This window comes from Anabas testudineus, chromosome 15 (assembly GCF_900324465.2).
Source record: "Anabas testudineus chromosome 15, fAnaTes1.2, whole genome shotgun sequence".
Classification (NCBI taxonomy): Eukaryota; Metazoa; Chordata; class Actinopteri; order Anabantiformes; family Anabantidae; genus Anabas; species Anabas testudineus.
In genome coordinates this window covers 18,824,020-18,884,967 of record NC_046624.1, presented here as the reverse complement: position 1 = coordinate 18,884,967, position 60,948 = coordinate 18,824,020, and the positions used below count along the sequence as shown (strand labels likewise).

Here is a 60,948-nt window from a genome sequence, read left to right as displayed (position 1 = left end):
GTGTGATCACACTGTATCTATGAGAATATCAAATTAATATTCAATTAGAAGTATGTTCGACACAAAAGAAGAATATAGTCAACAAAACCCTGGAAGATTGAGAACAGGTGATGAACTGTGAAGGTCAGAAAAAGAAGCTCAGATATTAACAGTGAACATTCAGGTTTAGTCAGTGATGAAGTGAAATGTTGGAGGGACGAGTGTCTAAAAGACCTCTAATGATAACTTTTAATTATATACACGTTTAGTTAGTTATATTTCCTGTAACACCTGGTGAACAGTTCTAGGTTTAATCAACAAATCCTATAACTAAACATTAAAATCTGCTGTTTCTGCTGAAGTGACCCACAGGACTGTGGGCAGGTGAGCAGGATGACAGCTGGTTTACAAACCTGTCCTCTGATGTGACATCACCATGGTTGTGGATCGGCTAGACCAGGTACAGGATGATAAGCTTCTCAGGTTTAAAGTAAAGTCTGTTTACAGGTCGTGCGGAGTACTACTGCATATGTGAAAAAGTAGTATAAAGCCTTTTGTGGCTCCTGAGGGAGCTGTGTGAAGTCTGATAAAATGTCGGCTGGGGCTGAAGACTACAAGTTTGAAAATGAAAAAAAATCTGGGGGTGTTGAGTTAAAAAGAAGTGAGCTTACCAGAGCTCTGTAGCTGCTCCTCATCTCTGCTTGAGACTAGAACCTCAAGGCAACATTAGCTGCTACCAGCATACACAGCCAGGTTTTAACAAGGAAGAAGAATGTGTGGTGTAAAGAAGGACGACATCTGTGGATCTGCTGCACTGATTCTGATGCTTTTTATTTCCAACTATTCATCGTGAGTGAAACATAGTAGGAGGAGTGCATTGCTAAATCACTGGAGTACACTTTAAAGGTTAGAGAAAGATCATGGTTGCGTTTAATAGAAAGGCAAACATTAATTGCAGATCTGAAATGGGTTGCAAACTCCTTTCTCCTGCATTAACAAGACAGACTCACTGCACACCCATCCACCACTCCAACCTCCACACCCTGAATTTCTGCCTCACAAAATAAATGTGACGTTACCTCGGGCGTTGGCACTGAACAGCAGCAGTGGTTGTAAATCGATCTGATATACGTTATGCTCTGCTACAGTAATGGGTAGAGTGTGAAAGAAGGTTTGGGTTTAAACTGTTCTTGGTTAAAGTTAAGAAGAAGAATGTGGTTAATACTTAAAAGTCAAACTCTCTATACCCGAAAATCCACCCTAATCTAATCACTTAAGAGTATTTGCAGTGCTACTGCAATATAACATCACATATAAGGATTTAAAAAACCTGGACAATTTACAAGTTGAACCAACTCTGAAGCAGAACTAGCATCTAGTTCATGGTGATTGAAAAGGGGTGCACAGGAGGAAGTTGAAAAAGGCTCAACTTCATGCAGACATCCTCTGACACAGTGAGAACGACAGCTGGGAGAAGCCGTTCGCAACCACTGAAGCTGAAGCATGGAGCGTGTGAAGGAATCTTAATTGATGAAAAGCTGATCATGGTGGTCTCAGTTCCCCATTTATCATCTGCATCATACGTTTGTATCCTTAAAAGTGGACGAGTTATTTTAGAATAAACCACAATAACCAATTTTAAGAGCTCTTCTATGGGTGGCATGAGTGCGAAGGGACAAACCACCTCTGAAACATTTGTTATCATTGACTCAGTCTGATCATTTCTTTTCTCTCCTCATACTTTGTTTGTTTAGCGCCGTTACATCGTCCATTCTGGCGCCATGTTGCACAGTAAGATGATATTTTTGGTAATCTGGGTGTAGTTGTCTAAGCATTTTGTTTAATGTTGGTCCTGTAATGTTAACAGTCCTGGTCTCAGAGAGTGAATAGTGATACATGTTCAAGTAAACTTAAAAAAATACAAACCAACCAAACCTGCTAGTCAGGGGTGGCTAACGTGGCCCGGAGCTTGTTGTCCAGTTAAGCTCCGCCTACAAAATGATGCATAATTAATGATGCATAATTATAAAGGTCTCTATTAACACAACTACTCTGTGCTACACTCATGCATAAATTTGTGCTTTAAATCATATTTTATTTATGGTTAAAGACTCATCAGCTAGAGAACCTGGGTTTAAACATGATATGTCTGAAGTGTCCTTGAGTAAAACCCAGAGTCAGCTCCGTGTCCTTTGTTTCTATCTAAAAATGTGTTTCCAGGTATAGTTTTGTGCTGCCATCATAGGTGGAATAAAGACTATTCTCACCTTTGTTCCTGTGTTGTCCATCTGTATGTTTCCTGCTTACCAGTAGGTGGAGCTTGTCTCCTTTGGCTTGAGCAAAAAAGAGAAGGAGGGAGAGAAGGAGATGATTAAAGAGCGAAGAAAGACAGCAAGAGCAGAGGCAGAGCGAAATGTGAGGGAGGGAGTGAGGGAGGGATGGAGAGGGAGAGGGAGAGGGAGGAGAGCGCAAGCGTCAGCACTCCATGCGTTAAAAGGGCAGATGGTAACCGCGGGTAACTGAGGAGCAAACCACTCTGCTGGCCACAGAGCAAGAGATCAGCAGAGAGAGGGAGACAGAGGGAGGGAGGAGAGCGAACGCATGCAGCGCAGTAGAGGAGAGGAGCATCTGAGAGGAAGCTGCACGCCTGCTCTGACACAGGGAGAAGACTGAGTACTTCTTCTCAGCACTAACAAGGAGGCAGAGAGCAAAAAGAGCCGAGGAGAGAGAAACACAGACAGGGACGGGAGATGGGGAGATAGTAAGAGGAGGGAAAAAGTATTCCTCCCTTGCACTTAGAGGGATACAGAGGCAGAGAAAGGGAAGAACAAAAGGGGGGTTGGAGAGACTGTGAAGTGAAAAGAGGGATGCAGAGGACGGGAGATAGTTAGAGCAACTGCAAGGCTGATCAATGAGCGTCTGAGATTTCGGGAAGAAATTCAGACTCAGCGAGAAAGAAAGAGAGAGAGAGAGTGAAAAGGAGGGCGGCAATGACAGGGAAAGATTGATGAATGAAAGATGGGAGCAAAACATCTGGAGAGAAAAAGACTTAAAGAGAAATATTTAAAGGGAGACTGAGACGTCTACTGGAGCAGGAGGCGATTTTAGAAAATAAATGAAAAGAGTAAAAACATTAAGAGAAAGACAAAAGGATAAGAGTGGAGAAGAGTGTGAAATATTTAAAAAGAGACAGAAGCTAAAGGGAGATGAGCAGAGAGAAGGCAGAGTCAAAGAGTCACCGGCAAAAACTTCCAGAAGAGAGAGAATAAATCAGAGCAGCAGGGGAAACTGCGCTCCTCCTTTTCTGTTTTTTCTTATTTTCTCCATCCCTCCTCTACTTTATGACACAGAGACGAGCAGCGACGTGAGGAGAGCGAAACAGAGTTGAGGACTGAAGAAGCAGAAGAAGGAGACGAAGCAGACTTTTTATCCCTCAAAGTCCAGAAAGATAAGAACACAAATAGACATTTAAGTGTAAGAAACACGAGTCGATCCAATGGCGTGCTACTACATTGTGATCAGTTCCACCCACCTGCGTGACGGACAGCTGAGGAGCATCAAAGGGGTGTTCAGAGGACCAATCGGAGCCAACAGCCAAAGAAACACGGTAAGGCCTCAAGTTTGATCACAGCTGGATTTATTTCAGTTTGTAGAGAACAGCAACAAGACATATGTTTGTGCTTTTATTTTGAAATGTTTCAATATGTTGGAGCTGCCTGTTTTCACAAAGCTCAATGTTTGAACCCAGGTTTTTACTGGGACTAATTTCATTTCACTTGATTTATAGTAAATCCAGTTTAATCCTGAGAGCATGCAACGTTTTTATTTTCTGCATCAAAGGAAATCATTACCTCTAAATCAGCATCACTTAAAACCACTCCCACTCACTTGATTGTCAAGTCCTTAATCATTGTGTTTGTCGAGTTAATTAATTGCCACCTCCATTAGGTTAATTGACTCAGTATTGGAAGCAGAAAGATGGGGGGTGGGGAGGCTGCAGAGGGTCCCCCCCCCTCTTACACTGAGAGCTGCTGGTTCCCCATCCATACTTCAACATGGTCTTCAGCTTGTTTTCTGTCTGTTAAGTGTTTGATGTTCGGGGTCATTAGAAAGTCAGCAGATTTGACACATTACATTCACGTTCATCTCCAGTTTGACGCCGTACTTACGCTCTTTACAGCAGCACTCAAACAAATGCAGCTGCCACACGTTCACACAGATTCCTGCACATGTCTGGTTGTACATTAACCTGTCACTCATTTAAATAAGATGTTAAAGTGTGTGTAACGCGTCTTGAAGCTAAAATACTACATAATATTTTGATGCTTTAAACACAGAACTTGGTGACAGATTAAAAACCTAACTGCGTTTTATTAAAATCTGAATGAAAACTAGTTCAGAGGAACAACTTGTCGTGCGGAGTCCTGAAGCTGTGTGGGAAGATTTCGAGCCCAACAGATGAGTCAGACGCTTCTTTACTTTTTTTTCTTCATAATCCAAACTCCAACTAAACCTTGCATTTCATTCTTCATTCTCACTGAACGTTACAGGCAAACATAATTACAGCGAGTCCTTGTAGAGACGCACCAAATATTCCTACAGGCTTCAAAGAGAGACATCAGATAAGACATCAAGAGGCTGTGTAAGGGCAGCGCTCCACTCTGCTCATTAGACATACGGCGAAGCACTTGCTACTCATTTCACAAGAAATAAAATGACATTAACTCATTTTTATGATCGTATCTATCATTACCAATTTAACACAAATGCAAACTTTAACCTGTTTTAAACATGCTTGTTCTTATGTACACTCATCATATATCACAAATTCTGATGACGTGTCATGGTGAAATGATAGGCCATGAGTCTTCAGGAGTGACTGGACTACAGGAAATCAACAACTTAGCCTGTAATTACCTGTGAAGCACACAATAGAGCCTGCAGCCGCACTGAACTGCTCACTAACGGTGTGTGCTCGGGTGAAAAAACCCACCTAATTCATAAATCTGGTAGTAATGTCTTCAAATGAACACTAAAGTGACAAATCCCAAATCTGGATTACCGCAAAACTGGGTAATGGTTATCAAATCTCGTTATATTATCCTTTCCTAATCCAGATTAAGCGTTGAGTGAGTGTTAATAAACGCTGCGCATGTTTCTATGGTCACCTGGTTTTCCTCAGCTTAGACTCCAAATTAAACTGCACTAGGATACACACCTTAACGCCCCCATCAGCACCGCCAGAGGCCAGAATCACCCCAGTGTGCTGATTTCTGCCAGAATCTGTGTGCAATCAATAGGCCGACAGGTTTTAATTAATGCACCAACAACATTTCTTAGTGTCTTTAAAAATTCTATAAATCACAAAAATCATAAAATAAAAATGTTGCAGCATTTTCTGAACTCTGTCATATGACACATGAGCGACGCGCGTCCCCACATATGGAGGCAGGCATCTGCTGAAACTGCACCACTTTTGGCTTCAGGCATTAAAATGGCAGCTGGGCAGCAACTGTGCAACAACAACAACAACAATAAATAAATAAATAAATACATTTGCCTTTGAATATAATCCAGTGGGTGAAATGTAGTAATTTAGAGTTTAACCATCAGGAGTTGAAGCATGTGGACCACATGAGGTTGGGTTTAGGCATGAAAAGGAGTTTGGTCAGTGTAAGTTTCTGTTTAAATTTATAATTTCCTCTATTAACTGAGCCATCGGTCTTTGTTGGAGCAGATTTTACTGCAAGATTTGATGTTGTTTAACAAAAGAAAATGTGATGTTGTATATTAGACATGGTGGTGGACAAAAACAAAATGAAAAAAGGACATTTAAATGAAACATTAGATATCATCATATTTGCAGTTTGTTGTTACACGTTTCCTTGTGATTGAAGTTGAGTTGTATAGAAAGATAATTTTTAAGAGGCAGGGTTCAGTCCATGAACTGAAGGATCAGTGGTTGGATTTCTGGTTCATCGAGCCCAAATGTTGAAGTGTCTTTGAGCAGGACATGGACAAATACATGTGTGTATTTGCTGCTTACATTGAAGAATCAGCTCGATTCATCCATAGTGGAGCTGAAGCTGTTTGCCTGCACTCACTCGGACTAACCATGAGCAAGCTGTTGCTGATTAATAACCATGCTCATAAATTTCCATGTAAATCACGATAGCTTGTTTTCCAACATTTTTTAAACATGACTGAGTCTCGTGTGACTTTGTGATTATTCTTTTCCACACTGTACATTCACTAACAAGTTTTCTTTGTCAGTTTAAAACACGTCTACTTGTTTGTTGTTGGCGTTTGTCCTTTTTCTTGGAACGATAATCTTTTCTTTTGTACCAGCTTCAATCTCTTTCAACTCACATTTCTCACTAAAGTCTGTCAAAAGAAAGTCAAAAATAAACGTCCACTAACTTCTAACACATTAATTACTGTGCTTCATTAAATTAGAAGGCAAACTAAAGAAGCACTTTAAAAAGTTAGAACTCGCAGTTAAGACTCCAGAAACATACGGTCGAGTTTCCACTGCTACCACAGCCCCATAAATAAATGTTCTTTAATTACCCACACAAGAAAACGGAGGCATTTCAAAGGCATGTATTCAAATCTGTTTGTCACCTAATCCAGGAATAGAAAGCTATATCAAGAGATTTAATTGGCAAACAACCACACATGACTATCGCCAGTCACCTTGGATCCTCATATACCCGAGCTAATTTTATCTCCAAGTTCTTTAGCGCAGGCAGGTCTGATGAAACTGCTTGAAATGATCGCATCTTAAAAATTCAAATAACATGCTGTGTGCACGGGAAATCAGAGAGATATGTTCGCGCCAGCACAAACGGATGCATGAGGAAGACATGATTAGAAATAGGCAGCAGAGTTTGAAGCCAAAAGAGTGTAAAGTGAGAGCGAGCAGATCAGTAGGATGGATGGATGTCTGCAGTTTATGTTCAGCACAAGCAAAGTTATACCTTAAAGAAACTTTTACGGTTACTGCATCGAAAGGACCTCATCAGGTTGTTTGTTTACAAGTTTGAGCTCCGTGACTGGAAATCATCGCGCTTACTGATGATTTTTGAAATGCAGGCGTTCACAATCTGTAGAGTTCTTAAAATGCATTTTCCTGTCGCTGCAGGCAGCTCTTAGTTTTCTCCAGCTCCAAAGGAGTAGCAGTCTCTGGAAACATGTTTTGAGTTGTGTGATGTGTCACAAACCATTTTAGTACCAGAACATACAAATAAATATAAATTATTAAAATTAAAATAGATGATAAAAACTCACATTAGCCATACGTAAAAGTGTGTTTGAGCATGACTCAAGTAGTTCCTGGATGAGTAAAACGGGTCTAATGGGAGAAAAGCTTTATGGACTGAACAACTAGAACATGTTTCAGTCTGTTCCAGTGTTTGTTTTTAGAACGTAGTAAACGGGAAAACAACAGATGACAGAAAACAGCAGATAAATACATAAAAAATACTAAAACAACTTCGTTCTTCTATGTAACTTTGAGGTTGTTGTCTTTGAGGAAGCTCACTCGGTTCATTGAGCATCTTTTTGTGGCTGTTTTGTGTAATTTGTAGTTGTCTTCCATCTATTTATGCTCATTCTGCATGTTTCTGTGCTCTTTAGTATCTCATTCTGGTCTTTTTGCTTCTCTTTGTGGTTGTTTTTTGTCTCTTTGTAGTCACATCTTGTCTTTTTCTGCTCATTGTGTGTCTCTGGTGTATTTTTTTTTATCTCCTATCAGTGGTTTTACATCTTTGTAGTTGTTCTGTATTTCATTTTACATCTCTTTGCGGTTGCTTGGTGTCTCTTTGTGGTCACCTTGTATCTATTTGCGTTCACTGTGGTCTTCTTGCATTTCTTCAGGTTTATAGCAGAGGTCAGGGGTCACCAGGGTCAGTCCATTCAGCTTTTCCCTGTCATTTATTAAAACTCAGAATGAACTGACTCTTTAAGCAAAAGTATTTTTATCTGCATTTTAAATGTGAGGTATTGAAAAACCTGAAACATCAAACGTTCACCTTTATGTAAACTGCATTTTCGCCTTGATTATCGTTTCCTAAAACTGTTGACGCACATTTCACACTGCATGCTGATATCACTCTCTTCCCTCCTCTTTGAAGCAAAACAAATCCCTCTAACACCCTGAATCAAATGTTTGATTCTGTACTTTAATTGCTGGAATGTGCCAAAGATAATTGTGTCTCTCCACATTACATTTCTCATCTCATCTCGAATCTCCACTGTGTGGTCCAAAGTCTTGATTTAATCAAAAATAAAAACCATTTAAAAACCATTCAACAAGTGTGCATGTGTCTCAGCACCCTGCTCTTCATCGAGTGCATCTCTGCTTGTGTTTGTATGGGCACTTTTGTAGATCAGGAGGTTCACGGCGACTGTGCAGCGACATTAATTCATGATAGCCCACCAGCTGTCAGGGAATTTTTCACACCTTTCCCAATATCAGTGAGGCCAGAGTTGTGTTGCTATAGAAACATTGATTCCAGTAAGTTAAATAACGCTGATTTTCTGCACCCTACTTGGCACAAAAAGTTGACATTAAATTCCTTCTGAGCATTTAATTTTCTCTCAGCAGTAATATAGTCGAGCTATTTAGGTATGTTGGAGACTTTCTGAGCTGCACTTGAGGAAGTGACGTGGTTCTGTGACTTAAGAAGGAACTACTTATCTGTGGTCCAGTTTATTTTCTTTATGAGAGAAGTGCATTTGGTTTTGAGTGTTTTCAGCTGAACCCACAGGTGCTGCCGACTGTCTGGTAAAAGCAATAATCTCTCTGACTCACCAGGTTATACTGCAATATTCTCACACGATGCTATCGGCCATTTCGCATCAGGCCTAACAACACCCATGACAACACTACACTATAACCTACTGCCTCTCAGCCTTTAAAGCTTTAAACCTGTGTGAGTGTTTGTGTATTATGAGGTTTGAAGAACATGGATCCTCACTCCATAAATTAGCACCAATGAGAACACGGCATGTGTGTGTATGTCTGTCTGGACTCGAGCGGTTATGCATGCGTGCATGCATGTTTCTCTGTGTGTGAGTGTGTTCAGTAGTTGTGACTTACATAGCATGACTGTGTGTGTGCTGTATGACAGGGTGAGTGTGTATTCAGTAGTTGTGAGTACATGGTGTGCTTCATTGATGTGTGAAACATCAGCTATGACTGTGGAGCCATCTGCTCCAAAGGGAGAGATAGAGTGCGAATGTGTATGTGTGTGTTTGCGCATTTTCTACAGCGTGCACGAGCATGTTTTTGTGGTGCTTGTGTGTGTGTGTGTGTGTGTGTGAGTGTGTGTGTTTGTGTGCACTTGTGCGTGACTACTTTACTGAACCAACAAGTTGTTTTTGTCTTTTGTGCACATGGGGCATCATGAAGTTTTGAGTCTTGTCACTGAACAAAAATATCCTGAATAGTTTTAAATCCTCCTCTGGATGAAGAACTGTGTCTGTCTGCATGTTAAAACACACACGTCAGCTTCTTTTGTCATGCGTCAGACATAAAGAAGAGTGTCCATGATCTGACACAGCTTCATTCAGCACAGATATTTCAGATACTGAATGAATCTGGATCCTCAGACGTCACTGTTCTTGGCTGTGAATCTGTCTCTGATTCAAAATGCAGAGCTTTACATCAGGAGACTTTTAACCCTTGATTAGCAGCTGATCAAAATGAGTTTCTATCACTTAAATCTGTTTGCAGTAGCAGTTTTTGCAGTATACAAGAGGGAAACATTTACATAGTACATAGTACACATATGTTTGTATGTTTTAATATTGTAAAATAACAAAATATAGAAATAGATATGTAATATAAACTGTAACAAGCGTTCTGTTAGTGTTTAGCTTTTGCAAAGAAATAATACATGTTCAGAAGTTTCTGCAGAATCTGTTATGCTGTAATAATAACAGGTCTGTATCTGACCTCGACATTCAACTTCCAGCTAAGTGTGGGTCTGTTTTATTAAATGCTTTTAAGAATCTCTTCACCTGCAAATCACCAAAATCTCTTTACTGGGCTGTGGTTTCAATGGCAGCTCCAACTGTAGTGACAAACCTAAAGGAAAAACACAAAGAGCTAACTCCAAAAGCTCCATGAAATCTTGGAGGATTCAGTTTTGATCTCAATTAAATTCCCCTGCTTTGTCTGGATAATTCAGCTCCTGTTTGGATTTAACAACAAACCGACTGCTTAGATTCGAAGCGTATACTGCTCAAGTTCTCACAAAATAAGCACCTTAATTCTTGAATTTTACTGCCCAGCGCAGCAGTCGGTTTCCATTTAGCTCACAAACAGACAGAAGAACATTCAGCTTTTCAGAAAAATCAATGGAAACATCTGTGTGAAAACCCACTGAGATAGAGGAGCTAGTAGAACAGACGGAGCCAGGACTCCATCTGTGTGTTGATGTCGGTCAGTCATGATTTCAGCCACTATCAACCACTATTACCTCTCTGTATCTGAGCGGTGAGCACTTTTACTGTGAGAAACAACATGAGATACTGTGGTTTACAACACAGCCAGCGGCAGCGACAGTGGAAGAAACATTTATGTTGTTTGTAGAAAATACAATACAAAAGAGAAAAGCTCAGTTACAGCGACACCACAGGGATTCATCATCATGTCTCCTACTTTATTGTATGATTTGAAATAAAGACTTGAGCTTTTCCTCCTAGAGTAGTAAACATGTTTGTCCAGCACCGCAGCAGCACATAATTGGGTTTGGTGGAAATCAAGTACAAGTACACTAAGTAATGTAATAATGAAAGATACTGATGTACATGGATTTAAATTAATGTTTAATAAGGAACTTATGAATTATTATTTAAACTATTTTAATTGCATTGTTGTTCTGTAAATTGCAATTTATGTCCAAATATTCTGCTAAAAATCAGTCATTTGGTACAAATTACAGGTAAAAATGGAGAGCGATCAGTCAGTATGGTTCTACTGATTTCAACACAATAAGCTTCTACAGCCTTAGTGGGAGAATATGCATGGAAAATGTGAAGCTCTACAAACAAACGTACAAATCCATGGTGGTGCTGAGAGCTCGACACACTGCAAATTATGAAAACACACCAATAACAAAGATGCAAATGAAGAAAACAACTTGAACAACACAGGTGCAGCATTTAAACTCCTTCTGGTGTCTTTATTTGGAGTTTTTTATTCTAAAGCAGTTTTCTTCATTAGCATTTTGTCTATTTGCATATCATCAGAACACTTTGTGTACGTGAGCTGCAATCCAAAGTATAACTGGTGGGTCAGTATCAAATGAACTTTGCAACTGCTTTAAATCACCACAGCAAGAGAAAAACCACTGACACCAGCTTAGAGTGAGCCTTTAATACGTAGGAAGTGGGTTTCCTTTTCATGGAGGCCGCCATGTTTCTACAGTAGCTCAGAACAGACAAACACTGGCTCGAGAGAGTGAATTTTGCATTTCCACGTCAAAGCAGCTTGAATTTGGTGAAGCTACAGCACAGCGCACACACACACTCTCACATACAGAAGAGCAGAGAGGTCACAGTGATGCACACAGGACGATGAAGCCTGTGCTTCAGCTGCATTCACACAAAATCCTTCCTGCATGTTTGTGCAGATCTGTGGCCATGTTTTTAGCATTTTAGAATATAGTCGCCATGAAACGATCCTAAAATAAATGTTTAGTTTGTGCTGCTGCCCCCACTCATTCATCCAGGGAGGAGAGGCCAAGTTTGAACTGTGCATTTGCAAACAGCAAATTGTTCATGAAGGTAACATCGAAGCCGAAAAATCTTCCATGCTGTAGTTGCAGCATTTGAGCTCTCAGGGCCAATGTATGATTATAAATAAGAGAAAGACATGAAAAAACGGTTTCCCACAGGTATGGTCATAAAATGAATGTACAGTCTGTGGCTATAAGTGTTATCAGGATTGTTGACACACTCTCAAAGGGTTAACGCTGCACGTGTTAGTGATGCTTCACAGAACGTCGAATTAGAGGCTGATTCAGTCAACACAACGTTTTATACCAGAATGAGCTTTGTTGTGACTCTCATCAACTAGTAAACGTTCTCTTGTACTCATAAAATCCCCTCGGGGTCATATTTACTATCGTGTCACGCTCCACGGAGCAGCTGTGGCTTATACATCCCGACGACCTCACAGCTTTGTGCGCTCTCAATGTTTGTCTGACTTAGTGCTCATAAATACTCGGAGGAATTAAAAACACTTTTAGCGTCATGGCCCTTTAAGAAGAACAACACCCAGAGAGATTAATTTTTCATCTGAGGATGTTCTTAATGAGTTGTGGAGTGCTGAATGTTAAAGTATATATTTATGTAGCACGGTCGCTACTCGATTGCCATGGAAACTGAGGTAGCATGTTGGAGGTGAGTGGGCGTCAATGCGACTTGGATGAACCCTGCGAATGTGGTGGGAGGGACGAGGAGAGAGAGAGAGATAAAGAGATATAAAGACAGAGAGAAAGTGACAGAGGAAATGGAAACAGATGGAGAAAAGTAAAACGCTAAGAGACAAACTTTTGTTGCTATGAGAAGTTTGCAGGTCTCACTCGTAACTCCACATCTCCTCCCTCCTCCTTCCCCCTTTCATCATTTTACTGCTCCCTCCCTTACTCGCACTTTTCAACCTTTGTCTTTTCTTGCATCACTCTGTCTCCTCCCATTTCATTATTTATACCTATTATTCTCCTCTCCCCTCAAAAGGCATTTACTTTTATCTTTTCTTCCTTCCCTCATTTATTTCATCTCCCCGTCATCTTTCCCCCTCATTTGTTACTCCTCTCGCCCTCTCCTGAGCTCCCTCTCCTCGTGACATTGGCAAACTTGCCTTTTACTCTTTTTTCCTCCTTCCTCCACGTTTCTATCCTCCTCTCTTCTGTCCATTCCTTGTTTGTCGCCCTAACTCATCTGATTTCTCTCTTTTTTCTTGTCTTTCTCTGTTTCTTCGCCTCACTTCTCATCTCTCCTCTGCGGAAACATCTTTTCTTCTCTGCAGATCTTTGAACTCGTCATCCTCCTTTAATTTTCATCCTCTTTTTATTTCTTTACCCCTTTTCTTCTCTTGTTTCTTCATTTCAACATGTCCTTCATGTCTACTACTTTTGTCTCTCCATTTGCTCCTAACATTACATTTGTCATTTAATTTCGCTGCTCTCCTCTTTTACTCCCTTTCTCCCTCTTTGTTCAGTACTCCTTCTTTTCCTTAGAACATTTTCACTCCTATCCATTTTTCCTAACTCTAAACCGAGTAAAACATGTTTGCGCATCTGTAATCCAGCATTTTTGACCATTTTGGAAGGAAACTTTTTAAACCAGCCGCCATCTTGGTGCAAATGAAAGAGACAGCAGCTGGCATTTTGCACTCTGACACTAAAAGGATGCAATCTCCACCGCTGCCTGGTGCCATGGGGGCGCTGTCAGTGGACAGGATGTGTTTCTTTCCCCGTTTTCAATTACATTTGTCCATTATTTTATTTTAAACCCTTCTCTGCTTCTTTGTTTCATTCCTGTCTTCTGATGATTCTTCTTTAGTACTTAACATTTATTCTGCTCTCCTCCCCCTTTCACTTGTCTTTTATTGAACCACTCACATCCCTCTGTTCCTCTTCTTCCTTTCACCTGTTCCCACCCTTCTCCTTTTCTTTTTCTACCTTTATCTCCTCTCCTTGTTTTAAAAGACCTTTGCAACCTTGCTTTGTTTCATTTGTTCCCTTCCCTGCTTTCTTTTTTACGTATCCTTTGCTCTTTTCTTCTTTGCCTTTTCATGCTTTCTTCCGTTTATTCCCTCCAAATCATTTCCTCCTTCCAACACCTCCCCTTGCTTGTCTATTGTTCCTATCACCATCTTTTCCTGTTCTTTCTCTCCAGTCTATTCTTCTATCATTTGCAGCCTTGTCTTTCCATCGCTCCTTCTCCCTTTCTCCTTATTTATCGCTGCTCTGTTCTTCATTTCTTTTTCTCTTCTTCTTCTCTCTCCTCATTCTCAGTTTAGTGAGCAGTAAAAACAACTATAAAAAAATAAATAAAAACAACAACTGTCCCGTGATTATAAACCCATCTCCATCTGGATCACTCTCACCCTTACACTTACAAACACACACACACACACATAAACACGCTGAGCCGAATAGGAAGTCAAACAGAAGGCCAATAAGACACGCTTGACTGGAGGCGACTTTGCAGTGTGTGTGTGAGGGAGCGCAGGGCGGTGTGTGTGAACAGGGAGTGTATTCACTGCTGTCATTGTGTGATCCTCATGTCCCCACAGCCACGGGAAGATGAGATAAATCCTAAAACATTTTTGCCAAGACTCAAGGGAACGTTTCAACTGAAAGACACCTGGAGGTCAGGGAGCGACGCTGCGTCCCATCATTATAAAGCAAAGTTCACAAAAACTGGTAATCAAGCTGAAACGACTGCTGTAATTTCTGATTACGATTTGGAGATTAAAGCAGCCTATAACCGCTTGGTTTATTTCATGTTGGAGTCTTGGCAGTCACCTTCCTAAACATCCTGGGACGGGTTTTACAGCCCGAGGTTTTAAACAAATTACTTTATGAATCTATTAATACAAACCTTGGTTTATATGTGTGTGTGTTCAGTGTGTGTGTGTCTGATTAAAAATCAGTGGTGCAAAAAATGATGTCAAAAGGGACACATCTGGTCACAACAGCCCACGGGAGATTGACACACATACAGATATATACACACACATTTGTACATCTATAAAAATGTAAATATAGATTTAATCTGAATATTGGATCTAAAGCCTTAAAATCTTTTTGTAAATCAGTAAAAACATACGTATTTCACTTAAACTGTCCTCAAACCAATGCCTGTACAGTGCACACACATATTTTCAATGTGGTTTTTCATCATCATCTCATTATATAATAACAAAATGTCATTCTAACTCGACCTTTAAGACAGGCACAATTATTTTAAGAAATCTAAATAAACCTGTAACTTTCAGCACTGTTTTCATGGGTTTATTGCAACAGGAGGATTTACGTTATTTATACCTGGCGCTAACCTGCAATTATCTGTTACTGTCATAGGTCTAGTTTTGACACCTGATATTAAAAACGTTTAATTGTTATCACTATTCTTCCTGCATTGTTGTTGAATCTCAATCACACAATCTCATTATGCAAATCAGACAAGATTCCTGTGCACATGAATATCTACACATTAACATTTACTTCAACCACATAAATACATCTACATATGATAGTTTACATGTTAATATGATGTGTAAATGATATCACAATCTCACTTTGTCTTAGTTAAGGTTAGTGAAATATATTGGTTTTAGTTAACTCGATCTTGTGACTGTAACCCGCTTTCTAAAATCCACATTTTACTGGTCTATGATCCTGATTCCTTTCCAGTCAATCTTATCTTGGACTGGTGTTTGCTTTTTTAACCAACAAAGACTAAAACAAGACCACAGCTGGAAAGACGGGACCTGGTAATGCCTTTCACACACCACCAACCACCTTAAGGTTCTTATGGGTCCACCCAAAGGAAGCAACTTATATATATCAAGTCTAGAACAGATGTGGGGAACACTACATGGGGGAGACGGCTCACGTCTGGAGAACAGACTGGGGGACAGACAGTTCGAGGCTGGGAACGAGTCAGGATTATAGACCAGGATAGTGTGGACATCAGATGACATCAGAGACTGTCCCTCAACAGAGATGGGGGTTGTGATCTGCCTCCTATCTACGACCACATGTTGTCATGTGACCGAGTGAGACACAACACGATAAAAATGTCTGAGCCTGACTGATGATTAAGCCAGACCACAGTCTCTCCTTCACCTTAACCAAGTACTGTTAGCACCTCAACCTAAACCTAACCACAAAACTTATTTAAAATGATTTAGTAATAATTTTCTACAGCTGCCTACAGGCTTTTAATAACTACCGCACTGTTATCTGCTGTTAGCTAACGTTCGGTACAAGTCCTCTGAGCTGAGTGGACACACAGATGCCCCACAGATGCCCTTGCTCCGGGGCCCGTCGGCAGTGTCGGGTACTGTTGATACTTGAAATCAAACAAGTAATTCCTTCTTCGGCTCAGTGGCCTTTTTTAAAGAGGAAAGAAAGATAGTCAGATATTTTGGCACTCAGGCTCTGCTCTAATGACACAGCACACGAGCAGATAGCATTGATCAGAGTGACCCCTCTTTCTAAATCAATAGAAATGATCCCATCTAGATAACGTTACACACAATCAATACCGCTCTGTGTGTGTCTGTCTGCGTGTGGGTGTCTGCACTTGTTCCTGACGACCCGACCTGTGTCTTGGTGATGCTACCTGTGTGTGTGTGTGTGTGTGCGACTTAATATAGTTTTAAGGTTGCATTAGTTTGGATGTGCATGTGTGTGTTTGCATATGTGTGTGTTTGTGTGTGTGTCTGTGTGTGTGTCTGTGTGTGTTGGGGGTGGGGTGGGGCAGTGTAAGGTCAGCCAAGGTGAGACGTAATGGGACTCTGACCAGATCCAATCTGGGACCACTTGTGGCAAAATGAATTGGCCTCACACACGGAAGCTGAGTCCATGCCTTTGTGTGTGTGTCTGTCCTTCTAAGTGTGTGTGAATTCGTACCCTGTTGTCTGTGTGCTTCTTGGAGTGTGGTTGTATACGTGTAAAGGCCATGCTCGCTGTGGAAAACTAATCTAATTTTGACAGGTTCGCACAGACAAAAGGGCACAAGTATTAAAAGACAAAAAAAAAGCAGCACATTGGCTTTGTACTTCCAAGTGTGTACACGCTCGCAAGCTGAACCCGTCGAGTGTTTCACACACCAGCCGCCGGTTTGTGACCGTCTGTGAGTGTAAGTGTAAAATGCCACATGACTGGTTGTGTAAACTCATCTTCATTTCCTGCCTTCTGGTTCGTTGCCTCGTGGTCGACTACTTTAAAACCTCCGAGTCTGTCAGCTGCCTTTTTTGCTCCTGTTTGTTTGACTGATGTTGTTTTGGGTGATTTGCAGGTGAAAAGAAGTTAAAGGTGTTAAAACATGGTTGAGGTTGAGGCATTAGACATCCGCTTTCAGCTGTGTTACAGAACGTGTTTTAATGTGTAGTGACAATTTAAATGCCTCCAAAACAGCATTTGACAACATAGTGCGGAGCAATTTTCACCTGCCACATTCACTGCTGTTCCCACCTCCACTGACTGCTGTTGATTCTGATCACCTCTGCATTTACATTGGTGGAGTTCTGCTGTACTTGTGAATAAGCTGCTGCAATAATTGTTTGTGCTGTAATCTTGAACTAGGCCACAGAACACAGTACAAACAGAGTTCAGATGTGTGTCAGTCTGATTCCTCGGTTGTGCAGAGAAAGAGTTTCCTCTACTTTGACTCTCGGGGTGCACTTCACTTTTTGGAGAGACACACACAGTAAAAGCTCCAGGTTCAAGACTAGCCAACACTTTCTAGCTGTGAGATGACACTGTTCAACAATTACTCCACTGAAATCCTTTCACCACACGTAGTCCTGAAAGTCTTGGCTCTGAAAAGCTGTAGCTTGCTCTTTCATGCTGGACAAGAGCTGCAGCCAGTTTGTATTCACAGCAGTTTCAATGGAAGCAGAGCCACTGCAAAAAAAGAAAAGCATTGCAATGTTCATATTCAGGCTAATATGTATTTAAATCAGTTACCCACTGTATTCCTTTACCTACAGATTCATTCTACTGTCTGCTCATCTTGTGGTCAACACCTCTAAACACTTCCTCAGCCGTCTTAGTCGCTCTTTCACCGCCGCTTCAGTATCACCTGTCTCAGACTTTCTGTCACCGCTATTTCCGGCTTCCCTCGGTTTACCTATTTTCTCACCACGCGCCCCCATGCAGCGTGGAATGTAAATAAACCCACCCTGAGAAGCCACAGCCATCACACACTCACACACACACTCTCACACACACACACATTTGTATGCAGCGATGAATTCAACTGTTTCTATTTTGGGCTCGTTCGACTTTGTAAGTCTGTCTCACCGGCTTTGGAGCGTTTCTTAGTTGTAAAATAAAGGCTGTGGATACATGTACTTCTCCACAAAGATTTGTTAGCTCTCTCTATTACAAGGTCTGTGTGTGTGTGTGTGTGTGTGTGTGTGTGTGTGTGTGTGTGTGTGTGTGTGGAGAGGGAGACAGAGATAACATTGTTCTCCCAGAAATCTATCAGCGCCAACAGGATTGCTTTTCCCGCCTCCGCCTCGCTTTTTCCTGTGTTTCATTCCTGTTTCCATCTCCCCCGCCTTGACTCTCTTTTTGTATCCACTTCTCCCTCCCCTCATCCCCTTTCTCCCCTCTCTTTCTCTACCTCCTTCTCCTCTTCTGTCTTTCCATTACTCCCTTTTCTCAAGCTCTCCCAAAACATAACACCAGTTGCACTTTATAACGTCTAGTTTAGCAGCTGCCCACCAAACACACAGACGCACTGGGAGACAATAGATAGCCACGCTAAGTCGTGTGTGTGTGTGTGTGTGTGTGTGCATCGGCATGTCTGCAAAAGCTATCTTCTCTAAATGATACTCTGCCTGCTCTACCCCTGACAGAGAGAGAGATAGATATGAAGACGGCAGAGAAATGGGAGTAGAGAGGGAAGTGGCGAGGCGGGAGACAGATGAGAAGACAGGAGAAAGAGAGAGCAAAGAGAGGGATGAGTGGGAAAGTGAGATGATGGAGGAAGATCTAGAGGATGGGAAATGAGCGATGGAGGGTGAGAGAGAATAAAAAAGAGATGTATAGGGATTAGGCGAGAAGGAAAAAAATAGTTATGGCTGGTGCAGATGGGAGACAAGAGGGATCGAGGTAGGGCACAGCAAGGTTGTTCTTTGCATTTGTCAGTTCAGCTGTGTTATAGTCAGAATATACACTGTAATTTCCTCATGTAGGGGATAAATGCATGCAAAGCACAACGTATGAAAAGACAAGTAAGCAACCTGGAACATTTGATGAATAAGCAAACAAGCATCATGTGTAAAACCGATCAACAGCGTGTTGACGGTGATAAAGCAGCTCTGCAGCAGAAAGCTGTTACACCTACAGAGTTCTTCTACATGTTAACGCTCTTTAAAACATGTGTGAGCTCAACAAGCGATCGTTTTTGACTTCATACCCCGTCTCTGTCCCTCGGCCTCACGCCCACTTAATACTTTAGAGCCACGTGATTTTGCTTATTGTAACCTCAGTTGGCTCTTTGGCCTTCACAGTCCAGATTTATGAGCGTGCTGAGCTTGACAATAGATAGAAGAGTCCCAGTGTAAGATGTGTATTGTCATCACGCCATCGCAACATCACAAGTAACCTAATGTTGGGTTAAACCTGGGAATAATATGAAACCTCTAAATGATGCACAGACTGTTTTAGTCATGAAGAAAGCACCGAATACACAAAACAACCCACTGAACCCGTCTGGTTCTTTATTATCCTGCTGGTTTTCATCATAAAAACATTAGAGCTGTTGCATAGACACGGCTGTAACAAGTGGAAAAAACAAATATTACAATTATAAGAAAACATCACACTGTCAGAAGACGACACCTTAGTCCTAAATGTTGATTTTATGTGTCAAAGAAAAAATTTGTTCTCAAAATGAGGTTGATGTTGAGCTGTTTTTAAGACAACACTGTACACCATCTTTCAAATGGTAAATGTCTCATTCTGAAATCAGAAATTCTCGTTCATCGTATAACATACTCTATCTTTAAACCCATTTTCTTTGTGACAATATTTATTTTTGCTGTATTTATACAATTCAAATATTGTTTGCTGAGACTGTATCCCCGTCATTGTACAGTATCATGTTTAACTGCTTTTTCAGACACTAAGCTAACTAAATAAACTCTTCTTACTTTTGTTAAATCTAAAATCTAATCTTAAGGAATTTATAGCTTTGTAGCTTTTTCACTAGGGCACTTACACATTACATTTACAGTTTACACATCCATAGTTAACAAATATGATCAATGTAAGTCTTATTTGAATTCTCCTTTTAGCTCTGATTTGGTCTCCACTAGATTCTGAGCTGCAGACTTAGTAAATAATTCGTAAATAATAATTAGACAAGTATTCAGCTCAATCTGCAAATGCAAAAATGCTCCATACTGTTATCATTGAATATGAACTTGGGGTGTAAGAACTAGTTGATATAGTCGGTGATGAAAATTAGTTGCCAGCAAATTTGTCGACTAGTTGGTGACATCACTGCATATTTTTTCAAGCGTCCTTCTCCAGCTGAGCTGAAGGGAGAATCTCTACTGGTGGGAAAACTGCTTTAGCTGTTTGACATTTTATTGCTACTACTTTGTTTATATTGATATCAGAATTTTTTATTTCTGTTTTGTATTTCTGTTTTGTATCAGCAGGAACGTTGATGAAAACATTTATTTTTTAATGTATTCATCTCCTTTGTATAGTCAATTAATCCTTTTCAAAATCAACAGATTGATCGACTATCAAAATAATTTGGACCCTTCAATTAAAAAATAAAAAAACCTGAGTGGATTCAGTCGACAGTGATTTATTGGATTAACTTCATCTCTCTTGTGATAAGGAAGACAGGTCTTGCCATTATGGGTTTAGGCTTTAAGTAATTATGTTGCAGGTTTCTCTTACTAGGAAGTTGGTAAACCTTTGTAATTGCAGTATTGGATTGCTCATGCGTTGCTGCAAACCATTAACTAAATGCCGAGGAGCCAGATATACGCTGTGAGGTGGTTAATTAGAATGGAGCAATGCCAGCGGTTAAGACATCCCATAATATAGCTATAATGCCTGAGAGATCTTGGATGAACAACCCCGGTGACTGGTGGAGAGCGGATCGAGCTTCCAGCCGCATTTCCTGACGTGTGTGAGGCTGGACGTCAGATATTGAAAGCACTCTAGCGAAGAGGCAGACACGCTTCGTTCATCAAACCCTTCCAGAGGATTTTCCTTCACGATTTGCAAAGAATTTTATTCTCATAGCTGAAATCTGCCCCGTCTCTTCACAATTTACCTACTTGTGTTTTCCTTTTTACCCCTCGCCCCTTTTCTCCATCACTTCTCATATCTGTTTTCCTCTTTAGTTCCTCCCTCGCTTCTCTATCTATTCATCTCGACTTGCTTCTCTTTATTTCTCTTCCACCCATTCCCTCTAGTTGCCTCTTAGAAATTCCATAACAACACTTTTCTCTTTTTTTTTTTGTGAGTGGAAAGACAGAGATTAATGGAGTGAACAGTAGTAAAGAGACAGGAGGAGAGAGACGGAGAGGGAGTAAGAGTGAAGGGGGGATAATAGAGGTAGAGAGGGAAAGAGCAGGGAGGGAGGGAAAAAAGAGAAGTGAAAAATCTCTGAGCCATAATCTTCACTCAGCCTGGAGAAGCTCTGCCAAGCTGACCACACACACACACACACACACACACACACACACACACGTTCTGTGTGGGCTAAGTTTAAGACAGAGTGGAAATCAATGCAACCACTACCACTATGCATGATAATGAGAAACACTGAGTGTGTGTGTGTGTGTGTGTGTGTGTGTGTGAGGCAGTACAACGGAGGATGTGTGTATGAAATGAGCATCTGCGTGTGTAGATGGAAGTGGATATCTGCAGAGTGTGTGTTTGTGTGCATGTGTGGTCTAATCCTAACTAAGCCTATGAATGTGTGTCTGACTCTGATACAGAGTCGTAGGCTGATTGGTGTATCTGCCGCGAGAAAAATGTGTGTGTGTACACATCTGTGTGTGCGTATTGGTGTTGCGGCCTTGCTGGAGGTAAACTCAGTTCACTGAATGCAATGAGGGAGAGTTCAGGTTCAACAAAAAGTCATTTTATTAAATGTGCGAGGAAAGGGCAGGGGTACTAAGTGAAACTAAGCCTCTTCCTGGTCACGCTATCTTTGCTCGGGCGATGCAGGCAGACGTCTGCTCTGCCCACTTGGGGAGGTGGAAGCAGACGCAGGAGAGGCTATGGTGAGGCGAGGTGGGATGATTGGAGGTTAAAGACAGGGCCGTGTAGCTACAAGCAGCTCTAACCTGTCCAGATCCTGCGCTTGAAGCCCCAATCCACAATCATTATTTCCGGTCACGCCGCAGGTTCCTATAAATCCATAACTCCACGGCCGAATCCTGACACGTTGGGCAGTTCATCAGCAGCTCAGATTACTCTAGTTGGCTCACAGAGATAAAAGATAGTAGAGTTCAGATGTCTGACCGCCATGAAGTGGCACATTAACGCACGTGTGGACGACTTGATTTTATCTTACATCACAGATACTGTACACAACAATTTAGCATTTCTAAAATATATTTTTGGTGAAATGTTGATTGGATTATGTTTCCCATTGTGCATGTGACACATTGAGGACTTGCATCGAAGCTGAAGCATGTGATGGGTACGCAGTGCAGACTTTAGTTCATAAGCTGACGTTTCAGCACAAGTGTGTCTTCTTCAGAGCTTAAAGACTAAACAAATCACATCCTACGTAAAAGTCTTTTTCACAGACTTGTCCTTTTTACAAAGACTGGCTTGCATATCCTGGTGCAAACCAGTCCTTTTAAGAAAAGAACAATTAGAGTTGTAATCATAATTAAGTGCTGAAGAAGCACAATTGTGTCAGATTGTGGAACAAAGTCTGCTCTGCATCAACATGAAATGCTCATGTTTGCACATTTTTTTTTTTTTGCTTGTTCCTACAAACATGAGCATTAAACAGGACGTATTAGACAAACATTCAGTTACCTGTGGGTTCTTTTTACACTTTAAGCATAAGGAAGGAGCAGAATGAAATAAACCATGGTTAAGGGTGTGGGTTAAGATTAGGCAACAAATCATAAAATGTAGATTGTGTTTGTGGTTAAATACAAATATATGAATCCAGTCTGTTGCTATTAGACGGGATGTGAACAATACAATACAACTTTATTGTCCAGCGTTGTGGAAATTTGTGTTTAAGTACCGCTCAGCGGCATAAAACATTGCTACATTAAGATGTGGAACATTAGAGATGGCAATTTGCAAAATGATGATAACATTATCTAAGGCATAGATTACACTAAATGCACACAGCCAAAAAGTATTACTGATGTTCAAACTACTGGCTGCATTTTAATACCTCCTAATCAAAGGCTTTTCCAGAAAAGCATTACAAGGCACTTTTCTGGAAAAACAAATCTTTACTATTTAATGTTGAAACTGAGAATGGAGGACAGGATGTGGAATGACAGAGCTGAATATTTACATGGAGCATTTATCCACCACCCTGACTCGCCTGTCTTTGTTTGTCACACTAATAATTCATCTAAAGCAGTGATTATTACACTCACTCTTATTTGTACACCCCTTTGTGGAGCACCTGGATTAGGGTTAGACAGATTTACCAAATCTAGGGGCTTTAACTTTCGTCTCATAGACTCAAATAAACTAAAGTGAAATGATGTAATGGACACAAACAAACAGTCCAACATACTGTATCTGCACAAAACAAAAACTGTCCGGTCAGGAACAAATTATGTTTATATCCACGAATGACAATATCATTATTAGTCGAACTTTAGCTCTGAATCAATTGAGCTGACTTGGACCACCTCCCGCCGTGGACAGTAACTGCTGTCCTGGCACTGAATATTGCTGCTGTATGTAAATCAAGAAAAGAGTTATGACATCAGCATAACTCGAAGCAGGCTGCAGTGGAGCTCAGTACAGCCAGAAATTAATTTCTAAACTGAAACTGTGACAAGTTCCTGGCTGAACCCGACCCCAGCCAGACATGCTGCTTGCTCATATAGTTGTTGGATATTTTTTATATCTATATCTAACCCAACCTTCAACAAAGAGATGCTTCTTAGTTTAATTTCCAGCCTGAATCTCCCTTCACACTGGCACAGTGCTCAAACACACACACACACACACACACACACACACACACACACACACACACACACACACACACACACACACACACACACACACACTGTGTATTTTCTGTACTTAAAGCTGAACACATTTCCAGACTTTGTGTCAAAGTGTTAAAACAGCTGCAGCCTTCACTCTGTATTCAAATGTAATGAATCAGTGTTGAGTCCAAACCAAAGTGAGCCCCCATCAGATTCAACTGTGCGTACATGAATCTCTATGTTCAGCACGTACTGCACTCCATTGTTGTGTAGTCGTGTGAGCATGTGTGTGTTTGCTTTGCACGAATATGTGGATGTGGGGTGTGCGATTTGTGAGTGTGTCTCTGTGTTAATTGGAGGGCTGTTGTCTTGAAAGATCGTCCATTTGTCTCCATCTGGCCCTCTGGCTACAGATACATCACAGTACATCACACGCTCTCACACAATCCTATTTACTCACAAGTGAACAGTGCAGCTACTCGGCACCAGTGCGTCTGCGATGTGCCAAGGTCCTCACCTGCTACACTTCAAGCGTTTTTTTTTAATATCAAAGCCGCCACTCAAACGCATTTTAATCTACATCTTCAATCAAATGTGGTTTCCTCCTGTATGATTTCCATGTTCTGTAGTGTGCAGGATAAAAGCCTTTAATATTGACTGCAAAGTGGAGGTGATTGGCATACAGCAGGCCCACCGGCTCATCTCAGAGCAGCCTCGCCTCTCATTTTTTTAAACACACAAGGGTGATGCTCACACTCTCCATTAAAAACACAACTCAATTGCCTCCTGCTTTCATCCAGCACAAGCAATAAAGTCTCAGTCCAACATGAAGTAACTGCTATAATTGTGAGAGATGAGTGAGGCCTTAGTGATGAGGGCTTTCCTGTAAACACTCGGGATGATGTGTGTGTGTGTGTGTGTGTGTGTCTGTGCCTAATTTGAACAATGTTTATTCATGGGATTAGACTGTTTGGCTAGAATGTGGGTCGTGTTCACGGAAAACAACATGGCAAACACTCACTGAAAGTGATTCAATATTAATGTCAATATGTTCATCTCATTTTCATCTTAGTGTCACAGATTTGATGGGACGTCTTAAAGGGCCAGGACAGTCAGTGTGACCCACCGAGTTATTACAGTAAAGTAGAGACGCACAGACAGGTGAATCACTATTCAGACTGTGAAAAGTGGTGAATACTGTCGTTTGTGGCTCAAATCTGAGAAGCTAAAGATGTCATTAATATAGTTTGATTGTTTCCTGATAATATCACATCATGGGATGACAGTGACTCAGCTGCAGTCATCTACAAACCACACGGTCAATGGTAGAAGCATCGTAATCTATTTTCATACTTTCTTTTCTCTGGACAGCCTGAAAAAAAGATACGATCAAGTTGTATTATGTGAGACGTCAAATCCAGCTTATCATCCATCAGCTTGACATCTCTTGTGCTGGTTTGGTTACGACTTTTATTTTTTTAAAATCCGTTCTTATGAGTCATTTAAAGACTCCTATAAAAGCTACGATCAATTATTATTTCATCAATTATAACACATCACCTAGAATTAACTATTAATTGTAATAACTGGACATCTATAAGAAAATGATTATGAAACCAGAAAAATGTAGAAATAAGTAGGGTTTTATAAAACAGTAAAGCAAACAGCAAATGTGCTGTTTAACATGCAAATATGTAAAAGTGCATAGGTGGATACATACAATATCATAATAATAACGTCGAGGTGAAGGAAGCTGACCAAGAATAACATGTTTTCATTATTTGTGCTTCATCTGGCTTCAACATGCTTTCCCATATAACAAGAGTTCACAGCGAGAACAGAAATCACCATTAAAAAGCAGGTGGTATAAAGCAACTTGGCAATCTGGTCGGTATCTGGCCTGTGTGGGAGCACGCTGAGATACAACAACAACAACACATGCACAATGGAGTTGAAGCCATATGGTTTCACAAGGCTGAAGCTAATATTTTCGGACCAAAGTCACCAGCAGCGAATAGAAAGTATATTTAACTTTTATCTGAGTTGAAAGTTATTTTTTAAACCAATAAAACTGTGTGGTTCAAGTTGACTTATGTAAGTAGCTTGTTTTGTCTAATCAACCATCAGAAAGGGTTGAGAGACCTTAGAACAACCAGGAGCATCTGGTCAGAGGACCAAAGTGCCCAGAGGGGCTGTGTGGAGGTGGAGGAGGCTCAATGAGGCAGCACCAACGCTTTAGGTGTTTGAAATCAAGCAATAAAACCTTAAAATCAATCCTGTAGTGAACTGGGAGACAGTGGAGAGATGCTAGTGTGGGGGAGATGTGGTCACATTTACAAGGTCCCGCCAGGAGCCGAGTAGAAGAGGTTTGGGAAGCTGCAGAGGAGAGACTGAAGACTGGTGATTCCTGGATAAACATGTGTACAGGGAATTATAATAATTAAGCTGGGATGGAAAAAATCACATCCATGAGAGAGCAAAAAGGTCAGGACTCCCTCCTGAAATAACAGATTTACTGTTTACTACAGTTTTAGTTTGCTGTCAAAGATTTCTTCCAGACTGTGAGTGAATGAATGTTCAACAGTGACAACTAGTTAATTGAAAACTGCAGTTTTCTTTTGATCAAATAATAAATTCAGCTTTAACTTAAAAAGGTGCAATATGTCAGTGTTTCTATATCTAAATGTAATTGATTGATTCGTTATATTTAAAGATAGTAAAGTAAGTAAAACAGGTACATCAGTACTGCAGTACTCAGCATATCATACGGTTTGACCTATTTATGCACTTATTGAAAAACAGTTTCACCCCTCCATCCATATGTCTTCTTTCTTTCATAAAAGAAAAAAGTGAAAGAGAAGTGGGAGGGAACGCCTGTGTAATTAACCCACAAAGTACACTGTCGACTTCAAAAACCCTCTATCTTCTCCTCTCTTGCTGCCTCTCTGAAGTCCGGTTGCCATATCAGACGGGCTAATTAAAGCAGCACATAATGAGAGAGCAGCGGAGGAGGAGGAGGAGGAGACGGAGGAAAGAGGAGGGTCAGAGGGAGTCAGGATTCAGGAATGTCACATTCCTATCAAAGGAATCTGCTTTTAGAGACAAGCAACTCATTGTCGATGTCTGAGTGTTAAAATAAAACAAATTTAACGTGCAACCTAAAGATCATTTTAAATTAGCTGTGTGAGGAAGGTGCCTGGCAGGGGGACACCTGGACGTGCATTTTACTCTGATATATTTGAGATTTATTATTATTATTATTATTAAATCTGCCGGGATATGAGCTCCATGTTAATGAGATGTGAAAAGAAACCCTGCTGTTAAGAGTCAGACCCTGGTTCCTAAAACACTGAGGTGTAAAATGATCTCCCACTTCTGTAACAGTGGAGTAAAACGAGTCTTACATCATTTTTAGTCTGTTTCTTGTAGTTTAGAAGTAATGTTGTGGCCGTTTCTGCAGATGCACGATCGACTTTTTCTATTTCAGCATTTTGATGTTGTGTTTTGTAAATCTGTGAAGACATTTAGCATCTTTAACTTTGTTGTCATCTCTTCGACTCTCACTGCAGCTGTCTCGCGTCTCTTTGGGGAACTCTTGCATCCTTTTGTGTCCAGTTTGCATTTATCTCATTTTATCTTTTAACTCTTCCATTTAAGTTGCTTTGTTGTCATTTTAATGTTACTTTTCATCTTTTTGTTGGTGTTTCATCTTTCAACTTTGTTGTTAGTTTATTATTATTATATACTATATTTTTTTTATTTCTTATTTTGTGTCTCTTAGCGTCATTTTACATTTCAGTGTTGTCATTTTGCGTCTCCCTGTGATCATTTGGTCATCTGTAGCAGTATAGAAGCAGTTTTGAGTCTCTTTGTGGCTGGTTTACATGCCCGTGTGCTCGCTTTGTGGCTTTGTGTGGTTGCTTTGCATCCATTTTGTATTCTTTTGCATCTCTTAGTCATTTTGCATATCTACAGCCGTTTCCATCTCTTTCTGGCTGTTTTACACCTATTTTTGGCCATTATACTTCCCTTTCTTGCCATTTTGCACCGCTTTGTCGCCGTCTGGCATCTTGTTACGGCTGTGTCTTCTTCAGTGACATCAGTAAGATGCCATAAAGACGTCATTTGCGGCTTCAGTTTAAGTGAAAATGTCGAAAGAGTGATTTTTGACTGGGCCTCGTGTCTCTGCTGCATAGTTGATGATGAAATGACTTGAAAGATGAGAGACAGACAGAGAGATGGCGATATGAAGGGGCACAGAGAAGGGACAGAAGGAGAACGAGACAAAGAATGGAGACACAGAGACAATAAGGAGGATGTTATTCCTGCATCATTACTTCAACACTCATTCCCCCTCTACTGTCTCATCTTCTCTTTATTATTCGCGCTCCCTCTCATCTTTTGTTTCTATTATTCATCCTCTCTTCCAGTCTCTATCATTAGTTTTTATCTCTCTGTCTCTCTCGCTTTCTGTTGTTCAGACACTCAGACAAATGAGCCATGAAATATTCGCCATCAAGACAGAGAAAGAGTTTCTGCATGTGTGTGAGAGAGAGTGTGTATAAGTGTGTGTGGGTGGCAGGCTGTGCACATACATGTGTGTGTGTGTGTTCATTCTGACTTTGAAGTCTGTCAGGTCTACTAGCCGCTCTGGAAGGTAGCCCACCTGTGTTCGATGAGACTTTTGTGATCCAAGAAATAATTTGGCAGCCACCAAACCAAATTGGCTGCTAAGAAATTGTGAATTCACTGGCTGCTGCACAGCTGACCAGCCAAAGAGAAAGGATGTTTGACGGAAATCGCAGCCAGAAATCTCTCAAGCTGTTTGTAACAATCTGATGGTTGAGATGTAATAAGATTTATAACACTCCATAGTTGGCATTTGAAGATAATTTAATATAACGAAAGTTATGAGTAAAAGAGTTGAGCAATGTTTTACTTTATCGTATTTATTTCCTAAAGAACATTTGGTTTTAATTATATGGGAAATAAAAGAGTTACTCGAAAGCAGAGCTCATTTAAAAACTCAGTTATTGCTTTAGTTGTTATTGTAAATGATAATTTATACACCATCTTGTAGAATAATTGATTGAGTTATGCAAATAATTGGAAATAATGGTGACACTTAATTTTAGAGGTCATGTATTTTCCAGCTCATTTCCTTGAAACAAATAAAGAAGTTGGTATTTACCTGTAAATTACCATTAAGAGAGTCCTACGCAATTTGGTACTAATTACATAAAGGAGGTGGAGACAGTGTTAAATATACGTATGTAAATAAAAAGAGTTCCCAAGCAGATGTCAGTATCAGAAACAGTTCATTCTCGAAAAAGTGCCTCACTTCTTTAAAATCATAAGTTTAAAAACGCAGCCTAATAAACAGCGGATTATAATGAAGAGCTGTTAAAAGTCAAGAGTCTCGTTAAAGAAATATTACCAGGAAATATTCTAGTCATTTACTTCTTATTAGCAGCTAATTTTTGGGGAAGGTTGTGTTGTTTCAAATATATTTAATTGACCATACTGAATCTGTTACTTAGGTCCTGATTCACTTTCACTTCTCGACCAGTTAAAAACCTTCAAATGATCAGTTTAAGTAACTGGGACACTGCTGTCCATTAGTGGCTGCTAAAGACCTGTTGATGTTGTTCTAATTACTTGGTTCCTGACAGAGGTCAATCAAAGTCCAAACTCATGCAATACCCCATCAAGATAATTGGGTTAACTTGTTCTAATTAAGCAGGAACTGAAGAGATGAGACTCTGGACTGAACCACAGGGAAAATGTGCTATTCTCAAGACCATTAGTTTAAGTGCAGCCCTGTTCCAAATGTTACTCCTCCTCGACCTCTTTATGCAACACAACTTCTGAAATATGCAGAAAATACTGCATTACGGATATTACACCAGCAGCACGGCCTTATGTTGGATCTCTTATATCTTTGGAGTCCAGCCCACATTCACATTCAACACATTCCCTTTTGTTTGAGGATCTGCATCCAAGTGTTGGTTTGAAGTTCTGGTCCAGTTCTATTCTCTGATTCTGAGACAAATGACACAGGATCAAAACATCTGTCCAGTTACCGTGACCACGTAGTCATGAGTGTAACTCACGTAGTAACTCATCGTTCATGTTTAAATGCAAAAACCAAGTTGTTCCAACTTCTTGTTAAATAAACAAACACAAACCAAACAAGATGCAAAAATTCTGAACCACAGAAAGATGAAAATGATCGAGACACCTGGTATTTATAGAAAGACCACAAATGGTTGAAAGATCGTCAAAAAACATGTAAGGTGATATCAAACCCTGGAAAACAAACAGAAATAGATAAAAAATAATCAGAAATGTTTGAAAAAATGACAAAAATAAGATGTAAAATGATCCCAAAGAAAGAAACTGTGCTAAAACACATGATGATCTCATGTGTAGTTGTTCTCAGTCTCCTTCTCCAGGTTCTATGTAGGACATGAGATTAGGTAAATATATGTAACCTTCACATGAAAAACACACTTTTCACCTGTGAATAATCCAGTTAAAGCTCATTGAGACTCGTTATTTGATGCTTTTATTCTACCTGCACTGGGTTCTTTCTCTTCTACTTTGCCTTTAAGGCCTCCTGTTGTCACACACTGCGTCAGTGTCTGTGTCAACAACAGAACCCAACAACAGAAAGTCCAGAGAAGCCTCACTGCAGCACGGAGGGCAGGCGGAGCTCAGAAACACCGAGTCACTTAAGGACTGCTCAGCCTTTCTAGTTTTAACAAGTGCTGCTGTTGTCGAGCCAGAGCAGCAGCAGCAGCAGCAGCAGCAGCAGCAGCAGCAGCAGCAGCAGCCTGAGCCCCTTCTTTGCCGTCCCTTAGTGCACAACACTGGTTCTACCAGCACACTTTGACTCTGACAACATGTTAAAAAATGTGAAGTAATCCAGGAGGTCCCCTGCGTGAGCAAACTGGGAAGTTGTTTTAGCTAACTGATGAAATGCAGCAACAGCTGAGTGAGCAGGAGTGCACTCCCCAGGGGCGAAGACTTGAGAAGGAGCCAAACTGGAGCTCTGCTACTGTAGCATCAGCTGACATGAGATCTCATCAGCAGAGAGTGGAAGTAAACTAAGCGACTTACAGCATCTATAGTAATAAACACAGCAGCTCTGTGATAGACTGATACATTAAGTACTTGATCATTTTTGTCTTGTGGTTGTTCTCATTCATTATTCACTGTGTTTGTCAGTGATTCAAATGTTTAATTATCACTAGAATCTGACGTATTCTCAGTGAGTATCATTCACCACATACCTGAATTAATGATTCACAAATTCTTTTTGCCTCATTAAGGTAACTGTGAATGCAGATACAAAAAGGCCGAGCTGCGTTGTCACAGGTTGTCTAATCTTGATCTAGTCTTGTTTTAATCTTCTAATCTACACTTCATGTCTGTTTTACACAGTGCCAACTAAGAACCACTCTTAAATTTAACATTTTAAATCCTGAATCTCTCTCAGATAAATAATTAAAAGCATATATTTGTCTATTTGCAAAGGTGAAAACTACAGCAGAGCTGGAAAATCTAATATTCGACTGCTGATTCACGTAATCACTGAACTTTATATCCGACACTCTCATATGAATATGGTGGTTTCACCTCATGAAGACCGGCTGAGTGAGCACAATAACACAGACAGGGTCTCTTCTTTTTCATGTGTCCACTTCTTTTAGTCAGAATTGCCAAAGAAAAACTGAATGAGAGTATTTGTGTGTGTCCTGTATAAAGGAAGTGCTATAGTATAAAGGGTCAAGACTAACACAGAACAGGGCACTTGGTGGGAGTTTTGCTCTATGCCATGCGTCTTGCTTTAGCAATTAAGGAAATACTTCTACAAAGGATTAAAAATGAACTATCAAACGTTCTGCAGCACCTCTAGAAAACTCTTATTTCCTACGACTGGACACTGAAGTCTCCACTTATATAGTCTGTTTCTCCGTCTGAGAGCAGGAAGGGTCATTCTGCTCCTGACCCGTATCACATTTCCAGTAAATGAACAAGAGACATTTGCTCAACTAACAGACCGTGCAAAGTACTCATCAATTCAGCCCACACAGAGAAAATTAAAGAAACTTTTTCCGTCTTGAAAAAGAAGATTTTTACATCCTGCGTTAGGTCAGAGGTTCTTAAATATGTTAGAAGACAACAGTTGGTTTGTTTCTGGGATTTCTGGTCTGCTGTAATGTGGAAGTCTGGATGTCTTCACAACAAACTAATAAACTTTTATTTCCTGCTACAAGACAGAACAGAACACTAATAATATAATATAATATAATATAATATAATATAATATAATATAATATAATATAATATAATATAATATAATATAATATAATATAATATAATATAATATAATATAATATAATAGTTCCTTTTGTCTGAGCTGAGTGGTGCAAGAAGGTGGTGGGAAGGTCAACGACTTGTTCTCTTTTCCTTTCAATTAGAAGAATGCACTTATTCTGATTGTATGGCCACACACACACACACACACACATACACACACACACACACACACACACACACACACACACACTCTTTCTCTATCTCCATTCGCCTTTTAATTTAAACTTTTATTGTTGCAGAAGGGATTCGTAGTTTGCTTAGGATTTATGATAAAAAGATACAACAATAAAACAATTAAATAGCACAATAAAACACACATAATTATAACTGCAGGAAACACACAGACAATCAACGAAAAGAAAAAAACCCAAACAAACAGGTCCATATAGTCCTATAAAAAGTTTATTACGAGTGGAAAATACGACGCTCTCCTACACATAAAAGCTGCATCTTGTTTGCAAATTAAGCGGCGACACTCATATTCTCCTACTCTTGTTTTTGGCACTGCGACGCTACCCAGAGGGCTCACGCTGCCCTCCAAGGGGCTGACTGGGGTAGTCAGGAGCGGCATCAGCTTTCCTCGCCATATGCTTCTCTAAGGTTGAGTCAGTTTTTCCTGCTGAACAGCAGTAACCTTCCTGGCTACTTCTCACACAGCTCTCTAATCTGTTTTTATTGCTAAAGGCTGTTGAGCCAAGCTGCAATTCAAAATGTTCTAAAGTATGCGATGAAACAATATTGAAGAAGCTCAATCACTGTAGGAGGACTGAAACCAGCAGCGCCCTCCTACAGACTGCATGTTTGATTCTGTTTTTTAACACCCAGTTTGAAATCAACTGGATATTTGTGCAACAATTTACATTTCTTGTCTTTTAACACAGTAGGTTTCAGAAAAGGGCGGCGACCTCTTCCTTAGTCTTTAAAGCAGAGCAGTGATGAATATGCCACACCATGGGGGCACAAAGTGATCAACATAAAGGCCACGTCCATTTTCTCTCTTTTGCGAATGATTAAAAATGACCTAACTTGACCTCTAAGCTTGATAAAAACGTCTATCCATATGCCGGCTGCGGTTAGTCATTAGTGTTAAGAAAGTACGAGCTTGGAGAAATAACACAACCCGCAGGGAGACAGAGGGAAAGAGATCTGTCAGTAAGAAAGTCATTTACAGGAGCTGCTCGGCGAGCGTGCGAGGCAGGGAGGAAAAAAAAAGCTGCAGAGGAGCTCGGCTTCACAAGTCTCCACACTTCAGACTTATCAAGGCAGTTATATGACATCGAAAATCAAATTAGCTACAGCCGACAGCTTTGTTTCAGCAAAAGTAAAACATGTCAAGATACTGAGTTGAGCAAGACATCCTAAAATGCAGATTATATGATCCTTTTATCATAGGTTTTTCTCCTTCGGCCTCAAATTAAAAACATAAACCAGCAGAGTCAGACTGAAGAAACCCGTTCTGCTAATTAGACGTTAAAAATCTACACGATGGAACGCGCCGCTCTGCAGCTCTGAACAGCTGCAAACTTCTTCTAACGTGGAGACGACGTGAGCGTGATTTGGTTTGGTTGGACCGGCTCCATCACAGTTTGTGATGTGTTGGACTAATCCTAGTCGTCCTCATGTTTGAGGAGACACTCTAACGTCCACTCACTTCCAGTTCCTCTGAGTCTCCATTCAAGATCTCACCCAAACTCTGCTTCCAGTGCTAATGCACCAGATAAAAACTGTGCAAGCTGCCAGCTACCATCCGTGTTTGTTGTGGTACAAGAACACATCAGAGTTGTTATGTTCTGGTGGGATTTGACGGTTTGTCCACAGCCAGAACTTCCGATCATTACCGAGCTGAAGGTGTGTGAAGGTGTGTGAAGGTGTGTGAAGGTGTGCGCTGCTTCCAGACTGTCAGAGACTACAAATCAAATCAGTGCAAGTTTTCCCACCTGAATATGAACCGCAACCATCTCTAGTGAACACAATCACACAAACCTCTGGAAGAAAGATGCTGACTGCACCAAACATTAAATAAACATATTCATACACATGTTCACACAGGGAAACTGTATCTTTTTAGCAGCGCCCACTACAGAGCTGGAGAGCACGATGAACACGATGACGTACACTCATGCACAGATGACCGGACGTTTAATTTAATTTAGCTTCAGCTCACAAACAGTGTAAAAAATGCAAAACATCACCTCAGTGAAGAAAATGGAACCAGTGAATGGTTGAATGGTGCGTTTGTGCCCAACTACAGTTTCCTTAATGATTCATCCGTTGTTCTTTAGATTTCACATTAAGTTTAATGCATTATCTTTTATTTACAGAGTGACATCTGTAGTGTAAATATTGTGTTTGGGAGTTTGAAGTGGAGGCTAAGTGGAGCTTTTAAACATGTATGATTTGGCTGAGCTGCTACTCAGCAAATGTTTTCCAGAGTAAAATCTTGTGATAAAAACTGAGCTTGCAAGATGAAGCTTTGGGAGGTTGTTTTTTATTTTTTATTTATTTCTCTTTTTTTTTTTTTGCCTCACCACCAGGCATCTGAGAGTTTGTCCTGTGGGTTTTGAAAAATTCATTCACACTATAGATCAGGCAATTTCTGCAAAACTCTCCCTCAGCTAAAGTTTAAAGCAGGATTGAGATCTTAACACAACAACAAGACGGCGTTGCAGTTCACCACGAGCTGCTTCTTCTAAGCTGTAACGTGTTTTAATTTGAGTTTACTGAACAGTGATTTCCAAGCTATCCAGCACGCCATGTTTAATGGACATCGAAACCCATCTTCAGGGGGCTAATGCAACCCAACGACATCTTTAATGACATAATGCAAACCAATGCCGTCTTTCATTAAATAATGCAAATGTAATGTTTCGTCCTGTAATAGAATAATGTAACATAAATTTCTAACTTAATGGAATTATGGGAGCTGCAGTAATCACTTGTCTGATGAGCTAATGCTGACTGAAGGAGGAGATCCCTGCGGTAATGGCCGAGGATGGCGGCTGCTCTGGGACCATGAAGGATTAAACAAGGTTGTCTGTGTTTCCCCTCTGCTTTTGTCACGGACTTTCCGTTTGTCTCCATCTGTCCTCTGTCACATTTTCAGTCTGGCTGCCTCTCTGTTAGTCTTTCTGTCTCGCGGCCCCTCCTCTCCCTCGGTCTCTCTCCTAATGGCCGCAGAGTTCAGGAAGCTTCTCGACAGATTTTTAGGGACAAAAAAGTTTGAAATTTCCAACTCATGCAAACCGTGACGCACACACACACACACACACACACACACACACACACACACACACACAGAGACACACACTCACACAGCTCAGACCTCCGCTGAAGGTCATGCCACAGATTGAATGTTCCCTACTTTTAAAGATAAATCAATCTTCCATTAATGGAGATGGTGTGTGTGTGTGTTAGTCTGTGTGTGTCTGTGTGCAGAAACCTAAAAGTAAAATCCTGCACGACTACATCTGTGAAAGTCTGTGTGGGCTCGTGACACACGGCTGTATTAAAAGCTTTGCATGTATATGGGTTTGCAGATATGTGTGCGTCTGTGCGTTGGCTCAGACACTGAGATTGCTGATCGATAGTTGTGATTGAAGGGCCCATTAGCCATCGGAAGCAATAGAGACAGCATCACTCCATATGACAGACTCAATGAGTACACACACACACACACACAACACACACACACACACTGTATGGCAGGTAACAAATTAAAAGCTCGAGTATGATAAATACACATCCCCATAAACACATTTTATGACCAACTCCGGCTACGACTGTAATTCAGCGCTCCTGCCTACACACTAAAATGTTTTACACACACATTTTTATTTTCTTTTTAACCATGATTCATTATTATGCAAAAACCACATGAAGGATGCTTTTCTGTTTTTGTCAGACAGATTACATTTTTATTTTATTGAACTAAGCACTTCATAAACGGCTGATGCTTCATTGGATGAAGAGTCGCTCCTGTGTCTTCCTGCTTCTTCTGAAGGGCCCTAAATTCTCTTAATGCTGCAACTAAAGCTGCTTTTTATTATCGACTGATCTAATGTTTATTTTAAAAATGAACTGATACCCATCAGAGTTTCTGGCTTAGTTCAACAAGTAGTCAAAAACATAAAGGTAGTTATTTAAAAAATGGTAGGAAAATATAATATTGATGTGCTGGAAGATGTATTGAAAGGTAAAATAAAATACATATAATCATAATAATAACAGTATAAAAATGTGAGTACTGAGTACTGTGAGTTGAAGTATAAAGAAATCTGGGTATTATATTTTGTTGAAGCAGTATTATAAACTGAACATGGCAAGTCATATATCTTGTTAATGGTACAATGACCCAAGATCACTGCAAAGGCACACAGTGAGTTTTCTTTCACCTCCGTCTCTTTATTTAGGAGGAAGGGGACTCCAGATTCTACTGCGAGCTGTGCGATAAGCAGTACGTGAGACACCAGCAGTACGACAACCACATCAACTCCTACGACCACCACCACAAGCAGGTGAGTCACACCACCTCAACACAGCTCGCACACGTCCGGTTTATCCGGCCACACAGCTCCTTAAACCCTCCCGACCAAGGTCATGGATTTATTACAGCCCAGCGCCACAGCAAGCGTTCGATTCTGGTTTCTGTTACATGACAGCTCTCACACTGTGATCAACAAAATCACACCAACACGTAACAAATCCATTCTTATCACAGGTACGAGTGAAAATCGAACCAATTGACAGTCACACTTACAATATACTGTCTATATTTTATCATAGTGGTCGGCTTGGACAACATACATCGAGTGCTGAGCAGTACTGCAGTAGTACACATTACCTAAGTGTGCATAATAAATCTACATAAACTCTACTACACTACACTAACACAGCAACTAACAACTTACAGAATGGAATCAGTGCATAAAGAGGTTTCAAGAGACTGGTTTAGGATTTTTCAAGTGTGTCTAAATATAAAATTGAGATGCCCACATGTGCATTACATTAAGTCCACACTGTAGGAACGGGAGAAGGTGTTAGCTTTAATGGCTACTTTAGACAGGTATATGTTGCATTTGGTTCATAATGAGCGTTCTTGACCACTCTTAGGTAAATCAGTTTCCTCGATGAGTTCACATTTCTCAGAATCTACTGAGGTTTCATGTGAGTTTCAGACAACATCTCCAACGACCAAATGCAGTGTCTGCCTCTGCCCCAGCGTCACAACCAGTGTGCAGAGCAAAAACAGTTCCAGCATCCAAGATCTATAGTCACGTTCCCGAAGGAACATCAAATTTGTAAGATCAACCTGAAATATGACAAACAAAAGTTATTTCAAAAGCACCTGAGACTGAACTGTGCTGAGAAACAGAAGTAATGTGATTACTTAGTTTAGAAATAGAATAAGTAACTTTATTTACGTCAATAATTTCCCTGCATTGTTCCGGGGATGTTAGATTTTACACCTTCATGTCTTTTCTGTAATGCAGGAATAAATCTCTAGACGTGTTTACTGATACTTTAGATATTTTACTATTTAATATGTGATGATCAGATGTTTCAGGAGGTGTCATTTAATAAAAGTTGCACTGCATTTGATTTTAAATGTATTAGAACTGACAGGAGACAAACCTGATTGTTATGAGGATTATTTGAAGTATTTTTCTTGCAGATTCAATTACATACATGAGTAGATCTATACAACTCTTAATAATCTCTTCAGAAAAAAATATTAGTGCTCTCGATACAGAAAACAGTAATGATGACAGTTATCTAGGACAACATTCTAGGTTAAAATCAATAGTACATACTGCACTGATTACATAATAAAACACGGGTTATAAATAATGCATCTCCTTGTCTAAAAAATGGAGGCACTTGTCAAGTCTCTATGGGTTTTTTTATTCTTCTCTTGTCATTTTTATCTTTTCAGCCTAACGTTAAAAGAGTCTTTTCTACCATTGTGGGATCTGGAGGAGGGCGAGTCTGAGAACTTGCAGCTGTTTGGGTGTTTACAAAATTATAGGTGCTGGGAGGAATGTATTTGCTGCAATTATCATTTGTTCACTTGCAAGCGATGAAAGAGGCATAATATTTTTCACAGTTAGCTGTGTGTCAGAGTTATTAGGTTTACTTGAGGATGCAGAGCATTTAGGGCATATTGTTCGAGACTGCAACACTTGCAGGAAATGGATTTTCTAGCAGTAATATTCTCCAGCCTGCACACACACACATCTATTTATATATATACACACACACAGAGCTAAGCTGCCCATCTTTTAGTTCATGGTCAGTCACGGTCCCATCTCCTTTTGGAAATGAAGTGGTCTGCAGAAAAGCTACGCCACTGGCTCTCGATGTGTTCCTGTAACGCATGCAAAGAGTCCGACTGAGAAAAACAACCATGCACAGTTTATACTATGTTATGCAGCTTAAGAGGCTTTATGTGTTTAGAACTGAATGTGTAATTTATACTCTGTTAGTAGTAGAAAGCATTTGTTGTGTTAGCTCTGTATTTAGCAATGACTCTCATAGTCAGTCGACTCACGACTGAGGGGTGTGTGATATATATATATAGTATCTACGATAATAGTTATTTTAACAATGTGTGAACTGACATTATCAACTATGTCACTCACATAGAACAAATGTGACACGAACACTTTGATGTAACCCTGCTACCATGGTGCAACGTACACGGCCACTACAGATGAAGTTCAAAATGAAAAGACAGCACAGTGATTTTGACAGTCGACTGCCAACATTCATCGCTCTTCTTCTCCTTTGTTGTTGTTATATTTAATTGCCGGGCCGTGACATGTTTTATATTACGTGGTTCATGTCACCAAACTCTGCTGCATAAACTGCAGAACGTGTCACATCTTGCAACAGACACAACAGCGGCAGCTGCTTTATCTCAATAGTTGAACAGGAAAAATAGATTCAACGTTTTCTCTGCATGACGCTGCATCGTTTGCCGTGGCCCCCTGTGGTTTTCTGAAACTGTGTAAAACACACTTCCCTGTTGAAATGAATGATAGGAGCTCAGTCTGACAATACTAAAAAAATACGTAACTGTCCTAATGTGTATGGTCCTGTAGACAAATGATCACATGGTGTGTTCTATCAGCTTCATCTCCACGTTTTAACTCTTTATTAATCTTATACTGTTCTGTTTTGGGGACGAGTGTGTGGATTCAACTTCTTGGTTATATTTAAAGTCATAGTTTGTGGTGTTGCTGCATTGGACTAGAGTCTATTGTGAGGTTTTCTTGTCATTGTGTCCACCCCTCACAATGTGTGCACACCTTCTAAGAAATGCTAAGGCTACATTGCCAGCTTTAAAAAACCCACACTGCATCTGTCTTCCTGTCTGTCTCTTTGTCCCTCTGTGTTTTATCTGTCTGTCTATTTTGGTCTGTTTATCTACTTGTTGGTTTCTCTGCCTGCCTCTCTGCCTCTGTCTGTCTGTCTGTCTTTTGTCATCTGTCTGTCTGTGATATGAACCCACCGGTATATTATTATTATTATTATCTGTGACAACACACACACACACACACACACACACACACTTGCAGTATCAGTATCTCCGGCTTGCAGACAGCTTGCAGACAGAGCTCAGTAAGTGAATTAAGCTGGTCTGGACTGTACTAAAGCTGACACTGGCTGACTTAGTGAGCACACATACTGCGAACACATACACAACTTTATACATATACAGAAAACAGAGCAGATAAACTCCCACACACACACACACACACACACAGAAACTAGATTCTACGTGATCAGCTCATTTAAATATATATCATGTTAGTGGTTTCACCCTTGACCTCTTTCGTCTCTCTGATAGAATAATAATACTACTGCCGCTACTACAACGACTACTTCTACTACGAATAACTAATAATAGCTCTGCTTGTCTTCCAGCGCTTGAAGGACTTGAAACAAAGGGAGTTTTACAGAGCGCTGGCCTGCAGGAGGCAGAGGAGACGCAGGGAGGAGAAACGAGAGGAGCGAGCTCTGAGGCGGCTCCATCAACATGACGACAAGAGGACAGGAGAGTGGTGAGTAACACGCGTCTCTACATCATACATTACTACATCAGCCATCCACCACACATAAACAAACACTAACATGTGTTTGGGGTTTGTTTCACCCTGATATATTCAAATCTCCACCAACTCCTGGTGCTTTAGGTGCTGACTGCTATGGAGCTTAGCGAATCACAGCACAACAACAGATATTGGAGCCCAGTTTACACATTTTTGGTTAGAAGAAACTAAAAACTGCTTTTCTTCTGGATTGGATATCTTCAGTCGTAGGTCTTCTTCTGCTTTCTTAACTTTTTAAATGATTCACCAACAAAACTGTGCTTACCAGGTGTTTGGTGCTGGACGAGTAGCACAGAGTTTTTACTGAAAACAAGGAATACAAGGTCAAAGATGGCAGCAAGGAAAAATAAGGACATAAGATCTGTACCAGAACAATGAGCTGAAACTATAAAACATGCAGTTTTTCTCTGTGGGTTCAACACTTCAAGAACCTTTCACATACTTTTAGTCATTCTAACATATAAATATATAAACGTTCTGTTTAGTGCAACTTTAAGTAAATAAAGTTTAGAAATATTCATATTCATTCTGATACAGTTAGTGACTTTACTTGTACTGCTGCAACCTGGTTACTGGAAATATACATATATATAAATATACATGCAGCAGATTGCTCCTCTACAGTGTTCCTGACTTATTTTAACAGCATGGCTCACAGATTTCAACTGTACGGTGATAGAAGACACTGTTTCTGTACTTTTTATTCTTCTTTGACTCAGTGTACTGGATCAAACTGACAGCACAGTGAGAAAAAGACAAGTAGACGCTTTCATATCTGTGTGAATTTAACAAATATTCAATGGAAACAGATTCATTTTTGTGGTTTACTTGCATGTAAAGTCAATTAGAAAGCCTGTTATGTGTGAGCATGACAAAGAAAACCTGCATTATCCTCGTGCACACAGTCTGGACCTGACCCATTAGACAGGATGTCCCTAACGAGGCTGGTGGTGGCAGTACCACTTCCACCTACTTGGATTTTTCTAGTTTTTGCCAGCTTGCACTTAAAGGGGTGAAAAGGTGAATAATAAACTTCCTAAATTGTCAACCATATACTTTCTTCTCATTCGATGTTTTAATAGGTCATAGCAGGAAAAGCCACAGGCGTAATTGAAACATTAATGAATTCCATTAAGTGCAGGTCAGCCATGTCCAGGCTGCGTGCATGCTCGCTGATTGTTATGGTTTAGTGGGACACTAATGGAAGTCAGCTGCAGTTAATGCCGTTAGTAAAACCTGTATGAGAAGTCAGACAGTCTGTGATAAAGGTTTAATGTTTGTTTTTAGTCTTATTTCTCTGTTTGCTGAGGCAAAATAATTTACAACATACATCTTAAATGAAACTCCCACCGACACAGGATGTAACTCACTTTTGGTTTCCTGACATCAACACAGGTTAGGTTGTACATAGTGGGTCAAAGCTACACATCCAGAGCCGCCAATATTTGGTTAAATCTTCCCTCAGCGGATTTGAAAGACGATGGCAACTAAACAACTGCAGATTAGAAGATGATCAACTCAGGTGTAGCCACTTTCCAAGGTCTGTATGAAGGAATGAGTTTGTATGGTCACTAACAACCCAGGGAGCACAAAGGCACATCGGTTTAAAGAAAAGGCCAGTAGTGCCACGACTCGTGTCTGTATGTAATCATTCATTTGCAAGTGTAAAAGCCGTTCAGTGTCATGAATATCACTAATTTACTTTGCATGAAGAGTAGATGTATCCACACAGTACAGTGCTAATGCTGATATCTGACTTGTCATAGTATAACAAGCTGAAGCATTTCTAATTACACTTCAAGTGAACCAGTGAGGACCCTGAACTGGAGCAGCTTAATGGGATTCAGCCATGTTCCATCGTATTACTCACACCTGTGTTTTCCTACTGTGACATATTAAAACGTTTTCTGTGAAAAAGGCTTATTGATTTTCCAAAGCATAACATACTTCATTAAGTCTTCCATGTTGCAGAGGAAAATGAGCATCAGATTGCAGGAATCATAAACTTACTTCAGATGGATAATCCTTTACACAAACACCCTGCTGTGTTTATGTTAATCTAATTATTTTACAGCCGTGTGTGTTGCTGAAGAATCTACATATTTGCCTGTGTGTTTGGGTTCTAGTGGGAAGCTCCGACATCTGGGACTTTCAAGTGGGCTGTCAAACAGTGTTGCACTCGCATGGTTCTGTCTTAAAAACCATGTAAGACAAATGACAACAGAGCTCCAGAAACAGATGATGTGGATTTTCCTGCTTCTTGCTGAAAACATGTTATGAGGAGAGTTAATCTGGCGAGCTACCAAACAGAGAATTTGGTTTCTTAAAATATTCTGTATACGACAGCACATTAATGCACAATTTGAGCTGAGAGCTGCAAGTCACAACCTGAAGTTGCCCACGCAAAGAGAACGCTGATCTCCGCCAGAAAATAGGCCCCGAAGACTCCATCAAACATTCTTTAAATCTATGCACGAATGTTGGATTTACTGCACGTTTACTTCCTGACTTAAACGCAGCGCTACATATGTTGGAAAACGCTTCATACTCTGACATATAGTATTAGTTTCAGTGCTGTACATGAGTAAAAATAAACCAGAAGAACACAGAGATCACTAATTTGCTCCTTGGTTACAATGAGCGTTGGCACAGCAACCAATAAAAAGCATCTTGCTGTGCTTAATTGGGATTATCAGCATGGCTGTAAAGTGCCTCTGACCAATCACGTTGTGCGCCTGAACCCACTCGCTGCACAGAAAGTCGTGTATCAGTATCGGCTGTCGCTGCCATTTTCAGATTTGCAACAATGCAGTTTGGCTCCGGGCACAAAGGGAGGGAGAGGAAAAAAGCATGGTCAAATTGATTTTCAGCTGGATTTCAGCTCTGCTCTCCTGTTTTCCTCTTCCCTGTCCTCCTTTTAATTCCTCCTTTCCTCTTCTACTCTCCTTACTTTTACACTCATCCCTCTTTTCTTTTCCTCAGTGCTCCAGGTTCTGGTCCCATGTTCAGATCCACCACAGTGGCAGTAGATCCAGAGAGTCAGTCCAGACCAGACTTTGAGCAGAACTGGGCCGACATCCATACAAGCAGCACCACACTGGGAACAAGTAAGCGCTCTTAACTGCATAAAAGACATGTACCCGGCTGCATAAATAGTTCATGAGTATGTGTTTGGTTTTGGTGATGAGGATATCACTCTTGATATTGAAGGATTAAACAGACTGTGGTCTGCTGCAGAAAGGCTGACATGTATTTATATATATAGCTCTGTTATCTGTGGATAAGATATAAAATACACACACAAGAGAGGGATTAGAGAAGAAATAGCACATTCATTTAGTTCAACAATTATACACTGAATAAAAAGTTGCTCTATTAAATTCCACACAGTAATTGATTTTTAAAAACTGAAGCATGTCGTTCTACCCACAAATTTAACGTAGAGTTCAACTGTGGTGAAGCAACTGAAAACAATCCTGACAGTTCTGACCTTTGAGTGGAGAATAGATTAAGTTAAAGCATCGTATTAGTTGTGTTGCATGGTTGGAAAATGATAAAAACCTGCTTCTCTGAAGTGTAAAGTGCTCCGTAAAAGCGATGCAGTCAGGGTGGTGCACGGGGTTATGGTGTAGCTGCAGAGCTGACGTCCATCTCCTCAAACAAAGTTGGAGAAAGCCTCAGTAATCTTCAGCAACACAAGCTAACAGATGCTTGTTAAATGCTATTTAACGGGTATTTAACGGCTCTAAAAACTTAAACCATCCGTTTTTACTGTATGACTCGAGCGATTTCACTTTTTCACTGAGTCATTGTCGGTTCGGGCTGCTTCAGAAAAATGCACAAGCACCACTTTTCTTTATTGCTATTTTTTAAAGTGATACATGCATTTTCATATAAGAGATGCAAATACAGTAACGCAATCAGTATTTGGTTCATCTGTTGATTAAATATTAGAAACACGTCTCAGTATATCATATTTAACGGCACCACAAATGACTATAAACTTCAAACAGCACCTCACTAAAAGAGATTCAACAAAATCTGAACATTAAAGAAGGATTTATTACAGGGCTGCATTTGTTTTAGTGAGATGCATTTATTTCTGGCAATGGTCTGTGTATAAAAGTCGGTCTGTGAATTGTAGAAATGAGTTTGGAAAATCATTTTCCAGTTAAATTTGTCACTCAGTTTGAATTTGTTCTGAATGAGGGGATCATATCCGTTCCCCTCGGCCCATCTCGTGTGGATTTTATGGCTCAAAATAGATTCAATTTTAAAAAATAAAGAAAGCATTACACAAAAGCAGAATTCCTGTGGTTTCTAAGAAGAAGAAGAAACAATCAATTGTCACCCTGTCTTTTCAGTTTCATATTCAGCAAAGTTTTCTTTTCTTATTTAAAGTTGAAGACGATGGAAAAGTTTGACAACTCCATTTAAAGTCGACCCTCTGCGAGTGCTAAATGTTTTTTCACATTTAGCATTGGAACAGTAAAAACTCATTTAAAGGCTTCCCTTCTAAAACTAATATTTAACAAAAGGGGTTTCTGGTTCTGGCGATGTCACATTATGGATTACTTTTAAAGCTGTGAGTCACCTTAAAACCTTCACTCAGGAAATAATTGTCGAAATCATTTTCCACACTGACTGACTGTATAGACAGATGAATGTCTGCGAGCATGTTGTGCTCTAAAATGGATATTACATGTTGGAATAAAACCTTTAATCATAATTCTTCCCATTTCTAAGTGAACCACACATTCATCTTTGTGCTTATGGTTCTTTTAAGGCTATCCTACATCCATAAATCATATTCAGATGTGTTATAAGCAACAAAAGAGTAATGTTGAAGAGCCGGAACGCCGAGTAAATGCATAAGAAGCTTACTGTATGGGAAGTCTTAACAATGACTTCTATTCTTCTACATGTATCCCTTCCTACTCTTTTCTTTATATTGAGGTTAGGAAGATAATCCTGTTATGTTTTGCATCTAAATGTAACCAGCTGCTGTAATCCTCTCTGCTCTTCCCTCCATCTAGGACCTCAATCCACGCTCATCCAGCCCTTCCTTCCCCTGGATCCTGCACTGGAGACCAGACACCTGAGCAACACGCAGTGGATGTATCACCAAATGGACACCAACAACACTACGCCTTCTGCCGCTGGTGGAAACTGCATCCTCAGCAAGACCCAAATGGGCTACAATGACCTGCCACCTGGCTCCATCAAACCCAGCACCACCATCAACAGCATCACGAAGACCACTAGCAAAACCGGCCACTTTAACAAGATCCCTGGAGCTTGTAATTATTTAAACAACCCCATTACTCCCAATAACATCCCAACAGCTGCCACTAACACCACAACTAATGGCTCTATTTTCGACAAAACCACTGTGACCAGCCTCAGCAAGAGCACCACCACCACCACCACTACTGCTAATACAAACACAACCGACACCAGCATCAACAGTAGCAGAGCAGAGCACAGAGCCACAGGCGTCCAATCAGTCCCCAGCAGAGTTCGTCCTGTGTCCTTCTCACTGCCCAAAAGGAGCTGTGTCCTCCTCCACCAATCTGCTGCTGTCTTTATTCAAGCAGGACGGGGTTCTGGCTTGTTAGGGAAGCAAGAAGACGTGACAGGAAAAGACAAAGCCAAAGATCTGGGGGAGAAAGTCACAGACCAGCAGCACAGATCTCCACTGTCTGCAGACATGGATGTTGTAGGTGTTGGTCACTGGGAGACTGGAAACCAGTGCAGTGTGGATAGTAAAACTGCAATGGAGCACTGTGATGCCACAGCCATTTTGTCCACTGAGAGGGGAACTGGAGGACTCTCTGGGACTAGAGCCCAGATTTCTTTATGTAATCGCAGTGTGATCAGAGTTGAGGACTCTGTGATCAGCGGGAGTGGAGCCCAGCTCTCCTTATGTAATGACAATGGGATTAAAGCCCAAGTCGGCAGTGAAAGTGGGACTGGGGTTCATCTTGATTTAAAAGATGGGACGCTGGGACAGATTTGTAGCAGTGTGAGCGCAGCTGTGGCTCAAGATGTGGTCTGCAAGGAGAGCGAGGTCGATACACATGAGGATACTGGGACGGAGTTGAAGGCCACCAAAGAATTTAATGACTTGCTTTGTCCCTCCACAAGTCAGCCTCAAAAATCTAATTCTCTCTTAAATGAGACTAAAGAGTTTTCAAATCAAACGCAGCCCAAAGAATCCAACACATGTTCGTCCAACTGGGTTAAACCACCAACTTCTTCCCCTCCAAGTCGTCCCAAAGAGCCGTTCTGTCCTGTCCTGAGTAGAGACGGCAGCAGGGTTCTTCTCTGGCCGTCAGAGATGGTCAGCTACACCAAGACGTCCCCCTCCATCTCCTACAGTGTCAACCCTCTCCTGTATGACTTCAGAGCACATAACAGGGCCAAGGAAGGGGGGGAGGAAAAGAGGGGAGGGCTGGAGGAAGGCAGGGAGAGAATAAAGCCATCTGTGATCAAACAACCTGACTGCCAACAGAGGCAGGAAGATATGGAGAGAGGAAGGGAGGTGAAGATAGATGAAAGGGAAGAAGAGGATGAAGCAGGACAGGCGGGAAATCCTGTGGAACTTGTTGCCCATTGTAGTGGAGGCAACGCAGTTCTGGATCGCTCCGGCTGCCGTGATGAAAGCGCTTTAAAATTTGTTCCCGTTTCTGCAGAATGCCACCTAGCACCAACGCTGGGCCTTCAAAATACAGGGAGGAGGAGGAGGAGGAAGAGGAGGGGAGGGGTGAGGAGAGGAATGAGAAAGAGGGGAAGAAGAAAAAGAGGAGAGGACACAGATAGAAAAGACTCCGAAAAGGGAAGAAGGATAACAAGTAGTCTTTCTATGAATGTGACTTGTGAAGGGAGAGAGGAGAGGCTGAAAAGCGAGGGCACTGAAAGAGAGGACAGGAGAGAAAAAGAGCTATTAAGTCATCTTGCTGCGCATCGGCCGGTAGGAGGCAAAGAAAAGAGGATGAGGGGAGAAGAGAGAAGGATAAGAGGGGATCAGACAGAGGGAGAGAGGGCAGGGAGAAATGACGAGAAGAGAGGAGAGCTATTAAGTAATCTTCCTGTGAATCGGTGTAATCGGTGTAACCAGCTGTGTCTGCAGGTGAAAAGGGAGGCCAGCCAGCATCAATCCCAGCAATCAGCCTCTGGGTGGGGCCACGGGCTCAGAAAGCTCCTCTGCAGGGGTGCAGCATGTAACTCAGTGATTAGCTCCGTCCCTGGGTCTGTTATAGAGACGCCGTGCTGTCTTGCAATTACTCCCGAGCCTGCTCAGAATGACAGAGAGACGCGGGAGATGCACAAAAATACACAAGCAGGGAAGGAGGAAGGGCAGAGAGATGAGGAGCGCAGGAATCTGAGGACGTCGGAGATAAGAGCTGTTCACGATGCTAAAGAAAACTTGTGCAACCTGGAGATTAGCAGCGTTTCTTTTCCCTGTCAAGACGCAGCATGTGAACCACAAATGTGTCTTGTTCCTGCACCTTACAGGAAAACAGCATGTGATCCAGCGATTAGCCTTGTCCCCACTCCCTTTAGAGAAACAGCATGTAGTCAAAGACAAACAATATCTGCAGGACACAGTGATATCATGCCCGGCCCGGCTGCACACTGCTCTGCACAACAGACAGAAACCGAACCGAGAATTAGATCAGCCTGTGCGGACACGACCCTCCACGACAATGCAAATTCAAAGGAAGTGATGTCGGAGAGAGCGGTTACAGCCAGCAAGAGGACGGGGGGATCGCTGGAGCCTGAGGCAACACCGAGGAAGAAACAGAAGAGAGGAAGGAGACAAGTGTTGAGAGTCGTCGGTAGTCTTAGACAGGAAGGACGGTGTGTTGGTTTGACCCCTGACCTCGGCGTAGATAAGACCTCCTCTGTGCAGGATTTCACCAAGGATGATCGAGGGGCGCTTTCGGACAATCGCACAGTGGAGAGCAGCCCCGAGGATACAACCACTGACTGCCACTTTCTGTGCAGCACAAAACACAATCTGTGTCATAAGACAAATAACAGGGAGGAAACGTTTACCTGTAACAACTCTGACAAACTGAATAACTTCTGCTGCGACAGTGAAGGCAGCGCTGAGACTTTAAGGGACTGTCACACCTGCATCGCACCAGGTGACCACTGCCATTGTAACAACGAGCGAAGAGGGGACGACAAACGCGGCGACGCTGCCGGATGTGACAATCGGAGCTGCGAGGAAGCAAAAGACGAGGGTTGTTCTCATGTTCATATGAACGACAAACCTACCTGTAACACCGCTGTCTGTAGCACTAATCACACACATGCTGACCACTGTCAATGTCAAAACAAGCACACAGAGAGTGAAACAGTGTCCAGTGACTGTGACTCCAGCACCAACAAAGCAGAGAGAGGTGGCTGCAACAGTACAAACTGTCAAAGTGATGCTACATTTAATTACAATTGTGATTACAATCATACAAATAACAAATGTAGTGACGTTAAGGAGGATAAACCCAAACTGCAGTGTCACAAAATGAAGCTCTCTGGTTTAGAGATTGATTGTAAAACCTGCAGCGATGACACTGACAGTGGTCAGTGTCGTTATTTTACTGGTAATCAAGTCACTGATTGTAATCGCTGTGGTGATGTTGTCAGGAATGAGGTGGAAGCATTCGTGGGCGTACACACGGAGCAAAGAGAGGAGGACAGGAATGTAGAGCAGGACAGAAAGAAGGTGGAGGAGAAGCAGATGGAGAGGAAAAGGCTAAAGGAGAAGCAGGAGGAGTGGGAGAAGGAGTGGATCAGGAGAAAGGAGAAAGAAAAGGAGGAGAAGGAAAGAGAGAGAAGGAAGGAGATCGATTTTGAACATCTGTACCCAGAGAAGAGGCCTTGTTATCCTCACCACATCCCTCCACCTTGCATCCCCCTCCACGCTCCTCTCCTCCTCCCGGCATCCCTCTCCTCCTCCTCTTCTGCTTTCTCCTTTCATCACACCATCATCCAGCATCGCCTCTCACTCCTCCCGCCTCCGTCTCACCTCCCTGTCCCTTCATACCCTCACCTCGTTCCTTCTTTCTCCCCACATCTCTCTCCTCTCGCTCTTAATCCTCCTCCCGTTCCTCCACCGCCGCCTCCTCCTCTTCCTCACTCTTTCTACACTTCACCCCACATTCCTCTCCTGGATGCCCCCGGTCCATATCCCTTAGCAGCGGCATTTCACCCCATGCAGAGTCACCACCCTTCTCTGTTTCCCCCAACACATCCTGCAGTTCTGCCCTTACAGGTTTTGTTCTGAAGGCTAAAAAAGAAGCATGAGGACATTTTCCCATGTTCTACAGAATAAAGTCGTCAGCTGGGTGAAAGCAGCTTTTATGTGTCATTACCAACATACTGGACGTGAGGATCAAACGAGGAAGACTTAAGGAAAATAAAACTTCACAAAACAAACCTCGGGCAACCTCATCACCTCATCTAAACACTCCAAGCACTGATTCACACATCTGAAAAAAAAGATGGCTAATTATCTTCATCAGTCGCAATCTTGCTCAAAATGAGCCTCAGGTGTGCAGCCAGCGGGACCGTGGAGGGGAAACGCAGCTGGGCTTGTTTCCCTCTGCAGAAATCAGTCAACGCTCCTGTCATGCATTTTAAACCAATGATTTGCTTGCAAAGCATGTTAGAAATTTTATAGTTTGTGACTTTAAAGCACAGATCCATCCTTGTACAGCCTCAGATATCTTCACTCTGTGATAATAAATGCAAGATTTTCCCCCCCGAGGGATTTTCCCGCTGATTTCCTACATTTCCACAAATTAGTTTCAAGACAGATGTGAACTTGTTGCTCTCGACTGTCAATCATCATGAGCTGCTGATCTGCTTTACTTTTTAATTTAGCCTCTGTTTTGTAAGCAACAGTCAGAAAAACAGCGCGTTTTCTAAAGGACTGAATCAAGTGTTTGACATTAATATTCATATTAAATGATTGAATTCTACTGAGTAGTGAAATTTGAGCACCTCATCATTTTAACAAAGATAAAATATGTGCTGCATATTTCATTAGCTTTCACTTACAAAGTGTCATGTTCACTTGATAAATACGCATCGACTGTAATTCTAACTCAGAAAAACATGTCGGTGTGTTGGATGAGATCGTGGTTTTACAGCTTTCTGAGTCCTGTACGCCACACAGTCCTGAAAAGACCACATTACTTTTCATTTATACTGTATGTCCTCTCCACCAAGTCGTTAACCCCACCTACTTTTAACACACCAAAATCAACACAATTCAATACAACGATACAGTCCAGGCAACTGTGCAGTCATGCAAAGTGTTTTTAATGATGAATTACTGCACTTTAAACCAAACTTTAATTGAACGGTCAGCAGTCAAGGTGCACTGTGGGTAATGTAGGTGCACTGACAGGCGATGGTTTGTTTTCATGTTCATTAGTTCTTTATCATCTTTCTGTTTTCGTTTGATTGACTTTTCAATAAGAATTCAAACAGAGGCTCTGGTGCTCAGGCACACTGAAGCCTTTTGGTCCTATTTATCCTCTCAATAATCAGTTCTGTCCACCTTAACCCACGTCTCCACAACGTGCATGTTAGGTGTGTGAACATGTTTAATTTCAATACGATGTGGATGCAGCATCACCTACAAAACTCTAAGCAAAACTGTAAGCATTTCAACTGCAATTAGCTGAATATTAACAAAACAATAGTTTTTTTTTTTTTAATGATGAGGTGTTCGGATTTTATTAAATATCCATTATTTGGACTTTTACACAAAGTACAAATATTATAAGAAATTATATGAATCAATAGTATAGTCAGTGTGTTGTGAGGAGCCCAGAACATGCACAGCACAGCTTCTAAATCTCAGGAAGAGGTCAGATGAGTCTCAAGCTAAACGTTCTGTAGTGAAGCAGGTTACATTTAAGACCTGTACTTTTATAAAAGCTCTCATTCATTTCTACAGACTGATAAAGTCTTTCATTTGCATGATGCCAAACATTTTACTTAAGCAACTGCTCGACACGCAGCAGAGCTGAAACTGAGAATCTGCTCACAACTTGAAGAAATACGTTGATGATTAGGTTAAAAATAACTTCGTAAAAATAAGGACCACTGAAAAGGGCAAGTTTGATATCATCCTCTCTAAGTACAAATTGAAAACTACACTGATTTGCTTTATTTGGACTGCACAGTTAGTTTGCAGTATGGAAATAGATACTGATGCTGTCTCTGGTGGATATATTGCTACATCGGCCTGAGCGCCTCCCTGTGTGGCTGTTGAACGTCAGAGCAAAATGTTAAGTTTAGAAATAAGCCTTTGCTCTTTGATTCTGAGGGACTGACTCCAGCGTCTGACCTTTACTCTTGACGTTTTAGACTGTTGATTTTCTGCCATCTCTCTCTGTTGTAGCTGCACTAAAAATATCCCAGTGTGGTAGATAACTTTACATTTAGTGACTCACCCAAAGGAAACAAAGGCCAAAACACACACAGAGAGATTCAGCGCGTCATACGACACGCTTGACTTCAGCAGGGCCGAATCCCTGTGAGAGGCGATGAGCTGGGATAAAATGTTGCAGGATGTGAGGATTTGATTGTCAGGTAATCACAGAACAAGCATTTTTTGATTAAAGCTTCCTCTTCATGTCATTCATAGGTTACTTGTTGCAGTCTGACACCTGATTTTCCACTTACTTTCACTCAAGTGCAGGAAGTTCACAGTGTTTCTATACGAACAGCCCCTCAGGGTGGGTTTTCCCTTTTATCTCTTGAAGCTGAAGGGTTTGTATGTATCGTGTATGTTCTACTGGTTCAAATGGATTTTATTACTCTCCACATTCTGTGCAGTGCAGAAGAAACACCTCACGATTAAAACCATAACAATGCCGTGTCTAAACTCCAGAGAGTCGCTCCTGACAGCGTGACGCTCAGACTTTCAGAGGTGTGAATGGCAGGAGTAAGGATGAGGGATGAGCAGAGCAACTCCCACGCTTACTAACAAATTGTTTTTCTGAGTCTTTTTCTCTCACTACTGAGAATTGAACATCTGGCTGCGATGGCTTTGGGGCATAACTGGCAGTGCCTATCCATCACAGCAACTATAGATTATTCTGGTGCGAGCGGCGATGACAAACAAACAAGAATCAAGAAAAAGATGCAGGAAAATTCAGCTAACAAAGAGCAGATTTTGCAGGCGGACACAGATTTTTAAGTGAAACATTTCGGCTGAATCGAGTCACAAACCTGGACACACGCTGATAATTACAGTTTTCAGCTGCAGCCCTGACACCTCTGCTGTCTTTCCCAGAGGTTGTCAGTAAGCGACTGCTGATTCCTCACCAGATGATCTCCAGTATGTTGGGCGGGTCACCATGGTGACACTAGGAAGCCCACAGCGACATGTTTGCAGCTTTTGCCTCTCGAGGAGTTTATGAAGAGAAGTACCGACATGAAACTCACGACTTCTTCTACCTGCAGCTCGCACAGCAACAGAATCCCGCTCGGCTGAGGTGACAGTGTTCACACAGCAGCACGTTGTCTCCCTGTAGCTCTATGAAACCAAAAGTTCCCATGAACGCAGGTTTTATTTAGTATTGTGATAAAACTGTGTACATTAGAGAACTGTATTAGATGTATTTTTGTAGAGAATCCTCAGTTGAATGAGGCTGTTTTTGTATCATGTACTCTGATGCTATTTTAGCTAGTAAATGAACACCCACTTAATCTGACCTCTTGTTTAGCTGGTGTACATGCAGTTCTTTAAAGTCAGTCACCTGATTTTAAAAGCCATCTTTAAGCTCATCTAGGAAGCAGTTTGAAATGTCTTGAGATCCAGATAAACTAATATTTGGCTACGTTTTTGTGTAATCTAATTTCTGCACACTCATATGCACAGATATTATCCCTGCTAATATAATAGATATAGTGAATCCACAGAGGAAAAACAAATTACTCTGAAAGTGGAAATAAATCAGTAGACTTGATATACGAGTGTCTTGTCAATGTTTTTCTTTCACAAGGGGGAAAAAAAATCACCTGAAAATGACTTTCTTTCATAAAAAGTCTATTATCAAGCAGGCAAATCGGTGAATCGATGCCTTTTACGGGCGCGTTCTTGTAATTTCCCCTGTGTGTGACATAATAATGCAAGAAATACGAAAAGACAAAGAGTGTGGAGCTCATTCAGAGAGTATTTTAACCACTTTTCAAACTGAAAAACGGATTATAAAAAACCCCCGTGTACTCACCCACACTCCCACGGTTGATCGGATGCTTTGGGACTGTGGCCTTGTGTGTGTGTGTGTGTGTGTGTGTGTGTGTGTTGCCAGAAGGCTCACAGACAGCTGGGACCATCATGTTCAATGACTAAAATAGCGTCAAAACTCAACATGTTCAACACCTGGGGCTGTGTGAGTGTCTGTGTGTGTTTAGGGGGACAGAAATAACACAGTGAGCACCACACGTCGACTCCGCTTTATTACAGAAGCAGCGGTTCTTAGTAATTTGCTTCGCTGACCTTTAAAAACCAACAAAAAAATCGCCTGACATTAAAACCGGACTGTATGGAATTAGTTTCAGAAAGTCTTGTGTGTGTTCTTCCTGCCCTGGACTCAAGCTTTTTTATGTTCTCGGTTATTTTATTTTTCACCGCACACTTTCCAAAACACTTGATGGATGTCTCGGCTCAGGCAGGCACGTCATGGTGAATGAGTTAATAGGCTCCTCGGTGCATCAGCAGCAGTACATTATGGCTCGCTTCCTTCTCTTCAACCACGGAAACGACTCAACAGCATGTTAAGAAAACCTCAGCAGTGGCCGATTGTGTACTTCATCAGGAGCAAAGAGACAGAGCTCTCCAGAAACACGGCAGTTAATGAGTCACCGTGGCTGCTGTCAGTCTCTTCGGGCTTAACGAGAAACAACATGTGATGAAAATTTGATGATATTTCTGCACAAAAATAACTTGAATGTGCTTATGTAGCAGAGCAGCTTAAGGGTACAGAGAAGAAGAATATCTGGTCGGAGTATTTGTAGTGGCCAGATGGAAATAAAAATAGCTACTGTAGAAAAGAGAAGTGATGTTATAGTAGTAGGAGAATTAAAAAAAGCTGATAGCTTGTTGTGTTGTAAGCTGATTCATTCATTCATGCTGTCTCAGTTAGGGACATGTGTATTCTAGAAATACTTAATCTCTAAATGAGTATGTTATCATTTTATCAGCCAGGGGCAGATGACGGGTGTATGAAGCACGTTAGAGACCCAGACTCCAGACTTTTTATAGTTTTAGGGAATTTAAAACTGTACACACACATTTTCCTAATGGGAACATGAGTTGTGATACTACTCTACATTTAACACCAAGTAAATTGATAATGCACGACTTGTATTATCCCATTGTGGTATTACTGCATTAACGTCAGGGAAGTGGTTGATGGGTGTGATTCTCGTGGTGCACCAACACACTCTGGATGGCTGGTAATGGCTGTGCAGGATGGGCCAACAGTTCCTCTCACAGGAAGTCAAGATTCACAAAAGCCCCAAACCGCAGGGAAGCAACAGAAAGCAATAACATTTGTTCTAACATTTTTGATCAGTCCTGCTACTGTGCAGAAGTGGGTCATGGCTGCCAGAGACGCATCAAGCATCTTGTAGTCGTCTGAGTCGGTGGAATCTCTGATGGGCCTTTTTCACGGTGCTGTCAACACCACTCTCCGATTTCAAAGCTGACACTGTTTAGTGCTGAGGAACTAAAAAGTTTTTAGCCTTTCCGCTTTTCTGTTTATACATTTACGATGACTGATTGCATCTCGCTTCTCGCCTGGAGTCACGGTTTGCGGGGTTAGTTCGGATTGAATACTTCTCCATTGTACTTCCATCACTCGCTATGTAAAGTGATTCATCATCTGTAATCAGCCCAGCGACTGTGGCGTCGCCTGTGATCTTAAACAACATTCACACTCATCCTGGGATTCATAACCAGTCGTGTGCAGAAAGTACAGCAGAGAGGAGAGGAAGCAGCCGTGAGCTGCTCCTGTGTTCAATAACCAAGTGTTTTTGAGCTTCCCCGACCGCTTATTTTCTTCTCCATAAGAAGCCTGAAACCCAATTACGCAAAGTCTGGCTCCAATTCAAATGCAGAGTTTCTGGGGGTGCGATTGATTGGACACTGAGCTGCAGTCCAAAAAAAGAGAAATCACTAGCAGGATCTTGATTTGGCCGTGATTGACCGATACTGTTTGACTGAGGATGTGAGGGGAACTAGCTGAATGGGCGTCAGGGTGTTTTTCAGCAAGGAGGTGTATTTCATTTAGAAGGCAAGATCTGGGGGACAGAGGATCCCATGGAGATCATCAAAAGGACAAAGACACTGATGCATAAAGTGGTCACACAAGCAGAAACCTCATTCCCACTGCCACGATTCATCTAAATGCATCTAAAAATGTTCTTAAACATACATCTGCATATTTATATTTAAAGGTTTTAGGTCAAATTAAAATAAGGCTGACGGAGGAAACAAAGGGACTAAAGTGAAGAGTGGCTGTAAAATCTCTATAGGTCATAAAAGGACCAACAGCAGCAGTTAAGGCCTTAAAGGAACAGTCTGTAAAACTGACACAGAGTGTTTAATAGTAGTACTACAGTCCAAACTCTAAATACAGCAGCAGCAGCAGCTGAGGAACTGTTACGGTTCAGGAGCCAAGAGCTGTGCATCTGTTCAGTGACACATCCCTTCGACGTCCCTCTGAGAGGTTTCACCTGCTGTGACATTAACATGCTGATTTCTTACATCATATTACAGGTAGGTGGACAGGTCTGATGTCTCCTTAACGTTTTATACTGTGGTTTGAAGAAACATGGTCACAGCTTTGATCTGTTGCTCTTAAACGCTGGAGTTATTTTCTTTTCATAAACACTGAACGCTGAACTGTGTCGCCACTAAAATGCAGCCGCAGCTGTTTCCACTGCTCTGAGAGTTGAGTTTGTACAAACTGACAAATAAAGAAGCCGTTACACCTGCACTTTATTTCCCCACAGCTCCTGTTTAAATGATGTTTTATTTTTAACAACCCGGATTTTGTAGTAAATAGTCTCCTAGTAATGATGTCCAAACAGGCTGCTACTAAAATGTTTTTAATGAATAAATGAACCAAATCAAAATAATTAAAAGCAGAAAATACTCACATCTGAGGAGCAGGAACCATGAAATGTTGGCTACGTTTGGATGAAAACCATCAATCGACTCGCAGCTGTGAGCTCTAGCGACGTGTTTAGTTTCTCTATGACACTCGTTTTCTAACTTTTTCATATATGTTCATGAAAAGACATGAATCTGAAGGTTTGCAGTTTGACGCTGAGGTTTCTTAACATCATGACCTGCACAAATAAACGACTTCAGCATCACTCCACAGTCAAGTGTCGACTTTAAAGCCACTTTCCTTTTAAACTGTCACTTTGTCTTCAAGCTTTTTCCCCCATTCTCCTCCTTTCTCTCCTTTTTACCTTACTGCTTCAGACTTTTCCGTTGGTTGGTCACATCATCTCATATCTGACTCACCGGGCAGCTAACACACACTGTGTTACTGTGATTTTCTATTCTTCTATTTCTGTTGTTTGACCCAGATACCGGACTGATCGTCAGCACATTTACATGCTCTTAAATAACCAAAGTCCAAATAAGAGTGACTGGTTTCCCCTTCAGACGCTCCGCAGTGAAAAGAGGAGACAGGTTTCCCACATGAGCAGCTTCGCTCCATCATGGAATAAAAGACATTTTACATAAAGAGCAACAGCTTCTCCAGCGTGAAACAGTCAGAGAGCAGCAGGCGGTCGAGTTACTGATATATTCATTACTGTGGGTTTGACTGTTGCAGAAGAAAACTGTCATTCACAGAGTTCGGTTTTACTCACTTTCTGCACAACTGTAATAAACACTTTTCATGCTTCGTTTCATCATCAGCAGGAGTAAATCCCAGGATCTTAATTAGAATAGTACTTACATTAAGCTAATAATGGGTTATTTATCTAAACGTTCAGATGATGAAATGTGACCGGCAGCTGAAACATCTTGTCTATATTTTATTTCTGATGTTTCTTGTGTGACAATGTTACGTATCTAAGATTAAATTATAGATATGATATGAATGAATAACGACTGGGAGAATGTGACTTCTGACACTGACACGACAGGATCCTCTAGAGCGAAGATGTATCACTCTGCTGGATATGATGGAGCCTCTAAATCTCTTATCTCTCATTGGTTGTGAATGTTTTGCACGCTGCCATCTGCTAATGAGAAATAGTGTCACCGCTTAGTGAGTATCTGTATTCTGCTGACCACAGGGTCTAAGCTTACACTAGTTGTACCTCAATAACTTTTCACACACGCTTTGTCTGGTTGTGAAAATACATAACACGGTAAAGGAAAGGCTGGATTTTTATTGGCTTTATTTTAACAGATGCCAATCGTCACGATCAACTTGGATCTCTCGCGCATGTTCCGTATTATTTGTTGTGTCATTTGTAAATAATATTCATATTCCAATCCTAAAAATCACGTAAGGGCCCATAAGTTAAATCACTAGTGCACTTCACACTAAGAAAACAGACAGACAGCCCTCTCTGCATCTATAGACAGTTTATACATGATCCACACACAAACACACAAATCCAGACAGAGGCTATTTTGGCAGTCAGCCCCTCTTAAAGCCGTAATCCATAGTGATTGAACTGTGACATCCGAGTTAAAGCTTTACAGATGGCGGTGCTGAGCTCCGGCTCTCATTTAGCTGTTGTTCATTCATCAGCTTTTTTCTCTACAGACCACTGCAACACACACACACACACACACACAAACAAAAAAACCCTGCAGTTCTGGTGAAGCTGCATCTGTCCTCTGAGTGTAAAAACACTGAGATGAAATCTTGGACAGTCAGGAACAGACAGTGCTCCCCAGAAACTCCAGTGAGTGTGACATCTGTGCTGCTGCTGACTTATAAAACAGATATCCCCTGTCCTCACTCCTGATTGGCTGAGTTGAAGTCAATGTTAAATGCCCAATAAACGCACACCTGTGACCGCACAAATGTTAATTTAAATGTTAATGCGCCAAAAGTGGATCACCGCTCGCGTCGTGATTGGAGCTGAACTGCCCGATGGAAGGATTCACCCATTACAGCAGAATAAGAAAAGACTTTATTGAGCGTTTCTGTGTTGCAGCATGTTTTGTTGAAGAAATAACAGGCAGCATGGTGTGAGGCTTCACACCTCCAGCTCAGCCTCTCGAGCTTTCATTGCTTCAAGTATTGTCGCATTAACAGTGAAAAGATGGACTGTGGATGCATTACCAGTAGGGTCGGTATATTTCTTCAGTTGCTGCCTTTCCTTGCTTGTGCTGAAAATCTGGGTGTCAGGAGCTCAAGGAATCATTACACGAGTCCACAAAGTCTGTCTTCTTTTCAGCGTCTGTGTTGCAGCGCTGCAAAGTGCCGAATGTTGACATCACTGATTAGAGGTTTGGCTCTCTGGATGGCTGACTGTGGGGGAGAACTGTGCACCACCTCCTCCTCAATTACATCAAAACACAGCGCTGAGGAGCAGAGCAGGGGGAAAGTAAAAAAAGAAAAAAGAAAGGAGGGCGAGGAGCAAGGAGACCGAAGGAGCAGAAAATTAAAGAATAAGCCACGAGAGGCCACAGTGATTTCAGAAGAAAAGCTTTTGTCTTTTTAAAATCCTGTTAGCTGATTTAACATCAGAGTAAAGCAAGCTGTCAAGTGGCTTATTGCTTCTTTTATTGCTTGTATAAAATAATCTTAGCACCAGTGTAATAAAAAAGGCTCCAGCATTATAAAAGATTAAGTTTGAATCTACGACTTTTTCACGTGCACGGCGTCTCTAAGTTTGGAGAAACCTTCTTTTTCAAAGGACCTCATGCAAAATCCACATCGAATTTGTCTCAGAGTGGCGTCCTCGTTTAATTGAGTTGTGCAGTATGGGCTATAGCCTTTAACCCCTAATGCTAAATTAACATTCTGGTCACTAAGAGCTGATTTTTATGATTTTTATTAACATATTTCACAAAACTAAGACATTTCCAATGAAGTAAAATGGGTGTTCAGCAGTGCAGCCATAAAAGAAAAAAAAGGGAGGCTGAGGGACACTAATAAGGATTTATTCACCAAGGAACCAATAAATGGACATTAGACCAGTGGGAATCTGTGCTTTTGAGTCCAGAATATGAGATTTCAAACTTCTAGAAGATGAGGTAGTAGTGTCTATACTGGGCTGAGGTCTACACTCTGACTGGGTCCCTCCAAATGTGACTGCACTTACCTGTTATATATAAAATATGATATAATTATAGATATATATAATATATATATAAATAATATAAAACATATTTTAACACTGGAAAACAAATGGTCTCTGATGGGATAATGCACGGCATCCTAAACATGCTTCGTGGAAACTGGATCAGTTTTATTGAGAGAACGATCAGGAAGACCAAACCTGCAACTTCACTGCAAATAGAGAATTTGCTAAATGTAGAATTAATTCAACATAAATGCTGCGTGACGTGCAGGCTGCATCAGTTCGACTGCATCCTGTAACTGCAGCAAAACGTCAGGACACCAAAAACTAAAAGGATCTTCTATATTCTATTTTTCCACATTATTAAATGTATGTTATCAACTTAAAAAAAAGTTTAATTCAAGTGTCTTTACTCGTGGTGTCAGACTCTTGGACTCTGCTGTTCGTCAGATTTGCCATCACTGACTAATAGAACCGTGTGGTAGACAGGTGATGAGCTGCAGCACGGTGTGAAGGAACTGAATGCATCAAAAAATGAGAGAAATATGTTCCCCCAACATGAAAAGCGCACATGAAGCAGATGGCTGTGCATACAGTCAGAGGTCTGACAGTGAAATTGCAAAGTCAGAGTGTGGAGGCTGAGCTGGTGGATCAAAGTGTGTATTTACCTTCAACTCCAGTGACCTGACTTAAATCTCAACACATGCCAAGAAGGTTTTCACTGTCAGGAAATTTTCATTTCAATTCAAAGGTTAAACTTCTACGACTCCATAAAGTCGGTCTCTTCCTCCTCAGCCAAAGATTTACAGCTGTCTAGCTTCAATAATCGAGGGGGTTTGACTTCTCCGTTTCCACCGGTGGGTTTATTTGTTTATTTATTTTTTATACATTTCATATCATTAACTTCTGCACTGTTAGTCAAGATACCACACAAACAGTTTGACACAAAGTCGGCTCTTTGGCTCTGTTTAAAAAGTCAGCATGACCTGTGACGGCAATCTGCAAAGAGGAGGCACGAGATCTGCTGTGGTCGACAAGACGAGGCAAAGAACAGATGTGTCACAGGGTTGGTCACACTGACAAACCGGCCACTTTCACTGGAATAACCTCCGTGCTGACATCAGGCCGTCTCACTCTGTAGAGGTCTTTAAATCTAAACTAATTTATATGCTGTAACTTTCGGCTGAGTTTGTACCTGTTGGTCGGTTA

General features: G+C 41.1%; 1 protein-coding gene across 1 annotated transcript; it reads left to right on the top strand.

Moving 5' to 3' along the window:
• Positions 1-2,730: 2,730 nt before the first annotated feature.
• On the top strand, positions 2,731-49,711 carry znf804a (zinc finger protein 804A). The gene is made up of 5 exons (XM_026354323.1): positions 2,731-3,586; positions 36,715-36,819; positions 40,232-40,368; positions 43,399-43,523; positions 45,453-49,711. Exons 1-5 carry the CDS (start codon positions 3,476-3,478, stop codon positions 49,709-49,711), a joined length of 4,737 nt encoding a protein of 1,578 aa, XP_026210108.1. The 5' UTR covers positions 2,731-3,475.
• Positions 49,712-60,948: the final 11,237 nt, after the last annotated feature.

Excerpts from the sequence above, each read along its gene's own strand:
- znf804a (XM_026354323.1), top strand. The coding sequence starts at position 3,476 with ATGGCGTGCTACTACATTGTGATCAGTTCCACCCACCTGCGTGACGGA. Across the intron at positions 3,587-36,714 it reads CCAACAGCCAAAGAAACACG|GAGGAAGGGGACTCCAGATT; the intron begins GTAAGGCCTCAA and ends CTCTTTATTTAG. Across the intron at positions 40,369-43,398 it reads GACAAGAGGACAGGAGAGTG|TGCTCCAGGTTCTGGTCCCA; the intron begins GTGAGTAACACG and ends TCTTTTCCTCAG.